We start from the raw sequence: 60,948 nt of genomic DNA on the forward strand, positions 1-60,948 counted from the left end.
AGAGGGGTCCTTTAAGGAGTGTGGCATTTCAGTTTTGCAGCACGGAAAAGTGACGCACTCAGCCGCCCCCAGCGAACCATGCTTTACCAAACCAAAACCAAGTACAGAAGCTCAGGAGAGAACCAGCGGGTTGTTTTTTAACATGTCAACAATACCGAGGTCGTGTTAAGGTGGCGCAGGGGTAGAGCGCTTGCCTCGCAAGCATGAGGCCCTGGGTTCCATTCCTCAGCACCACAGAAGCAGAAAAAGCCAGAAGTGGCGCTGTGGCTCACCTGGTAGAGCGCTAGCCTTGGGCTGAAGAGCTGAGGGACAGCGCCCAGCCCCAGAGTTCAACCCCCATGACTGGCAAAAAATGAAAATAAAAAAGGCAAAGGGACACACAGCGTCAGGCTGGAGGGTAGAGGGTGGATGGCGTTCTACCACTTTCTTTTTATGTTGAAATGAGGGATCACCCGTCGGGAAAATGGCTGAACGCACGCGGTACAGGTAGTTAGCTTCCGCGGGCAAGCACGGGCCGAGCACAGCCAACTGGCCAACAGCAGACATGGTCGCAGGCCCGCAATAGAAATCCTTGCACACCCGCGAGCACAGACTCCTTGCCAGGAAAACCACCTAGGTGATGACGGTAACTCAAAGCCAGCGACCACAAAGGGCAGTGTCGCAGCCTCGTCTGCGACGCACCGCAAGATCTTCGGGAGAAAGCCTCCGTGGTGACTGACTGCTCTCCGTCCCCGCCACGGGGTTCTGGAATCGGTTCACCTGAGAAACGCTGTCCTGCCGTTTTGGCTGAGCTGATTCCAACTCGTTACCTCCTTTCCAGAGGATAAAAACGTCTCTCTCTGGCACTCTGAATCATGAGGCCTGTTGAAAACGTACAACCCAAACACACAGCACAAGGCGGCGGAAACGAGCTGGCAGCATTGTGCCCTGAGCTGCGCAACCCGCAGCCCGTGGCACCTCCCATCGTGCTGCTCCCCCCAGGGAATATCCGGGTACACGGTCGACAACAGAAATAAGAAGCCGCCCAGAGATAATGAAGAACCTATCCCAAGACGCACACGTGAAAGGGATGGATGCAACTTGCTGGCTCCGCGTCCCTTTTCTGCACTCAGCCTTTCCCAAAATGTAACAGAACAACCAGCAACAGAGCAGCATATTTATTTGTAAAAGCAACTGTTAGTTTCACGTCGCTTTTGCGTATTTTTAATAACAAGTCATTATTACGGCCGTGTCATCTCTCAGAGTTTAAGCCAGCAGCAAGGCAGGCGTGTGCAGAGTATTTCCAACAAACTCACACTTAATCAGGAACAAAATTTCTCTGCCATATGTCCAAGTGCCCAAGAATATTCAAGTTTGGAGGAGGAAAAAAAAAAAAATACCCGTCAACACCGGAATGCTGCAGCACCGGGGTCAGTGTCGGGTGAGCCCGCAGGAGCCGTTTCCGCAAACTTCTGCAGAAACGGCCAACGACGCGGACAAATCAAAGCCTTCTTCTGGATGGGGGCTGTTACGTGAGCTCGTTCATCTCCAACTTCTGAGATCTTTCTTGTTGCAGTTCAGGAAATACAAGGGTGAAGAAAAGACACACCGACACCTTTTTCCCAACAGAGGGACATTTATTTCCTTGTCTCTTTCTCGCCTGGGGAAGTCCAGCACATTTGTGTGTGTGTGGGGGGGGGGGGGGGGGGGCATTCACCCACACGCTTTGTGAGGGCAGTCTGCACTGCGCAGGGCCGTGGCGTCCATTCCCAGGCAGCACCGGTCTTCCCTGTAACTAGAAGATTTTAGTCAACCTATAGGAATCTATGTAGGTGTAAGGGCTCTTTAGGTGAGATATAAAAACACAATAAAACGTCTGCCTCCTTACAAGTCACTGATTTCTCATCCAATTCAACTTTCATACAACAGTGACAAAATGATTTTTTTTTTTGAAATGCTGTCCACCCTGGTCTCGAACTCCTGAGCTCAAGAGATCCTGCCCACCGCAGCCTCAGGTGCCGGAACTGCCCCGCATGCCTGGCTGAAATCTATGGGGAAAGCAGCAGACAAGCTTCCTCTAGATGCTGCTCCTCATAAAGTAAAACGGAAAAACCACCGACCTAATGAATGCCTTTGCAATTCAAGAAAACCAAATGCAGTATCCTCTTATGCAGGTATTAAGCAAGTCCAACCCAAGGAAGCCAGTGAACTCCACCGCAAGACCAACAAACAGCTCTATCTGGATCCAGAGAGAGGAAGCTACTAGATTGCACTAGGGTAGAAAAACACATTGCACATAAACCACCCTAAAACCAGCCTAACATTGTCTACTCACTTCTGCGTCCCCAGGGATTGTTTTATAGAATTGTCTTAAGGAAGGGGCGGGCAGCAACTTGACTGACCAAACTATTTCCAAGCCTGTACGAGATGACCAAAGCATCAGCCATTCAACATGGCAATTCGTTCTGCAAATACAGGTAGATTTTTATAAAAGGACAGTAGTATAGTGTTTTAAGTATCAGCATCAAAAAGGTCACACTCACTATTCTGAGCAACGTTTAGAAAGGAACAATCCCAAAGGAAATGGATGAAGAATGGCCAAGGATGGAGCTTGTACAACGACCCACACGTGTAAGAACAGGGTGAGCTCTTCCCGAGGTTACTGTACGCGTCTGCCCCGTTCCACTTGGCTGGTCCACACCCCCAAACACAGGCACAGACTCTGATGCTGGGGTCAGGAGACGGGAACAAATGGAAGATAAAGAGCTCTGAGAGTAGATGAGCCAAAGCCGCCCATTCTGAGGATCGTTCTCTGCTTCCTCTGACAGGGGCACTGTGTTCAGTGAGTGAAATCACTGGAAGCCAGACTGACAAGCAGTGCCGGTGCGGGTCCAGGCAACCCTTTATTACGTCACAGGTACACAGGGTCCATCAACATTCCACAGCCTTCTGCTCTCCACCTCACCCCCTTTCACAGCGGACCTCAGGAATTTACAAACCACTGGGTGTTGAAATGCTGGAAGACCACTTGATGTTAAAAACTTTTCCTCACAGCTACACCTACACCCAAATCCTTCCAGAGATAATTAACGGTGTTTTAAACACAAATGTGTACAAACACTTAGATACTAGGATTTGAAAACCAAGACTACAGATTATAAAAAGGCAACTCTTATACAAAAGAATTCTATGGCCAGATCTAGTTACAAAATTTCTCTTATAACTAAAACTTCCTTCATGATAAGCAGATACAAAAATCAACAAAGGTCTCCTTTTCCCCTAACAGCAGAGGGCCGCGCAGAGCCCGGGATCCGGGAGGCGCAAAGGTCTCCCCTCCGGGAACCAATGGCAGGTGACAGCCCTTAGTCTTCTGGTCTCGGGTCCAGGCCCCTCCAGGGCACCGTACTAAAACGTGCAGTGAGCGAGCGAGCCCGCTCAGCAAGCAGGCTTCTACAGTCATCAGTCAATACCAGACTCGAGCCACTCCACACCGGAGCCCGCAAAGTGCATGCGTGATGTGTCAGAAGCGACAGCAGGGCCAGATTCACTCGGGAGGACTGGGCAAGAAAACAACGTTATGCTTTTCTGTTCAGATTTTATTTGAAATCTAATTCAAATTGTCAAAGCTACAAAAGGGGGCGACATCTGTATTATTTTTGCTAAGTCACATCCTAAAACAGAATACTACTACTGCCAGCAGATCCGTTATACACACTTCTGATGAAATTCATGGGCACAGTAAAAATTTCATCTGGAGAAACAGCCACAACGAAAGTAGTTTGTACAATATAAAACAACGACAAATCTACAGATGCAGTTACTCGTGAGTTTACACATGCATTCACAAACAAACAAATAAACAAAAAAACCCAGGAATGCTTTCATTTGATTTTTTTGTTTTTTGTTTTTTTTTTTCTTAAAAAAAAAAAAAAAACCAGACCATTCAGGCACAAAACAAAATTGCATTTCCAAGAAGTGGCAGCATCTTAAAAACGTTATGTCAGTGTTTGTTTTTCTTTGACTTTTTGTGAGACCTGTGTGGAGAGCGGGACTGAGATCTGGACTTCTTCCCTGATTTTTTAGGGGATCTAGACCGTGACCGCCTAGACCTTTTGGGTGTCCTTGAGCCAGACGGTGATCTGAGGAAACAAACAGACAAGAAACCAATCCATCAAGGCACCAAGCACCACAACGGCTTACCGCTACATTGTCTACAATGTCTGTGAGTGGGCACAATAAACGTGACTGGAATCAACACGACTCAACCTCTCAAATTTATACTCTGCTCACAGAGAGCACACGGGCGCACCTGCACTGACCCTCATCGGCAGAGCACCTGCCGATCTGGGGAGACAGAGTCCACCGCTGCACCCTGCAACCCGAGAGCCTGCGTGGGAAAAAGCCCCGAGTCTGGACCTCGAGTCTAGAAGATCGAGTTCAAGATGGCACCTAGGATCATCCACAAAACTCTTTAAAAATACACAGTACATGGTTCTCTTTGAAGAAAAGATAATTTGCAGATAAAATTATCTTGAAAAAAGCATTCGCTACAGTAGCATCCAACCAAAGGCATCGTTGCAATGGTTTTCCTGAGGATTTCCAAACAAAGAAATATACATGAACGTACACATACACACGTATGCAGTGCCATTTATAAAAGGAGGAAGTTGTCACTCAAAAGTGTTAGCACATAAAGCAGGGGTAGCTCAGGAAAACTCTTCTCTTTAATAAGTAAAGCTTTTCTGAGCCACTTTCCTGGAACCAAAAGGTTTAAATAAAATGTATGAAACACTAAATTACTGAAGAAATGGTGTAAATAGCATTTCTGGTATTTATTTCCACAAATCTCTACTTACAAACATGCTAACAATATTCCTTTGGGGGAAAATAGCTTTTCCTTCATATTCTACAGAAACAAACAGTGAGGTGAAAGCAAAGCAGGCGTCTCCCCCCGCCCCCCAGACACAATGCGTTATGTGTAAAATTCTTGGCTGGTCTTGAACTTGTTAGAAGTCTTCTTTTACGCTAGTCATGAGACTGGGATAGGGGTGGAGAGAAAGAACCTAAAATAAAAGTACATCTCCCTGGTTTTCTGAGATTCTGGTTTGATAACCAGATTATTTTCACCATCTGGTGGAATGGCAAGGAAGCTAGTATCTGAAGTACGGTTTGTGAAAAGGACTTGCATTTACCTTTTGGCTTTTTTGCTAACATCTCGGGGAGAGTCTTTGTGAGATGTCCTGGACCGAGAGCTTTCTTTGTGAGATCTCTCGGACCGCTCCGACCGCTCCGACTTGGGGGACGGGGACTTCACCCGCCGGCTGCTGCTGCTGCGCGAAGGGCTGGGGGAGTTGCTGTGCCGCCTTTTCCTGCCGAACAAAGTCCCCAAACACGTCACAAGTGAGCGCGCTCCTGCGCCTTTCCCTGCCTTAGCTAGCGACTCCCACCACCTGGACTAACTGCACCCCACTAGCCACATCCAAAGCCTGTACAGCCAGGACGGGCCTTCAGCTGAACTCAGATAACCTGGATTTTTATTTGCTAGAAGACAGACTGCCGGGATGTTCAATGAGATGGAAAGTTTCTGGACTAACAACTGAGGTGTTTTGTTTCCAGTGCTTGGTTGTAAGGCTTGAACTCAGGGCTGGGCGCTGTCCCTCAGCTCTTCAGCTCAAGGCCAGCTCTCTACCACTTGAGCCACAGCACCATTTCCAGTTTTCTGGTGATTTTTTTATTGGAGATAAGAGTTTCACAGACTTTCCTGCCCGGGCTGGCTTTGAACCTCGATCCTCAGATCTCAGCCTCCTGAGTAGCTAGGATGACAGGCGTGAGCCACCGGCGCCCGACCTTGACCAAATATTCTTAAATGGTTGGTAGCAGAGTGGGGAAAGGAAGAACCGAGACCTAATGCGGGGAAGACCTAATGTGCATGAAGGGTGTCCAGAAGCCGTTTATACTAGACTTTTCCAGGAGTCTGAAATTATGCCAAAATAAAGGTGACGGGCCTTTGCACGGAACCAACTGGTGCACTGCACTGGCTGTGTGTAAGCGTCTGCAGAGGACTGGGCAGAGCTTTTTATCGGCAGTCGCTTTTTTGCTTTTGATGTGGAAAATGTCAACCCTGTTCCACTCGAGCACCTCCCTGACTCCGTGGGAGACACAGAGAGGGCGACAGGGCGCACGGGCGCAGCGCGGTGGGGACGCGGCCCTGGGCGCACGCTCACCACCTCTGCTCCAGGGCAGGCAGCGGCCTCCACCGGCGGAGTGGGGGGTGTGCGGGCTCTCTGGCGGAGTGTGGGGGTGTGCGGGCTCTCTGGCGGAGTGTGGGGTGTGCGGGTTCTCTGGCAGTGTGGGGGTGTGCGGGCTCTCTGGCGGAGTGTGGGGGTGTGCGGGCTCTCTGGCGGAGTGGGGAGGGGGGTGCGGGCTCTCTGGCAGAGTGTGGGTGTGCAGGGTCTCTGGCAGAGTGTGGGTGTGCAGGGTCTCTGGCGGAGTGTGGGGGTGTGCGGGCTCTCTGGTGGAGTGGGGGGGGGGTATGCGGGCTCTCTGGCGCAGTGTGGGGTGTGCGGGCTCTCTGGCGCAGTGTGGGGTGTGCGGGCTCTCTGGCGCAGTGTGGGGTATGCGGGCTCTCTGGCGGAGTGTGGGGTGTGCGGGCTCTTTGCGGACACCCGGCGCTGTGAGCGAGCTCCCGAATGCATGGAGCTGAGCCGCCACACGGGCCGCGCGGGAGGCCCCCCGTTTCCTCAGCCCAGCGTATTTAGCATGGAATGCCCGCCATGAACCCGCTTCGGCTCTGCGGGCACGGACGGCGCGTGGCGTGGCGCGTGGCACCGAGGCCCACCCCCACCGCCCGAGCCCCACAAACGCCACGTGCCTCTCCTTCCGCGTGGGCGTGCACTCATCCTTCTCCTTCTTGTCTTTGGTTCGAGATTCCGACTTCTCTTTATCTTTCTTGTCTCTCTCCCGTTCTCTTTCTAATTCTTTCTCTTTCTCCTGGTTTTGGAAGAAGAAAATACTTGAAGTTAGTTTTAAAATGCCAACCTAGACTTATCCCATTTACGTAACCACACGTTCTGTTCTAGGTTGTCTTCTTCTTTTCGTCAGTGGTGGGGCCTGAACTCTGGGCCTGGGCGCTGTCCCTCAGCTCTTCAACTCAAGGCCAGCGCTCTACCACTTGAGCCACAGCACCACTTCCAGATTTTTTCTTTTTGCTTATGTGGTGCTGAGGAATCGAACCCAGGGCCTCATGCATGCAAGGCAAGCGCGCTACCACTGAGCTGCCTTCCCAGCCCAGACACATTTTTTCGTGAGCCACTCGTCAAGCTGGAGCTCCGTTTTCAGAAAGGCATCTACCATTCCAGGGAACTGCCCCTAACGCTCACAGCCGCTGCCGATGTGCCCATGTCAGCTCGCGGTGCCCGAAGGCCTGCCATCTCCCCAGAGCTCTGCCCGCGCTCCCTCCTGGTGACGGGGCCCTGCGCCCCTCTCGGAGCTGCCTGCTTACGTAAGTGCACCCTTCCCGCTGTGAGGGCAAGCCCTTACCAGAACTCAGCTAGCCCTCAGAGATTACCCAACACCTAGCCAGCTGCTTTGATCATGCCAAAATGTTTGAAAAATATCAAACCATCCATGGTAATGAGACTACACTCGGCCGCCAACAGCTCTCAGTAGGAACTGGCTGGCAGCACAAGGTCCACCCTGTCAGGTGGACCTTTCTGAAGAGTAAGCCTAAGAGGGGGCTCTCCAGGGAACACACACTCTATCCGGTTGCACCAAGCATCTGCAGGCGCCCCCTGGCGGGAAAAGAAGGTATGAAGTCCATACAGGACGGCGGGCTAGCGAGGTAGGGAGCATAATAGTATGTTATCTTGGGAACTTTCCTGTAACTTCGCAGCTATCAATGAAACTGAAAGTCTGTGTAAAAAATGAAACAGACAAAACCCCCCCCCCCATTTCAAATGTGGGTCTGCTACAATACTCAGTGTGTACAAATCACAGGACCCAATTGCCAATGCATTTTCCTCAAGTACATATCATCAGCACATGCTGGAAAGCCGTTGGAGATGCATATGATTAAATGTATTTATTCCTTACTCGTTGAAGAAGTTTATCTCTGTAGTGCTCTACTTGCTCTTGGAAACTTTGGCCTGGCTTTTTAGGTCTTTTTCCCGATTCCAATTCATCCTGAAACTTCATAACTTTGAGCTGTGAAATAAGACACGTTTACAGTAAGTACTTCCCACCAAATAGAGTAGCACCTAGTTCCACATGCTAATATCTGAAAGCATGCACAAAAACTGCTGAAACCAGTTACAGGAAGACAAAGGAAGACTGGAACAGGCAAAATGAATATTCACTCCTGAGATTAAAGTACGTTCAAACCTTTCATTACTAAGTAAAAAAATCAAATACTAAGCTGGGAGCCAGCGGCTTACAACTAACTATAATCCGAACTACTCAGGAGGCTGAGATGACAGGTCCAGGTCAAAGCCAGCCTGGGCAGGAAAGTCAGTTGGACTCATCTCCAAATAACTTACCAGAAAACTGGTAGTGAGCTGTGAGTGGTTCAGCACTAGCCTTGAGCAAAAAGAGCTCAAGGACAGCACCCAGGCCCTGAGTTCAAGTCCCATGACCAAAAAAAAAAAAGCTGTCCATCTGTGGTGGCTTTAGCCGCCTGCACGCCCCTCGCCTTGGAACAATGGTCAGGGGTCACATTTCCACACCAATGCCCAAAGGGCTGCTTTCCCCTCCTGGCACCCCACCCACCGTTCTGGAAATGGGGCTGGGTCACATGGAAAGAGAGCACCACGTAGCCTAGGACCGTGCTCAGCGCTACCCTGGTCAGCACTGCACCGTCACCCAACGGTAACACCGCACAGTAGTGTCTAGTGTCGCTAAAGCACTTCGTTTTTGTGCAGGGTGTCAGTATTTTGCAACATGAATCCTTGGCATGTTACTAATCCCAGCATTAAAAAAATGTTTAGCCACAGGTACTTCACAGGACAGACTTGGAAGGACAGAATAGATTTTAAAAAGAAAAGCTAGAGCATATAATAAAACTAACTGGCCAGAGAAAAACTCACAAGACCCTCTATCTCAGACACAAAACGCAAACTAAGGCTAGAGGACCTGGCTCAGATCGTAGAGCCCTCGCCTGGGGTGGTCAAAGCTCTGAATTCAATCCCTAATATTACCCAACGCTAAAATACAGAAAAGCCTGCTCTGGCGTATCTGAACAGTCTCTGAACAAACAAGATAGAAGGGATAAGAAGAGATGGAGAGAGGGAGAGAGAGAGAGAGGGAGAGGGAGAGAGAGGGAGAGGGAGAGAGAGAGGAGAGAGAAAGAGAGGAGAGAGAGAGAGCGCGCAAAGCCCTGAGTTAGGACTGGTCTATACACTGCCCCTCTCCATGACTCAAAGTGCGGACCAGCGTAAAATGTAAACATCACTGACCTACCCGAAAACGTTCTGTGCCTCCCTCACCACATGCCGTGTTACAGGCATCCTAATGTGAGCTCTAACGCCATCATTAGGATGCGTTTCTTCAGTGCATTCAGTATGCCCCATGCCAGAGGACAGATGCACTGACAGACACTAAAGAAGGACGGACAGACGCAAGCCAGAAAACAAAATGCATGACACACAACACAAAATGCATGACACGCAACACAAAAAGCATGACACACAACACAAGATGCATGACACAACACAAGATGCACGACACACAACACAAAATGCATGACACACAACACAAAATGCATGACACAAGATGCATGACACAACACAAAATGCATGACACAACACAAAATGCATGACGCACAACACAAAATGCATGACACGCAACAAGATGCATGACGCACAACACAAAATGCATGACGCACAACGTGGGCATCACGCTGGGGAAGCAGCAGCCTGCGGCAGGAGCCTGAGGCTGGCCCAGAAGGCTCCGGGGCCCAGGAGCCAAGGCCGAGGCCGAGGTGACGCCTCGTACCTCGATCTCTCGAAGCTTGGCCCGCTTCTCCTCACTCATCTCCGAGTACTTGGAGAACTTGGACTCGGCCGCCTCTTCCCTGACGGGGTTGGAGTACGAGTGGTGCTCTTCAGACTTGGAGCTCTGGGTATCTTCCTCATCTTCACTCTCTTCCTCTTGACTTTGGAAGGAAGAGCACATTGTATGTCAAGACAGAGAACAGACAGGAAGCCTTCTACAGCCCCAGCTGTTCCCTGTCAAGTATAAGTAACACGAGGCCAACTCAGCAGAGAAACTTTTTTTTTTTGCAAAATATTTAACGAAATGCTATTTTATAGACAGGTCTGTGAAAGGCTTTTCTCCTCCAGAAAAGGCTGAGTTGCAACGTAACTAATACAGCTCGGTACTCAGGTTACAGGTGATTCTGACAGTTGTAATGGTTCTAAGTCAGCTGTGAAGGAAACAAAACCCTGAGTCACCCCACACCCCTGGACAAGTCCCACAGGAATGCAAAGTGTCACACACAAAGCCACAGCCTGGCAGGGAGCAGTGGCAGCACTAGAACAAGACTAGCTCTACTCCGTGCAGAGAAAGATTTTGAAAACGAGCTACACGACTTTGGTCATTTTTTGCTATGCACATGTTTCTACTGCAATACCTCAAGGCCCAAGCAGCTTGTTCTCATTAGTTTTGGCCTTGGTTCCTGGTTACCAATTCTAGGTTCCGACTTTATTTAACACAGCTTCCTACTGTACTTTTTATTTTTTATTTATTTTTTTTGGGGGGGGGGCAGTCATGGGCCTGAACTCTGGGCCTGGGCGCTGTCCCTCAGCTCTTCAGCTCAGGCGACCGCTTTACCATTTGAGCCACAGCACCACTTCCAGCTTTTTCTGCTTAGGTGGTGCTGAGGAATTGAACCCAGGGCCTCATGCATGCAAGGCAAACACTCTACCACTGAGCCCCCTCTACCTTCCCAGCCCCCTGCACTTTAAAAAAAAAAAAGCACCTAAATCCAGACAGAATTTATTACAAATGAGGCTTCTTTGGAGGATTTGTCTTCAAAAGTATTACAAGTGCTATATTTTAAAAAAAAATTTAAAAAGTCACAAAAATGTGCAATAACGTGACATACAGCAGCCTACACAGAAAGGCAGTGCTTGATTCAGGCACTAGAGAGCAGCAGTGAGGCCTGAGAAAATTCCTAACACTGCAGTTTCTCCTTGCTTTGTGGCTCCTTCATGTTTATTTAAACATGTTCATGATTGATCTGAAGTTCCTAAGAAAACTGACATATCTTAAATCACATTTCTATTGATCCGTGCTTCTCTGAGTGATTAATACAACAGCAACACTAAAACTGCATTCATATTCTAAACATTAATGGAAATAACAGTTTGATGACAAAAAAACCTAATAGCTTTAGAAATAAAACCAACTAAAAACTATTTTTTGGTTCTTTGATGGCTTTCCTGACTTCCCCTCTTTCTTTACAAATTAAGTAATTCTTTTATGAATTCAATATACAGCTTAAAGCAATGATCCCAAAATCCTGAAATATTATTAATGTAACGAAAGGATCTTGGACATAGAAAGTTTTAAGTTTCAATAAGCAAACTCATTACATTTTCCCCAACTCCTGTCCTCAACAATCTCAACTATTTCCAAGAGAAAGCCACATCTCTATTTTGTAAGTATTTTTTGTAACGAGCACCAACCTCTCTACATCAAACCGCTCCTACCAACTGCTGACCGATCACGTTTCTAACTTCACAATCCCGAGGCCCATTCCTGAAGCCACACAAATGCACATTTTGTGCTAGAACACAAAGGGGCTTTCTCTCTGCTCCTCCTTCTACTTGAGAACACTGAAATATACTTTAAAGACCAAGCGCTAGGCTTTGTGTGCTTGGTGCAGTTTCTTCCTATTTGGAAACTCAGTTTCCACTCTAATGACTGTCTAAGAAGTGTCCAGCACTTCCTAAAAATTATCGCTACAAATGTATTGACCATCGCCTGTTAGTAACAACTTGATTGCCAGAGCAAAAGTAAAACTTTATATTTCCAAGAAATTAGGGTTTTTCTCGTTTATTCTTAGTTCTTCTGAAATGTTTACATTTAAACACATAAAGTTAGGGGCAAAGAGAAATAAGATGAAGGCCAGAAACCAAACTCTTACTTATTCACTGGAAAAACAATGGAAGAGTCAAAGAATCCTCCTCCCAAATCTCTAAAAGGAAGTTTCCCTCCTCAGGGGACTTTCACCAGACCACTAATGAAAAGGAAAGTATGTACACGAGAAATCGAGTCTGTTCGAAACTTAGATTCTTACTTTTGATTTTCTTCTTCTTCTGATTCTTCGTGCTGGTCAAATAACTCCCACTTAGAAGTTGTTACAGCTGAACAGAGGGAAAAGGATGAAATTCCATGAGGGAAATTAGCTTTCTACAGCAGCACACAAGCCCAGCTCTAGCAGTGAAGCTTTTAATTACACAAATTTTTATCTTTGTTTATTCTCTGAATAGCCAATTCTATGTGCTGAATAAATCTCTCTTTACCCACACCTCTACTACAATGAAGTAACAAAAAAAATTGTCATTTCTGTGTCAGATGGTAAGATCTGATAGAACCTACAACTATGAACAATGAAGCCCAAGTATATGGGTCCAAAATTCATCTGCAACTACTAAGCATTATGGTGGCTTCTCTGAAACTGACCTCTAAGTACACCTGCACTTTTCCTATCACAGTTCGTTCACCTGAAAGGTCTGGGTAATTCTCCACCACTCTCAAAAAGCCTCCACCACTGCAACACCAGTCACAGCGCAAGCTCAGCCTGGACATAAAATGCAGTAACGTCGAGTTTGAAGACCAACGAACACTGCAAACACAGAAGGAACATCCACGCCCAGAAACAGCAGGGATCCGTGTGCAAACACACCCTCTGTCACAAGGAATAGGGCTGGAGCCCAGGTCCTTGCACGTGCCGGGCTAGCACTGGTCATGGATGGCGTCTTGGGCCTGGAGCTCTAGAAGTCTGAGATCCTCCAGTGTTCAGAGTTCATGAAGATAAGGGAAAGACTAACAAAGGAGCATGAGATAGAGCAGACAGTAAGGTAGGTGAGTCCACGTACCAGAGGGAACATACTTTTCTGATTGCTTCTATTACTCAATCAAAATAAGAAACAAGTCACCAGCCATGTCTAAGGATGGGGAGAAATTCTCAGAGGTTTGAGAGTTAGTAGAAAGTATAAAAGTGGAAAAGAGTGAAAGTTTGAGTGAACCAGGAACATCGTGACTGGTGCATTAAGGGATCGCGTGAGGGCAGTGACTGTTGTGTGTTTTTCCTCCAATCTTATTCAGCTGCAGAGGTAGAGGTGCAGTTAAGTGGACAAGCAGATTCTCTGAGTAAGGAAGAGAGCTACATCTAACTAGTATTTGTAAGCTAAAATAACTAACTAAATAAAAGCAAGAGGGACAGCCTAAGGAAGTTTGCATGATGTATGAAAGGTCATTAATGGTTGAGTGTGGAAATTTAAATCAGATAATAATGGAAGTTGGAACATGAAACGGGTTATGGCAAATAGAATGATTGAAGAATCAATGATTGTAAATTCAGGGAAATCTGAAAAAAAAAAAAGGAATAAGCCCTTCAAAGTAGAATGTGTTAGATGAAGAGTGTGATGCTCAATAATGACATGGAGGAGTTAAAGTTACATGTAAGGACAAGATCTAAAGCAGTGCTTTTCAATGGAATTTATTGCAGGTAGATTGGAAAGTTTCCAGAATAGTATGAAGTAACAGTGAGCCACCAGCCAAAATTTTCCAGGAAAGACAAACAAGTGCCTTAGGATCAGATGAGCAGAGCAGAGAGCAGAAGTGAGTGATACAGGGAGATGACATGTTAGTCAAAACAGATAGTTTTAGGAAGAGCAGAGGGGAAAGGATTAGAACCATCAATATAAGGAGAAGAATGTCTGTCTCTATCCAGTGTGGTAATATATGCTTTGGAGAAATGGTTCACTGGAAAGACAAATAAATATGTGAATTGCTATTTGTCCAAAAAAAAGTTTAGTGCATGTAGATCGGAGCCTCTCAATATGTCTTCTGTATCTCTCAGCTAACATCATATGTGAGATCTTTAGTAATTATATACATAGTCTTTTTGGCTTTCTGTGTTGTAGCCTAGATACATCTATGCACTATGTCTCCAATTAGAAAGGCACTCTTCAACAGTACCTAGAATTTAGTCTATTAAGTTTTCAATGGCTATAAAAAATTTAAATTCTATTGGCTTCTAGTCCCTTCATTTTTTTGAATTTTAGTGGTTTTAAGTTTATTTACTTATTTTTGTGTTAGTCTTGGGGTTTGAACTCAGGGCCTGAGCACTGTCCTTGAACTTCTTTTGCTCAAGGCTAGCACTCTACCACTGGAGCCACAGCTCCACTTCCAGCTTTTTCTTTAGTTTGTTGGAGTTAAGAGTCTCATGGACTTTCCTAACTGGTCAGGCTTTGAACCTTGATTTTCAGATCTGTCTCCTGAGTAGCTAGGATTATAGGTGTGGGCCACTGGTGCCCAGCTATTTTATTTATTTTTTAAAATAAATGTTGATTTTAATGGAAGGTGTTCCTTCTCTTATACCTTTGCACATGCTAAAATATTTATTACAAAAAAATTGTCAAGCTGTTCTATGAAACTAATTTCATTTGGTACAAACTAATGTACCAACTATTTATTTGTTTGTTTTATTTTGTTTGCAACTGAGTGTCACTTTCTGGCCTTGGTTGCTCAAAAACAACCACCATAGCCTTCTAAGTCCTGGGATTGCAGGCGTGCAATATCATGCTCAACTTTTACCTTGCTTTTAGTGTCATGATTTAAAATTTAGGTTTTTAGACTCTTTTTTTCAGATTGATGAATAATTCCTTTATGTTGTGCACATAAAGACTGAGGACAAAATGTAAGCGGCCCTGTTAAGAAAAATCCATGGAGGGAGGGAAGGGATAGTGGGAGAACAACAATGGAGTAGGTAATAATGTTCAAGAAATGTACCTTATTCACATAACTGTGATCCCCCTGTACAACATCTTTACAATAAAGTAAATTTAAAAATCCTGGTTATTATAAAGGTGATGTACAGAGAAGCCTGATTCTCTTTATTGCTATATTACATCTGTTGATTTGCATATGTTCAACCATCCTTGTATCCCGGTCATAAATCCTGTTTACTTATGATAAAAAAGAAAAACCCGATATTTCAATGGAAAAAGTATAGTAACTATGTTTACTCATCACATATTAATTAAATATTCTATTAAAAAAAAAAAAAAAGAAAGGCCCACTCACCCTGTGCCTCCAGTTCAGATTCGTCTACCGCTTCCCACTTCGATGGGGCGACCTTAAATATGGGCTCGCTCTTCTTCGAGTCTTCAGCAGCGTCCACTGTTGGAGGGAAAAGAACCGTTACCTCCAACTACAGCGGGTGACCTGAACAGCACACATACAGGTGTTTGCCTCGCATGCATGAAGCCCTGGGTTCAATTCCTCAGCACCGCATACACAGAAAAAGCTGGAACTGGCATTGTAGCTCAAGGGGTAGAGTGCTAGCCTTGAACAAAAGCAGCTCAGGGACAGCGCCCAGGTCCTGAGTTCAAGCCCCAGGACTCACACCAAAAAAAAAAAAAAAAAAAAAGACAAACTCCTAATGCAATTACTTAAAAGCTAAGCAAAGGAAGTGGCGCTTGGAGAGCTGAGGCGGCAAACGTGCGGCCGGGCGTCGGGGTCAGGAGCGTACGGGCGGCACAGGAGGCGCGGCAGGCGTGGTGTCCACGCGTGAACTTACAGGGCACGCCGTCCAGGTCGTCGTCCAGGCTCTTGATGGGAACCCCATCGAGATCATCGATGGGCGTGGCGTCAATGGGAATCCCGTCCACGTCTTCCAGCGGCGCGCCGTCCAGCTCTTCCTCGATGGGCGCACCGTCCAGGTCATCCGGCACATCCTGCGCAACAGACACCGCTCTAACCTGGGACCCGCAGGGACGGGCTCACCAGGCCATACACCACGCCCGCCAGACCAGCAGCGGCCCGGCCCTTCATCAGCCAGCATCGACCAAGGGCTGCTTGGGGCCAAACACACAGGCGGTCCTCCTGTCACAGGGCTTAGTGAGTTTCAGTGGTTGTTTGAGCAACACATCAAGAAACCAGATGATCACAGTCACACACACACACACACACACACACACACACACACGCGTGCTCACACACCACTGAGGTTGGCCGTCCAGCTCTGCTTTGGCTGAACTCCGGTCATTCTCATGAAGAGAAGTTCCAGGAAGGAGGGAAGAGCACATACAAAGCTCAAGAGTAGGGGGGAACTTCATTGAAGAAACTAAAACAAGCCGGGCGCTGGTGGCTCATGCCTGTCATCCTAGCTACTCAGGAGGCTGAGATCTGAGGATTGTGGTTCAAAGCCAGCCAGGGGAAGGAAAGTCTGTAAAACTCTCTTTTTTTGGTGCAGTCGTGGGGCTTGAACTCTGGGCCTGGGCGCTGTCCCTCAGCTCTTCGGCTCAAGGCGAGCGCTCTACCACTTGAGCCACAGCGCTACTTCTAGTTTTTTTTCCCCCTGCTTATGTGGTGCTGAGGAATCGAACCCAGGGCCTCATGCATGCAAGGCAAGCGCTCTACCACTGAGCCACCTTCCCAGCCCTATAAGACTCTTATCTTCAAATAAACCACTTAGAGTAGTAAACCGGAAGTGGTGCTGTGGCTCAAGTGGTAGAGCGCTTGCCTTGAGCTGAAGAGCTCAGGGACAGCGCCCAGGCCCTGAGTTCAAGCCCCACGACTGACCCAAAAGAAAGAGAAAAGAAAGCAAAAACAAACTGTGGGTTGAACAAGGAGGCCATCAAGGAGGATAGTGCCGAAGTGAATGCGACAGCACACCGGCCTGAACAGGGGTGAAGATCACAAGATCAGGACCCGTTCAGGGGTGGAAGGGAAGGGGGGGGGGGGGGGGGGCGGCACGCGGCACACACCGCCCACAACCATGATGCTGCCTCCGTTCCCTGGTCACGTTCACTACACAGACGGCAGAAACCAAGGTGCAAGGCGCAGTGCGCCCTGCCTGGCGGGTTCCAGGCTGCGATGGTGTGCGAGTGCCGCCCGCGTGCTGACAGCTCTCGGACGCCTGCCTTCTCCTCGCCTGCCGGTGCTGGCCGGGCCCTTCCCCACACACACCTGCCACGCACCACGCGTGGACCAGTGGCTCTTCAGATCCATGTACTCATGGCTACATGAGCCATTCAGCTTATTAGACGACTTTTGTCTAATAAAGGTGGCTGAGCAAAGCTATGCTGACGAGGTTAGGCTTGTTAAATTTTTTTTTGCTTCTTTCCCTTCTGCTTCCCCCCAGGGGTGAGGCTTGAACTCAGGGCCCGGGCGCTGTCCCTGAGCTCTTCTGCTGAAGGCTAGCTCGCTACCACTTTGAGCCACAGCTCCACTTCCCGTTTTCTGGAGCTGAGTCTTGTAAACCTTCCCATCCGGGCTGGCTTTGAACTGTGATCCTCAGATCTCAGCCTCCTGAGTAGCTAGAAGGACAGGCGTGAGCCACCAGCGTCCAGCTTTAAATGTATTTTCAATGTAATGATAGAGTCAATAAGACAATGGCTTTACCCAGGCCCTCAACGACTCTTTCCTACAAGGCTATCAAAAACCTTTTTGTGTCAGCAAATAAAGCAGCCAACAACAAAACTGTCGTATGTAAGTTGGACTCCTGAGCTCTCATAACTGTAAGTAATAAAATCTACTGCTTAGTGATGCTTCTCTTCAAAGCAGTATTACCCACATGTGTAACATACACAACAGCACTCTCCTCCCCCAACCTTCAAGAGCAGACCAAGACAATTGCCTACCTCTGCTTCCTTTTCTTCGATAATATTTACAAGTCCTAGGAATATATTCTGTAATTTGATCAAAAATGGTTCTGGATAGATTGCCCAATCTTCCCAGGCTCGGAAACAGGTCATTACCCGTTGCTAAAATAAATAAGAAACACACAGTGAATTCTGGGAATATTTGGGACATTATGTCTCAAACTTCAGTCCATATGAATGGCCATTATGACTTGCTAATTTCCTGTAAGCTGACATTCTTTTTAAAATTAAAATTTTCATTTCGTATCTTTAAAACTTCAATGTGAGCTGTCAATGAATGAGGGAAAAGCCAACCAAAATGACGTACTGAAGAACCAGCAACTGCCTTTTACCACTCATGGGCGACACCCACACTGTGTGGACTGCAGTATGCCAGCCACATTCTAGAAAACATGTACATGGTGACCGGGGCCAGCGGGGCAGCGAGTCACGCGCTCCAACCTGAATCCCTCACTGAACAACCGCCTCTGTTTCCGACCCACCGTCTCTGCCCGCTCCCTAGCATTTTCCATAAATTGTAACTTATAGGCAACACGGAAGGTCAAACAGTTAAATGTACTTATTTCAAACCCCTCTAAAATGACAATCACTGGGCATTTTTCCAAGCTTAAAAAAAATTAACGTCTTCCCATGAAAAAATATATCCAATGATTAATAAGTTATTTATTCTTTGGCTTTTCTTAACACTGGTCTAAGTATAAGAAGTTAGAGAAAACTTGCCCTCCAATGCCCTCCTCCTATCTATGAAACGTATTAGGACAAAAATAGTAAAATACACATACCTTAAAGTTTTCAGATTGTAAATGGCCTTGAATTGTACGATAGGTAGCATTGAGGTCTGAAAATATCTGACATAACTTTGTTTCAAAACTGAAATTTAAATAATATAGTCTTTAAAACAGAATTGGTTTAAAAATCCCTATCCTGCTCATTATGCTGCCAATGAAGACCCCTCCTGGACCTAAAATACCTACCCATCATTTGGGAAGTCCTTAAAAACCAAGAGCCTACATTCCTATTATTCTGAATGTTTTTCCTGAAAAGTCCTCAAAGTCTTAAGTTCTCTCCATTAGCAAAGAAACTTTACATCCAGGATACTTTTTTTTTTTTTTTTTTTTTTGGGGGGGGGGGGTCCAGTCGTGGAGCCTGAACTTTGGACCTGGGCGCTGTCCCTCAGCTCTCGAGCTCAAGGCTAGTGCTCTACCACTTGAGCCACAGCGCCACTTCCGGCTTTTTTCTTTTTGCTTATGTGGTGCTGAGGAATCGAACCCAGGGCCTCAGCCATGCAAGGCAAGCAGGCAAGCGCTCTACCACTGAGCCACCTTCCCAGCCCCACACATCCAGGATACTTTGAGCCATCTAATCCAATCAAAAAGTTAAGTGACTTGGTTCAGGTCAAGTAACTCAAATGCAGTGAAGGGAAGGCCCAGACTTCTCAATGTCATGGCCATTAACAACTTTTCCCAGAACCCAGTTCCTGAATAAGGACAAGGGGGATTCTGTGAAAGTGAATATGCAGAATAACTCTCTACTGCTGAGTAAGGAAAAGTAAAGGTGAGTAAGGAAAAGTAACCACTACATATGATCTGTTTCACTTGATAACAGGATAGCTAAGTGGGCAATAAAAGCGGCTACTTCAACCCCTATTTGTGTACTATTGTCCACAATTAAGACACTAATATAAATCAAAATCTTGCAAGACCGAACAGTCCAACAAAGTCCAGCCTATTTTTCTTTAATTGTACAAAATGAATAAACTCAAATGACTTATTAGTGGAAGAGGCTAATAAAGCAATACTCTTGTCTGAACTCCTTACTTCTATATGTAGAGATATATAGATAGTATTTTTTGTGACTGTTTCAGGAGTATCAGCTGATACCATTATACTTACAATTTCCTATAATATGAAGCATTGGCAACTTTGGCTGAAGAGTTGTACAAAACATCAGAAACCAAATATAATCTGGCAATCTATAATACCAAAGAGATAATACAAAGTAAAGTTTAAATAAATGCAATTAGCCAATACTGTATCTAAACAACGAATCTGTATTCACATTTCTTGGAATCAGTGGCAATTGGTTAATGTGTGAATATAAGTAAATAATCATTACTAATTAGCAGTTAAGAAACATAAGAGCTCTACAACCATGACTCTGGCAATGATAAAATCTGGTAATTCTTTTACATTTCAACTTGTAGAAAACCTGTTCTCAGCGAAAAGTAGTCTCTCCGAGGCAGAAGGAAAATAAGGTCACACAGGAAAGATCTCATCAGTCCAATATTTTCATGCCAACAGGAAACCAATTTATAATACAAAAACAAGTCAACTACCATCTCCTGCCCAGGCTGGCTTCACGCCCTGATCCTCATTTCCCAGCCTCCTGAGCAGCTCGGACGACGGGCCTGAGCCACAGGCGCCGGCTCTCCTTCTTGACTCAAGGTTCAGAAGGCAAAGGTCCTGGCGTACCTTTTTAGGAAGAGGTGTCTTTAGGATGGACAGCGACTCAGTAATGCAGTCCACTATTTCCTCGGCGGCTTCGGCATTATTGAGACAGAATACCATTGCGTCCCCAATGTCATTTTTCCTTGGAGTTAATCCCCGTAAGATCTCCTCTAATTTGTCTCTCTGTCTGAATAGAAAATTTTAAGCTTATGAACATCTAAACACAAATTTCAAGGGGCATCAAAACTTTTGCTCACAAACTAATGAAGACCCTCCCAAGACAGAATAACTCTGACGATAGGTTTGATGAGAATTTATAAGGAATAGGGAGGAATAGCTTCGTGGCATGAATGGAAGACTCCAGCTGAGGTTTCAGCTTTTGGCTGAAGGCATTTTTGAGTGCCAATCCTGCTCTCGCGGTCCACCCAAGCAGCCCTTCCTAGCAGTGTCTCTCAACGAAGAGCTTCAACTAGGCTCTGCCTGTGAAGGCTGTGAACAGCTCAAGTGTGGCAGGCTGACGGCGCTCTGCCAGTTACTCGACTGACCTAGGGAGCCATAAAGAGCAGGTGGAGGAGGAGGCAGGCAGGGTTGTGTTCTAACAATACCACAGAGGGAGGCAGACGTAGCCTGTGGACTGAGTGTGGGGCGTAAAGGCATGATACAGACACAAAGACCCCCCAAACACGGGGCTACTCCATAGCCAATACTCACACATGCTCCTTCGTGCGACCAGCGTCGACGGACAGAACACGCAATGAGCTCTGTGAACTTTATATGCTAACAATTCTTAGGCCAATTCTTCAGTCAGATACCCCCCACCCTCCCTCCGACACTTGAAAGACAATCCCTGCTCTGTAACTGAGCGCATGCGTGCAAGAGGACGTGCCCACCACGGCCGTGTCAGGGGACGGGCGTGCTGTGGACTGGGCAGAAGAGCACACCCTCTCGGGGCGCGCACGGCCCCCTGGGCATGCACAGCTCTTCTTCACCCTGAACTCAGGCAATTCTACCATCAGAACTGCACCGTGGCCCTTTCCAGGTAGGGCGGTGACTCTCGCTGGCCCCACCGCCCCCCCACCTCCCCCCCCACCCCCGCCCAGGCCTCCTTGGCTGGAGCCACACACCTGCTTCATGGACTCAAGCGGGGGGTGGGGTCCCCTACCTCTTTACCTTACACCAAGACCACCCCCCATCGCCCCTCGCAAGCAGCTGCGGTTACAGATGTGAACCCCAAGGCCGGTCTCTTCCCAGCCTATCTCTGATTTTATCAAGGTCAGGAGGATGCACATTGTATTTGCCGGGATGTTGAAAATTATAAGGCACATATAATAGAAGGTAGACATTCACAAAGTCATTGTGTTTTCTAGTAAAATAGTCTTAAGATGTAAAAGCAACCACAAAAGCAACTTTTTCAGAATATACAAGAGAAAAGGGAACATCTTACTCTTCCTTCAGCGCCCCCTTTTTACTGGGCTCCTCTACGAACGCTTCTGTTTCTTGCTCTTCTGACATTCCGTGAAGGTATGGGTTTAACGGTGGAGGCCTCCAGAAAGATCCGTTCTTGAACATACGAAAGTCTTCAGTCCTCCATTTAGTTGGAGAATCTCCCTAAGTAAATAAACATCCAGAAGTTACTGGGAAGCTCTAATGACTCAGAGTCGAGATTAACAAAAGAATTTAACTCTACTTGCCTGCAGAATAGAATAAAGCTTCCACCTATAGTAGACATGGGCTGGTGTCTGGTTTTCGAATAAGAACCTAAGGAAAATGAAACAAAAAATTAATTATCATGTTCTTTAAAATAAACAACAAAGACTATTGGCCTATTAAGCTCTGAGGAAACCCAGGCAAGGACCCCGCAGAGCAAGGCTCGCCACCCACCTGTAACTGGTGTCTCCACCCACGCCGCCCAACCACTACTGTTAACACCGACAAGGCAGCACGGTGCTGTTCTCATCATTTTAATGTCATTTCCAGAGCAGTTGTTTACACTACTTAATGAACATTAAATTAGTGTCTTGGACACCGTATCAGTTCAGAAGATACACCATCTCCTTCCTAACTCACTTGTCCCAACTGTGACTCTCACTGAAAAACATAATGAAAACTATTTTCCTCTTAGAGAATGCTAACAAACAAAAAAAAAAAATGCCATTAAATTAAATCAAAAAGGAACTTGACCTAAGCACATTCTAGTCTATTTACTAAGACCAACTTCTCATCCATCTACAGAAATAATCCTAAGGATTGTATTCTTGGAAACATTTTTTGATTTCCAAAAGTTGAAAGCAGTTTTAAATATACTAATAAAGAGCTACAAAAGACAGTATACACACACACATATACATACACATATGCATGTATGTGTACACATGTATGTATGTACATAATGGATTGTTACTCAGCCTTTAAAAGGAAGAGCTCTGGAATACAGCTACAAACTGGATAAACCCTGAAGTGAAATAAGAGACCCAGGACAAATGCTGTGTGATTCCACCCCAGGTAATACGTCCGAGAACCGCCAAATTCATAAAGACAGGGCGGGGACAGGAGGCGCAGAGCTATCGAACATGGGTTCTAGAAGGGGAAAAGAGGTCTAGAGATGGACGGCAGCGATGGCTGCACATCACCGTGAGTGTACTTAACGCCGCTGAACAGTGAACACTGTGTTGTATTAGCAAATTTTGTTATAACTGTTTTTTTTTTTTGGGTCCGGTCCTGGGGCCTGAACTCTGGGCCTGGGCGCTGTCCCTCAGCTCTTCAGCTCAAGGCTAGCGCTCTACCACTTGAGCCACAGCGCCACTTCCGGCTTTTTTTTCCCCTGCTTATGTGGTGCTGAGGAACTGAACCCAGGGCCTCATGCATGCGAGGCAAGCGCTCTACCACTGAGCCACCTTCCCAGCCCTGTTATAATTGTTACAGGAACAGAACTGTTATTGAACCACAATTTTTTAAAAAGGCACACCTGAACATAGGGTTGTTGATTTCTCTGTTCATAATCATAGCTTCAAACATCGGCCCTTCACGTACAACAAACTCTATCATTCGATGTATCAGAGCGAGCAAATTCCTACAACAACAACACAGTTAAAGGAAATGGATTCAGACCTACCACTATAGAAAGCTACACTTGATCTAAGTTACTATAATTGTGCAGAAAAAGATTATTGTGCTGACTAACACAGAATTGGAGCCTATGTTAACATCTGTGCATTAGGAGGGGAGGGGGCTGTGGAGGGCGGGGCAGAAGGGAGGGGGGGGGAGGGGGAGGGGGAGGGCAGCCACAACACAGCATCATAGGAGTAAGACTGAATTTTCTAAATGCCACTTCGTTCTATTTTCCAAATGGAAAATATTAAATTCTGAACCACAACTAATTGGAAGGCTGCAAATATATAAACACAGTAACTTAGAGCTCGTACGTTATTGAAACCATCTAAAAACTTGCACACTACATGTTTTAAAGAAAATATTCCTAACCAAGCACTTTGTCATAGTATTAAAAAATATATATATCACAACCGTAACTATAATGTATGAAAATGCAAAACTACGTGACAAATTGAAGGCCTGATTCAATAAAAGATCCACCCAATCACCGTGCTTTTCTTGTACGCACACACCGGATGGACTTTTCATTAAATCTGACCTCTCATGAGGCAACATCCCTTTGGACCACACTTCAAACTCACTTGAAACTCAGCACATGCATAGTTCTGCCTGTGTATTATCGACCACTGAAATCATTTCGCCAAAGCCTTGAGTAAATCAAGCCCCACTCTTTCCAAAACGGGGGACGTGGTATGATGGCCTTTTCATTATCTTCCAATATTTAAGCCAAAAATCAATGTGAGTAGCTGTGTACTCATTGTATGGATTCACAGAAACTCTCTCGTTTAAAATCTCTAGTAGGAGAACTCAAATGTAATTTCAGACAGTGGTTATGCCGTCAGCTGCTGTTTTTTACTTAGAAGCTGCTCTGATTTCTCCTTTCACCGGTGCCCTCGTATGTGTTGCTGACAACTAACAATTGGGAGAGCAAAAGGATATTGGCTCGTGGCATAAGGCAAACACTAAGTCACATCTTTAGCATTCCCGGCTCAACTTAAGTTCATGTAACTGCTAGGATATAAATATAGTTATAAAACAAGACAGATTGGTTTTGGCTCTAAGATGCCCTGCTTCAGAGTACCTGAACGGTAAAATTATCTCTTATGTTCAGTATAATTATAAATAGGTTTCAAATAAACCTATTTAAGTGGACACTACAGTTGTGGAAAAGAGTACTTTAATTCTGAAGGAGGTCAAAAATGTATAGGAAGATTTAAATATTTACAAAGGGGAAACTATACATGTGAAATACTAGTTCAACAACCTTAATTGGTCAAAACAAAAAAAAAAATCATTTAATTTGAACTTTAAAATTCTGTTTCTGTCATGACAAGTATCGACTGTCCTGCAAGTATGCAGTTCGTGATGTCCCAGTGAGAATGGAGTCTCAGCTTCCATACAGTTAATGACATTATTTTGAAAGGGAGATAAAGTCATTATTAAGTTCCAAAATGCCAACTACTAAGAGCCAAATTAAATCTAAGGGGAATTTTGTGAATAGAATACATATGACCACTTACAAAGTGGACAAATGCTACACACCCAGAAACTTGTTGTAAATTAAGTCAAAAGCAACTTGACCTAGGTATTAAAGGTACATGAAGAAAGAATTTAGCAAGCTTAAAACCAAAGTATTCATTCTATCTGTAAGTTAAGATTTTTACAGCCAAATGTACACTCAAAATTTTGTTCAGAAATAAGCTGAGCCACACGCATGAGGTTTCTACTGAATATATGGTTTTGAGTACTAAAAAAATTTCCTGTGACTGCTTTATCATCAGTGAAAAAAATAACCCTCAATAGTTTTAAATAGGCTTGTAACTGATAAAAATCTATTTTTAGCAAGTTAAAAGCTCCAGTTTTTTAAAGTATTACATAGGATTATTTAAAATCAAAATCTGACAATTGGTTGTTGCTAACTTGAATTCAAGATTCAAGAATTGCAGTTATACTCTATGTAAGTAATGTACCATTTCCTTATTTTAAAAAATGCTGATTTTTCTACCAGAATGCAACAGTGTAGTACAAAAAGATGTTATGTTTTAAAGTGCATTATTTTATTTTTTAAATGGAAATTATCTTATTCTGGGCAACCACAACAACAAAAAAAACAAAAACAAAAAAAATAAATTAAATTAAAAAAAAACTGTCTCTCATTTACTATAAAACCACATTTATTGGATTGATCGTACCAATGTCTGGTCAAAAACTGTATACTTTCCCAATCCATCCCATGATGTTTCCTGGTCCCCCGCTGCCGCAGACAGTTCAGCTGGTGTTGCTCACCAAGGCCAATGTCAAAGAGAATTTGGTATTTTGTGTTCATTTATTATTCAACCAGTGTTGTGTTCCTGTGTTTGGGAAAAGGCTTAGCTTGACTGAGCAAGAGCACAACCTACGGCAGGAATTCTTCCACATTAATGGTATATTGAAAGAGAAAACAAAGAAAGAAAAGTAAAAGTGATCTAAACATCTTTGTTATTGTGAAAAAAAATAGTTCCTAGTTATGTACAGTATCCTGGAATAGGAATTTCTTTAAAATCAATTAGGAAAAAAGAACAAAAATGAACAAAACTATGCCTTCAGTAAGGAGAACTAAAGCCAAGGTTGTATATTAAACGCACAGTTCAAAAACTTTAAAAAAAAAAAAAAAAAGCAACAGATTGGGTCAAATGCTAACATTATCTAAAATCACAATACATTTTATTTAAAACATCTATTTCCCCCTCACAATAGTTTAACATTATTAGACCAACAACTCAAGATTAAGCTAATAAATACATTCTAACTTCTATAACGATGAAACTCCCTACATTGGTACCCATACAAACTAAAAACATCTAAGATCGCAAAGTATACTATAAAGTTAGTTAAATTTCATATATCCCCCCCAAAAAAGTACTGGGAAGGAACCATTGCTCAGTCAAGATGTTACCTTTTCCTCAACACCATTTTTTTTTTAATTCAGAAGGGGATATTGTCTATATTTAGATCAGTAATAATAAAGAAAAACATGTACCTTTCTGTTGGGATAACCACTTTGACTATGGCTTGCGACAGAGTCTGTATATGAAGTCACATCAGATAATAAACATAGAATATGTGAGTATTGTTAACAAGTAACAAGCAAAAATATACATATGCATTGAAAATACTACACATCTAATGACAAGTTCTGCAGGCAATCACTGCATTTGAAGTAATTATACACTAAGCAATTACATAAATGCAAATGGATGTGTTCAGCGAACAATTAGTTCACCAAATGCAAAGATCCAGAACATTCCTGCCAGAATGCACACCAATGCACTGAAATAGTACTACACTGAGAATTATCAGATAAAGATTTTAATTTGTGAAATAATTAACTGTTTGCCTCTGACCACAGTTTACTTACTAATTTGTTCCCAAGCCTTTAAAACCAGCCCTGTCATTTTAAGTGTAATTAAAACTCATAACAGAACCAACAAATTCTTGTAACTTCAAGTTGGTTTATGTTTAATCAAGAGAAATACTCACCCTTTGCATTTTAACTAGGTTAACTTAAAAAAAATACCACATTCACCCTCAGGTATTTTACTATCTCACGACCTTGAGAACTAAGTTAGCTAGCTGACACCCAAACCACGTATTTAGGTGGCCCTTCTAATTGAAAAGTCACTTAGCCAAATACAAATTACCACTCTCTCAAAACCAAGTAAATTTTAGATACTGCATTTAAGCAAACTTGGATACAACACTGGACACAGGGGAAGAAAAACTTAACAAGTGGTCAAAAAAGGAATGGTAGCCATAAATAAAAATATGACCTACTATTGAAATTAGCATCTCCATGGGCTAAGGCCGGGAACACATCTACTTAGCTCTTTAAAGAGTTGCCAAACAGAATAAACACACACATTTTCTTCTCTAAGATAGTTGAAAAGAAATACTACCACAGATTTAGTATGCACAAATTAGGTCCAGACCCACGCACGTTGTCAAATTACCTTCTCAAAATCCTCCTTGTTTTTGGGCGGCGGCAGCATGGGGGCGCTGGGGTTTTTGAGCCGCTCTCGAGGCTGCGCATTGAAAGGCAGGCCGGAGGGAGGCGGGGGGAGCGTGTGCTCCATCATGGAAGGCGGGATGTATATCGGGTGAGGAGGGATCGGGACGGCTTTGCCCCAGCCTAACTTCATCTCAAAAGACATAATCATCTTTCCTGCAGAAAGGAGAGGGAGACACAGAAAAGTCGGGTTGGGGAATCCCCAGAAGGGAATGGAACGTTTCGGCTCTCGGTGGTAGGCGCGGGTCCTCTGCAGGGCGCTGCGCAGCACTGGGCTCGGGCTCCAGGCCTCATGCCGGGTAGGAGGCAGGCCCTGTACTGCTGAGCCACGTCCCCCGGCCCCCAAGGCCTCTTCACAACTACAAGGCGCAACCAAAGGTGTCTACATTTTGTAAGTGGATCCCGAAATGGCCTTACCATTTAAATTTTTCAAAGCTCTCTCGGCATCTCTTCTATTCATAAAGGCTACAAAGCCACAGTTTCTCTCTCTGGCTCTTTCTTCATCAGTTCTAGGCCACATAATTTTTACACTAGCTAACGGTCCAAATCTTCCAAATTCTTGGCACAGCATTTCCTCATTCATCTATTGAAAACAAGGGGAGAAAAAAAGAGAAATCTATGCAGCAGCAGAAAGCACAGTTGTTTTTTGCTCAATGAAAAGCAATACCATTTGCCAGTCAAATAACTCTACAATCAAGGAACGACACACTGGTAAAACTGTGTCCTTCTAAAACACGGAGCCCCCCGTCAGAAACAATGCCGCGGGACTTGAATAGGATGCCCGGGTTGGAGGTCTGGCTCGGTGGCCACCAAGTTAACTCCAGAGACTATTTCATCCTTTCCACTAACTTTAAAATCCTATCATTTCAAAGCAGCCTTCTTCCAGAAGCCCCCAGTACGATGGACATTAGTCCAGGTGTCAGGGCGCGGTACCTGTGGGTTGATGTTTCCGAGGTATAAGTTAGTGGTGCTCGGGTCTCCAACATCATGTGAGCCAGGCGCGTAATCGTCAAGAACTAGGGCAAGAGAGGAGAGTTATAACCTGCGAACGCAAAGTCTGGACAATTTCATATGGACGAAAACAGCAAAAAACTGTATTACCACCAGATGATCGATTTCTTCTGGAAGGCACATCCACTTCAAGAGGAGAAAAGAGAAACAATGGTTAAGTGTTTAGCATGATTAATCATGAATAGACACATTAAAATAGAGGTCACTTACTAGACCGACGCTGGCCGTCAGAGTCTGACTGAGGTGGCTCAAACCGGCTCAACCTGCCTTTGGTTTTATGTCTCTCATCTCGTTCTTCTTGAATTCTGTTGAAAATGGTTACAGTCAACTAAAACTGAGCTAAAATGTACTTGTTTACAGGTAAAGAGAAAACAAGCTAACCCCAAATACTACTATTGGAATTGAAGACCAGTAATGATGATCAAGGTAAGTGAACACCTCCGGCTTAAGAGCAGTAGGAATAGATTTCTATTATTCTAGCAACAGAAAACTAAGCCCATTTTGAAGGTGAAGAGAAAATGTAAAATGTGACATTAACATGACAGATTACTTTTACTTGTTAAGTCTCTCCACTGAGGAACGGTACCCCACTGTTTCCACAGCAAATTAAGAGTCTGACCATAAATAAGTGGATTAAATCCACACAACACAAGTAGTCTTGCTGCTGGACTAAATGCCAACTCATACCCACACATACTCCACTAGAAATCGCTACACTATCTAAAACAACCTGTGGAAACTAGCTTACAATAACTGGCACACTTCATCCATCACACAGGCATTTAGTAATTACACCTACGATAGTTAATGCTCCATATTATGAAACTTACTGTTTTAGTTCTTCTTTAAAGAGTTCCAAATTGCTTTTTTTCTTTTCTTTCTCTCCTTTCTTTAGTGGCTACAAAGAATACAAGAAGTCCAAACAAAAGAAGATTAAATGAACTATGGTTCAGTTAAGATAACTTTTAAATCATTTTTACTGTAGCCCCAACATATTTTTAATTATTGCAATTAAAAAGAACGTCTATTATCATTAAACTTCCATTTTCTCCCTGTTCCCTCAAAATAACAACTAAGCAATTAAAATTTAAAACAAATAACTATAACAACTGGCAGTCTTCGATAATAAAGAAGCCATTAAGCCTACCCCCTGGGGTAATCCACAGACCTGAGCAGGGAGGGGAGGTTACAAAACTCAGAGTGGCGGGGCTGCTGTGTAACGCGCCCGCTCCGTGACCTACTATCAAAAATATGCGCTGAAAGGAGATGAAATACAAAACAAAAGAGTAAGAGCGTTAGAATTCCCCTTTCAAAGTGCTTCTAAGCTACTCTGGAAATGTGTCTTTTTCATTCTGGGGAAAGGAGGGTCCGTCCAGCAGTGCTGTGCAAGTGAACATCCACCCCAGGAAGAATGAATGGAGCTGCACCCCCACTTCGTGTGACATACGAAAAGACTCCAACAGTCACAATCCTAGAAGCCTCAGACTCTTAAGAGAAAACACAGGACTACACCCATGATCTTCCAATGCACAATGGATTCTTAGATATGATACCAGAAGCATAACTGGCAACATTTTCACTAGAATTTAAGATGTCTGTGCTACCTTTCAAAGAAGCATCCACAGAGAAAGGAAACAAAACAGCAGAAAGAAGGGACAACCTACAAATGTGAGAAAATCCTAGCAAGCTAAACGTCAAATGACTAATATTCATGTGAAGGGCTCCAAAAATTGCACCGTGAAGGTCATCATTCAAATGGGCAAGCTAACAGAACAAGCGGTTTTTCTAAAGTAGAATTGGCAAATAAATACTGACAAAATGAGCACCATCCTCAGCCATAAAGCAGATCGAAACCACACGGACACTCTGCCATGGACAGTCTGCCGCCCCCAGTGAGAATGGCGGTTATCAGTAACACTAGTGACAAATGCAAAGACCAAGGGGGAGAGTCTTGTACAGTGTTAGTGGGAATGTAGCTTAGTACTGCTAGCACTGAAATCAGTATGGAACTTCCTAAAGAAACTGAAATGAGAAATCAGACATGGGAGTGGAGACAGGATAACTCAACATTCACATCTGCTGCAGCACCAGTCACGTGAGGCCGGCCCTGGACTGAGCCTACGAGCCTCGATGGGTAGAGTAGGAATATGTGGTACACACACACACACACACACACACACACACACACACACACACACACACACACACACACACACACACACACACACACACACACACACACAGTGGGCCGCCATTTAGCTGAAAAGAACCAAAGTATGTCATTTTCAAGAAAATGGAAGATCATCGTGTTGAGCAAGATAAAACAGTATCAATAATGACATGAGCGTAAAAGGAGGTTAGATAATCAGTAAGAGCAGGGAGGAGGAAAGGAAGTACAGGATAAGGGTGTTACACGTGCATCTGGGTGTGTGCATGTGTGTGTACATGTATATATAGGAAGACAGCACAATGAAACCCACAACACACTGTATGAAAAAGGGGCGTGGTAGGACAGTAACAGGGTGAAGCTGATCAAGGACACTTTATGCATCTATGGGAATACCATAGAACCTTTTCAACGATTAATGTCAGAGAGGGAGGGAGGGAGGGAGGGAGGGAGGGAGGGAGGGAGGCCTTTTTATTCAATGTAATCATATTTATTCACCAAAATTAGACAACAAGTAATACGACCCTATATCTATTTACTATCCTCCACAAAAACCTCACTCTAAAGAATGAAAGAGAATACTTAAAAGATAGTACCATGACTTCTGACTATAAATTCCAAAAAGTCCACGTCGCTAGCAATTATTTTACATTTATAAACACTCAAAATACAGCACTTTTGAGTTGCAATCTCTATAACCTGAGTACAGGAACCACAAATGTTCAAAGAACCTGCACATCCTCCTCTGATTTATGACCTCTCATCTGCACAAACTACTGAGGCAGAAAGCATCAGTTCTGAACTTACATCCCAAAACACCTGAAGACCAAACAACCCAACTTCTGCTTACAGAAGTATCACTGACAGTGTCAATGCCAAACATCAACGGTGTGACTTACGGGTTTTTTTGTTTCAATCACAAGAAGAGATGGTGGTCTCTCACTGGATGATTGATTTGGAGGATTTTTTTGATCTGCAAACCTTGAAGAAGGCTTATAGATTTTCCCTCTTTTCTCATCTGTTTCATGTTCTTCTGAAAGTTAAGATACTAAGTTACAAAACTAATTTGATACCTTCTTTGCTCTTTTACTTCAAGATTATGAATATGTGTTTGGCATTAAGATTCAGCACGACAAATTAATTAAAATGGCAATTTAAGGATGACGCTGTTCAAAAAGAATTGACTCATTACCTGACTCCTGAAATGACAACTACTCTGTACAACACCTTTACAGGAAAATTACTTCTAAAACCTTAAACGTAAGCACTAACACTTCACCCTCAAAAATACTAATGCAACCAACCACTCTGTACGCAGGCAGAACTGAAATACACTGAAGTATTTGCAAAGTACTGGGCTGTGGTCAAACTTGAAAGGTATTAAGTCCTATTTAAATCGTCTGGCCAGCGCCTTTATCACCTCAGCCCTTTATTTTGTCATCACTGCAGCCACTAGAGGGTGCTATTAGAACACAGGTGAACTTCAAACTCCCATGTCTCCTTCCAAGGTAACTAGGTCAAGGACTGCAGGACCAGGGTGTGTGTGTACTCACCTTTGGCATCTTCCACAGGAACCACCCCCAGTCACCAAGGACCAGAGTGTGTGCCTTCACCCTTGGCATCCTCCACAGGAACCACCTACCTGCAGTCCTGTGAGGATCGGGGTGCGCGCTCACCTTTGGCTGCATTGACAACTCCTCCGCGAACAAACGTCTTTACTTTGTTACCATCGCTTCCTTCAAAAGCAGCAAGAAACTCCTCATAAATCTCAGCGGCCGCCTTCTCATCCTCCTGAGCACACAAGGAACATGAGAGCATGAGAAGGCGGGCCAGGAGGGTGATGGTGCACACCTGCGATCGCACCCACTCGGGAACCCCAAGCAAGCGGGGTGAATGGGAGCCTGCTCGGGGAGGTGGCTGGGGTGCAGGTCAAGCGGAAGAGGGCTGATTTAATGACATGGGTGAGGCCCTGGATTCAGATACAGCTGCAAATACCAATGCAAAGCAGGGAGAAACGGCTCACGGGCTGTCACTCTAACTACTCAGGAAGAGCCAGGCTCCAAACCAGCCCTGCCAAAACCTTCACAAGTCCTCAACTCAACGGACACAAGCTGAGCACGGTGGTACACATCCGCTATCCCAGATACATGGAAAGCACGTAGCTCAAAAATAATTTTACACTTTACCTTTTTCTTTAATTCCTCTTGTTCTTTCTTACTCAAGGTTCGTTTCGCTGTGCTCATTTTTCCAATACTGAATGCTTTAAGTTTGTTTTCTAGAAGAGGCTATGAAAGGAAGGAAAAGGCATGTCTTCACACACACATTAATGCGATCTGTAAACTTAATGCCTACTTAGCTGATATACAAGCCTTTGAAATGGATCACTTTCTAAAGGTTTGGTTGTAAAGAAAAGCTGGTGCTGTCCGAAGTGTCAGGTGCCTATGATTTTACTTCCTAGCTCAAGGTCAGTAACAGCCAAAAGTCACATACTAAGTCTCAGAGTAAGAATAAAAGTATAGGGGCTGGGAAGGTGGCTCAGTGGTAGAGCGCTTGCCTTGCATGCCTGAGGCCCTGGGTTCGATTCCTCAGCACCACATAAGCAGAAAAAAAAAGCCGGAAGTGGTGCTGTGGTTCAAGTGGTAGAGCGCTAGCCTTGAGCTGAATAGCTGAGGGACAGCGCCCAGGCCCAGAGTTCAGGACCCAGGACCAGACTCCCCCCCCCCCCCCCCCAAAAAAGAATAAAGTATATGAAGAGGAGAAACACAGGCATTTCTAGGCAAAAGCAGCAATGGGAGAAAACAGATACCAAATACGGACATGAAGGTACATTTCCATAGCCCATGTCACCTCCCATCTCTAACAGCCTCTGCCTTTATGCATCTTTTATCACTTAGTATACTGACTTACTCTTCACCAGCAGCTCTGGTATTTATGAACAGTGTCCTTTGCTGGAATGTGTGATCTACAGTGGGTATAGGGTTCAGTGCAAGTACAATTACACACACTGATTTTGAACACACAGAGTATCCTTAACAAATACAAAACCTGAAATTTCTTGGACACTAACATGATTCCGTCACTGGACAATTCCACATTAAACCTCCTTAAGGGGTTGTGATCAGAGCAAAAGTGTACTGGAGACACAGAAGAAAATGACCTTTGGGCTATGACACAGAAAAGGATTTCCCATTCATTTAGACTTAGGTCCCATGCCCCAGATCCTTCATGAATATGCAAATAACTCCTTAACCTATAGCATTTCTGATCTCAAGCACTGTAGATATGGGATATTCAACCCATATAAGAAAACAGAGCCCTGCACCAGTGGCTCACTCCAGTCAGCCTAGCTACTCAGGAGGCTGAGATCTGAGGATCACCGTTCAAAGCCAGCCTGGGCAAGAAAGACTCTAATCTACAATAAACCACTCAGCAGACCAGACATGGCACTGTGGCTCACGTGGTAGAGGGCTGGCCTTGAGCTGAAGAGATTAGAGACAGTGCCCAGGCCCAGAGTTCAAGACCCATGACTGACCAAAACAAAAAAAAAATCCCAGAAAAGTAAAAATGCATTTTTGCTTTGAATTATTAATCAACAAGTCAATCTGTGGTCAGTGGTTAATAACTGCTGATTGGCCATGCTCTTTATTGTGTTTTCCAAATGGATAAACAAAGGAAGAGAGCGCAGGACAGCACGCTCGCACTCGGCCCGGCTGCCCGCAGGGAGAGCAGCAGCTCTGGGCGCAGGGAGTCTGTGCACCCCGTCTCGGGTGTCTGGGACTTAGCACCCTACAGTCACAAAGCTCGCGACACCACACCACATTCTGTCAGGGAAGAGGAAAAGCAATAGCTCTCCTTTTCTATCTGCACAATACCCACTCTGGAAAGGTTTTGATGAGGAGAGTCACAAAGGCTTTCCCGGGCACTTTCATTCCTGTAATTATGTTTCCTTGGGCTCTTGGGCCGCGTCCGGCTTGGTGCATCACTGTCTGAGGGTCCAGAGGCATCCATCTTTACAAAAGGTTAAACACATATTAAAAATCACACACAGCGTTCTGAAAACTAGAAGTAATCCAAGTGTGTAAATACTGACAAATCTCATTACGCACTATCCAAACCATATTCTTCAATGATCAACATCGCTTTCATTAGCCAAGTCCTTAGGAACACAAACATTTTCAGCAATTCTAACTTGCAGTCGAAAGCTCAAAAGGCAGATTATAGCTACAGTTATTGTTGAAATCATGGGTTCTTGCCGTCATTCCCAAGAAACGTCTCCCAAACAAATGCCTAACTCTGAGTCACCAGTTGCTCTTTAAGAATGGATTCACTGGGGCTGGGAAGGTGGCTCAGTGGTAGAGCGCTGGCCTAGCATGCATGAAGCCCTGGGTTCGATTCATCAGACCACATGCACAGAAAAAGCTGGAAATGGCACTGTGGCTCAAAAGCTCAGGGACAGCACCCAGGCCCTGAGTTCAAGCAGGACTGGCCAAAAAAAAAAGAACATATTCCATGAAAAAGCAACTCGTTTTCCACTTTCAATTCAAACCATCACACAAGTCCTTCTCTCGAGATAAACTTCACGCTTTAGGTTATATGTACTTGTTATTCATGTCATATTAAAAAGTTCCATTTGCCGGGCACCAGTGGCTCACGCCTGTCATCCTAGCTATTCAGGAGGTTAGATCTGAGGATCACGGTTCAAAGCCAGCCTGGGCAGGAAAAGTCCGTGAGACTCTTAGCTCCAATAAACCACCAGAAAACCGGAAGTGGCGCTGTAGCTCAAGCGGTAGAGCCCCATAACTGACCCCACACACACACACACAAAAAGCTGTAAACAAAATGTATGTGTGCCACAGAGCAATGCTTCTCTCTACTTTGGAACATGATGCCACAAGAAGGAGTGGCATCTCCTTAATCCTTAAGGAGAGCTATTTTAACGGGTATAAAATGTAGTAAGAAAAAAAGTGTATGCACAAACATTTTAAAGCACAATAAAAATTAATATGAGGTTTCTAACATGGTTTGAAGGAGCTAAGCTATACATATTAGAACAGAAAAAAAGGAGGATAAATGAACCTTTGGCACAGTGTACACATCAGTATGATAATCTTCTACTTACATGTGTATCCGAAGACCCAGATGAATGAGCATCCGATGATCTCGTCTGCAAATGTTAAAAGGAACCGTTACTAAGTGTTTCTAGGTTATACAAAAGTAATCTTCCCTAACTTTTACCAACTTTTGTCAGCTAATCAAACTGAACAAAGCCAAGTTGATTTACGATGATTGTGACCCAAGGCAAACATGTTTCAAGACAATTCTTTAAAACTCAGAATGTACATTTTCCAGAATAATATGCTGTAGGTGTTCATGAGATGTATCTGAGACATAGCTCCTCTTTCTTGTGCCTCAGGCTGTGGCTTGGCTTTCTCACTCAAGGAAGGTGCTCTACCACGTGAGCTAAGAGACTCTCAGACTTTTCGGCCTGGGTGGGCTTCCAACCTGGATCCTCAGATCTCAGCCACCCAGCACCCGGCCACAGCTCCCTCTTTGTAGTGTAGCCTGGAAACACAGCGCTATTTTTACAAGGCTATTTGTGCAATCTCAGGCCATAAGATCAACTGCCGCCCCAACACTGCTGGGGCGGCGACTTCTCGGTTCACAGCAAAGAAGCCTCCCTCCCCTCCAACCACCCAAAGCCAGACAAAGAAACAGACTCCAGCAGCAAGAAAATCTACCCCTTAGCTCTCCCTACAACAGACGCATCAGGGTTCGCGCATGTGTGCGAGAGGGAAGGATGCAAGTTCTGCTGAGAAGCAGCTGAAGAGGAGAGAATCCAACGGTCAAATAATGACAATGGCAGTGCTCACAGTTACCACTTCACATTGACTTCCCTTAATTGATTTACATCGCAGAATACACACCCATAAACTAACTTGCTTTTTGCCTGCTCCTCTGTCTGCCTGTCTGTCTGTCTGGACAAAGAAGCTGAGTTGCAAGGACAGTGACCAAATAACACATGAAAATTCTCTGACATGTTTACTTGAGGACTCAAATGTAAACCTGGTCAATGGCCGATTTTACTTTTGAAGATATTGAGTAGTGAGATTTTATCTGCTTTTTTTGGTGGGGGGGGGGTCAGCCATGGGGATTGAACTCTGGGCCTGGGTACCATCCATCCCTCAGCTCTTTTGCTCAAGTCTAGCGCTCTGCCATTTTGAGCCACCGCGCCACTTCTGGTTTTCTAGGGGTTCACTGGAGATGAGAGTCTCACAGACTTTCTTGCCTGGGCTGCTTCTAACTGTGATCTCAGATCTCAGCCTCCTGAATAGCAGGATGACAGGGGTGAGCCACGGCGCCCAGCTTTCTTCACATCTTTATTACTGAGGCCAGATGATGAGGTGCAGAAGGTACGGCAGCACACGGGTCATCTCAGCACTCGGGAGGCTGTTACAGAAGGGATCATGAGTTTGAGGCTAGCCTGCGTTACATAGCGGGACCTCGTCTAAAAGAAAGAAGTGGCTATAACTGCTCCTGTTAGGAGATGGAGAAAGCTGGTGGCTTACAGTTCCTCAGCAGGCTGAGATCCCCACTCTTAGGTCTGAAGCTAGTCTAGGCAGGAAAATCCAAGAGATTCCATCTTGAAAATAAGCAGCAAAAAGCTGGGCAAGAGCTGGCGCCAGCGGCTCACGCCTGTCATCCTGGCTACTCAGGAGGCTGTGATCTGAGGATCATGGTTCAAAGCCAGCCTGGGGCAGGAAAGAACCCAGCCTGGGGCAGGAAAGTCCGTGAGACTCTTATCTCCGATAAACCACTAGAAAACCAGAAGTGGCGCTGTGGCTCAAGCAGTAGAGCGCTCGCCTTGAGCTGAAGAGCTGAGGGACAGCGCCCAGGCCCTGTGTTCAAGTCCCATGACTGACCCAAAAACAAAAAACAAACAAACAAAAAAAAAAAGCTGGGCAAGAAACATGGCTCTAATGGTAGAGCATGGCACTAACCAAGCAAGCAAGCAAGCCAAGCAAGCCCAAGGCCCTGAGTTCAAAACCAAGGTAACAGAAAATGGAAAGAAAAAAAAAAAAATCAAGCAATGGGGGCCCATGCCTGTAATCCTAGCTACTCAGGAGGCTGAGATCTGAGATCACAGTTCCAGGCCACCCCAGACAGGAAAGTCTGTGAGACTCTTATCTACAATTAACTGCCAGAAAACCCAACGTGGAACTTTGGCACTAAGTGAAAGACTACAAGCCTTAAGCAAAAGAGCTTGGGGACAGTGTCGCGGCCCTGAGCTCAAGCCCCACAAATGACCAAAAACAAGTGAAATCAACTCTTGAGAAAAAGTATCTGACCTGATCCTAACTCCCAGTTCCAGGTATCAATAAAATGAATAAAACATTAATAGGTTGGAGAAAATTCAGGATTCATGTGTCACAGAAAGGAGGAAATGTAAGGTTACTGTGGGCCTGTATAGTTCTGCTCTACCTACTTTGTCTCAACATAAGGCTAAAAATAGTTGTTTTTTCACACCAACTAAATCTGCTCCTCTGAGAGCTAGGCAAAAATGAGTCCAGGACAGACAGTGAGAAGTTGGGACTCTTTCTGAAAAGTCAACCCTAGCTATCCAGCAGACTGAGATCTAGAAACACTAAAGTACGCAGGCTACAGATATCTAGAAACGAGAAAATCCAAGAAGACAAATGTCTACTTTTACAACATAAATTTCAGCAAGAGGCTGAATGAACTAAAAAAAAAAAAAAAAAATCAACTGCCTTCCAATATAACAGTATTAACCTGGGGGCTGGGAAGGTGGCTCAGTGGTAGAGCGCTTGCCTTGCATGCTTGAGGCCCTGGGTTCGATTCCTCAACACCACATAAGCAAAAAGAAAAAAGCAGGAAGTGGCGCTGTGGCTCAAGTGGTAGAGCGCTGGCCTTGAGCTGAAGAGCTGAGGGACAGCGCCCATGCCCAGAGTTCAGGCCCCACGACCGGACCCCCCCCAAAAAAAAACAACAGTATTAACCTGCCAGGTAACAAAAGTAATATCCTAATCATCATAGCAACACAAAAATAAAAAAAAATCTAGACACCTATTTAAGAAATACAGACGGGGGGAGCCTAAGCAACACAGCCCAAGATATCTTGCCCTGTGCTCATTACCTGGCTGGCAGAACTGCAACTCCTTTGTACAACTCCTCAATAAAAACAACTTAGAAAAGAGGGACATACACGAAGGACAGGCAAAGGAGGGGTCACCCAACCCAACTTTTGAACATATTCCTGGACATAGCAGCTCAGTGCTAAGGGGATGTCAACAATACCCAATTGATGCTGAACACAACCTTACTCCACAGCCCCAAATCCACGATTTTCCTGCCAAAACAATCCTAGCTCACCCAGAAGCAGTAGACTGGGAGAAAGCAGTTTAAAAAAAAAAAAAAAAAAAAGAGGGGCTGGGAAGGTGGCTCAGTGGTAGAGCGCTTGCCTTGCATGGCTGAGGCCCTGGGTTCGATTCCTCAGCACCACATAAGCAAAAAAAGGAAAAAAGCCGGAAGTGGCGCTGTGGCTCAAGTGGTGGAGCGCTAGCCTTGAGCTGAAGAGCCGAGGGACAGCGCCCAGGCCCAGAGTTCAGGCCCCACGACCGGACCCAAAAAAAAAAAAAAAGAAAGAAAAGAAAAAAAAAAGGCAGCATTTATTAAGCGTTGCCTGCTGCCTCATCCAAACCCTCATTCCAGAGACTCAAACAGGAAAACCAGTAGAGCCGGGCACCGCTGGCTCACGCCTGTCATCCTAGCTACCCAGGTGGCTAAGATCTGAGGATCGCGGTTCAAAGCCGGCCCGGGCAGGAAAGTGGTGGAAAGTGGTGAGAGTCTTCAATTGATCAGAAAAAGCCAAAAGTGGCGCTGTGGCTCAAGTGGTAGAGCGCTTGCCTTGAGCTAAAGAGCTCAGGGACAGCGCCCAGGCCCAGAGTTCAAGCCCCACCACCGACCAAAAACAAACAAAAAAAAGAATGCCACCCTCCACTGGACATTGATCAAGACGAACCAAGCAACTCAACGGCAGCCATGAGAGGGAGGGAACAAGCGGGAAAGAGGGAACAGCTGATGCTATGCAAAAGGAAAGGAATGTACCTGTGGCCAGCTGTGGAGGAAATAACTGTATGGCTGAAAGCTCCTAGAACTTCACAGACCACAATAGACAATCTGCCCCATGAAGGTTAGAATGTGTTTGTGACTTTAAGCATCATTATCCCACAATACTGTGAAATTATGTAATCACTTAATCACAAAAAAGAATTTGAAAAAGGAAAAAGAAAGAATGCCACCCCAACCACTCACCAGACTGTCACCTCTAAACACAAAAGCCATGGAACTCCCTCAACCCTGGAGGTAGCACAATCTGATGAATTTGCAAACAATAACAGCAGCTTAGGAAGATGAATCATGGGACCTGAATTAACCTCAGGTATCACTGGTCACGTCTCCTGAGAGCCAGACAGTGTAGCACTGGTGGAAGGCAGCCTGGGCTGGTGCTCAGAATGGAACTTTTTTCCAGTTAAGATGAATGGGTGGAAGAAAGTAAACCCCAGTGCAAAAAAGGATTATAAGGGAGACGCAAGCAGTGAGTACGATTTTTTTTATAGGGCGACCACCCCTTCCTCTCCTTCACGGGGACCAGTGCTGTGTCAGCTCCTGTTTGCGGTGTTCCGTGCTGTCTTGGTGCCAGTCCTGTGCCCTGAACTAATAAAGCTCGAGGGCTCTCCCTTTTGCTCCAGGCTCGTGCTCAACTTAAGCCACAGCTCGGCCTGCAGCTTTTTGGTGGCTAATCATGTGAGCAGTCACACAGACTTTCCTGCTGGGCCGGCCCTGAAGGGGATGTCTCAGCCTCCCGAGCTGCCTGTCATGACAGGCGTGAGCCACCAGCGCCACTGGACAGCTGCTGTTGTTGTTGTTGTTTTGTTGTTTTGGGAGGTCCGGTCGTGGGGCCTGAACTCTGGGCCTGGGCGCTGTCCCTCAGCTCTTCAGCTCAAGGCTAGCGCTCTACCACTTGAGCCACAGCGCCACTTCCGGCTTTTTTCTTTTTGCTTATGTGGTGCTGAGGAATCGAACCCAGGGCCTCAGGCATGCAAGGCAAGCGCTCTACCACTGAGCCACCTTCCCAGCCCCAGCTGTTTTTGTTTTTAAGCAAGGGACATAAACTAATGGCTTTTCCAAATAAAGACTCAAAAGGAAGAAATAAAGGGCAGGATAGGGGAAGGTGGGGAGGGAAACAGGCACAAGAAATATCTACTTAGGGCAAAGAAAGCAAAACGTACAGATGAGGAAGACAGTCAGGAAACACGTGGCATACGGGCTCTAGCCGCCAGCAATGAGATCAGGAGGCAAAGTCAACAGCGCTTCACCGATGGGCACCACATCACCCTGGCTAAGCAGAAAGGCTGGAACCATTTCCTGCGGCTTCCACCTTACTTCAAGTGAAAGCCCCGCACCTAGTTCTCAAATGAACACGTGCTCCCCGCACCAATCTGCCCTCCTCCACCGCTGTCCACCCCAACAGCTCCACTCCCCTGGAAACGTCACTTTCCCCCTCTCCCTGGACCTCACAAGCCCTGGCCTGGAGGCACACCGATGCCTTGCCTGACCGAGGTTTCTAGTTCCCAACCTTCAACTTGGGTCACCTTAAAGTCCCACCCATCTCCTCCTAAATGCCCACAAGCTTCTCAAGTTTCATGTATCTCAAATTCTGCCCTTGTCCTTATTTCTGACACAGAGGGTAACTGCCAATCACTACAATCTGGAAGTAGAGAAATGCTAGAGCCTGGGTTCTGGAGGCAGCCTTCCTGGTGTCTGATCACACTTGCCAGCTTTGCATCCTTCCTGTGTAAAGTGCAGCAACACCGCCCTGAGGACTGCTGTGGAGGACTGGAGACGGGCAGAGCAGCTAGGAGCAGCGTTCCTTGTGACTGCCCCGTGAGAGCTGGCCCACAGCCGCCCTGTCTCAGGGTCGCCCTTCCTCATGCCCCGTGACAAGCAGAGTTACATCCTGTTCCTGGGCTGGAAGGTGGCTCAGGGGTAGAGCGCTTGCCTCCCGTGCATGAGGCCCTGGGTTCGATTCCTCAGCACCACATACACAGAAAAGCCAAAAGTGGGAAGAGCTGAGGGACAGCAGCGCCCAGGCCCAGAGTTCAGACCCCATGGCTGACAAAAAAAGGAAAAAAAGTCCTGTTCCCCTAGCACTCGGAGAGGCCGCCACTCTCCCAAGGGGGTGAAGAAAGGAGCCGGTTAGGAGAGGCCTGAGGCGGGACTTCCGAGGCTCCCCCAGTCGTACTTCCTCTCACTCTCCCAGTAAGCGCCGACCCACCAGCCAAACCCAACCACTTCCCAATCCATTTCCCTTTACTCCCTCCCTTCCCCTGGCTCAGGTTTTTTATGGCCCTGTCTGCAGCCTTCAAAACTCCTGCTGGCTGCTCAAAGGCCTCAACCACTCGAATCCATGCCCTTGGAGCTCCCTCTCCCGCCCACCACCCAATCAGGTGCCACTTCCTCACGTTCCACGCCTGGTCCTAGGGCTCCCTTCCCCTAGAAGGGCATGCTCCCCACAGGCGGGCACTGTCTAAGAGTCCAACGTTTCCTACCTCAACACCAAGTGCAAGATTCAGCAAGCGACGGACAGAGCCTCAATGTAACTACTGACTGACCCACCCAAACAATAGCCTGTCCAACAAGACCACACACCACCGTCAGCACGCTGCGCAGTCCACCTGTGAACACGCAGCAGCAGCTGAGCATTACTGAGCATTACTACCCACGCCAAAGATTCTGCCTCTGGAGAAAAGCGTCACAGAAACAACCCTAAAACACTTTCAAATTACATCCAAAGCACTACCAATACACGAAAGCCTCAAGTACACTTCGAGCAGATGAGGTACTTCAATTGTTTTTACCTTCTTAAGCACACATAGCTAACACTACAATATCCTCAAGTGGTACTGGAAAATGTATCTAGGTTTCAAAAATGTTATTTCAGGGCTGCGGTTGTAGTTCACTGATAAGAGTGCATGCTTAGTCTGTGCAAGGCCCCAACACCTACAAAAGGAAAGAAAAAACTTATTTCAGGCAATACCTGTAACCCTTGCTACTCAGGAGGCTGAGATCTGGGACAGAGATTATAAGCCAGTCTGGGCAGGAAAGCCTGGGGGACTCTTATCTCCAATTAACCACCAAATAAACCAGAAGTGGAAATAAGACTCCATGGCAGAGCACCAGTCTTGAGTAATAAAGCTCATGGGCAGCTCCCAGGCCCTGAGTTCAAGCCCAGGACTGGCACCAAGGGAAAAAAAAGTTCCAAAAATAAAAACCAGAAGAAAAGCTGGACTTTTAAAAAACAATCAAGGGCTGGGAAGGTGGCTCAGTGGTAGAGCGCTTGCCTTGAATGTATGAGGCCCTGGGTTCGATTCCTCAGCACCACATAAGCAAAAAAGAAAAAAGCCAGAAGTGGCACTGTGGCTCAAGTGGTAGAGCGCTCGCCTTGAGCTGAAGAGCTGAGGGACAGCGCCCAGGCCCAGAGTTCAGGCCCCACGACCGGACCAAAAAAAAAAGAATTTAAAAACCAATCAAGAGCCGGGTGCCGGTGGCTCACGCCTGTAATCCTTGCTACTTACTCTGGAGGCTGAGATCTGAGGATCGTGGTACAAAGCCAGCCCAGGCAGGAAACTCCTTGAGACTCTGATCTCCAATAAACCACTAGAAAACCAGAAGTGGCGCTGTGGCTCAAGAAAAGTTGGACTTTTAAAAACCAATCAAGAGCCGGTGCCGGTGGCTCACGCCTGTAATCCTTGCTACTTACTCTGGAGGCTGAGATCTGAGGATCATGGTTCAAAGCCAGCCCAGGCAGGAAACTCCTTGAGACTCTGATCTCCAATAAACCACTAGAAAACCGGAAGTGGCGCTGTGGCTCAAGTGGTAGAGCGCTCGCCTTGAGCTGAAGAGCTGAGGGACAGCGCCCAGGCCCAGAGTTCAGGCCCCATGACCAAAACAAAAAAACCCAAAAACAACAGAAAGAAAAACCAATCAAGAGCCAGTCTCCCGCCTGTCACGGAGCTACTCAGAGGCCCAGGTCTGCGGGTCACAGTTTGAAGCCAGCCAAGAGCAGCAAGGCCCCTGAGACTCTAATCTCCAGTAAACTTAGAAAAGCCACAAGTGGTGCTGTGGCTCAAGCGGAGAGCACTGGCCTTGCGCGGAGGCGGCTCGGGACGGGCCCCCAACCGGCCGAAACCCGTCCATGGATTCGGACCGAGCCCTAGGGGTCAGCACTGGCTGCGGGCCGCAGCCCCGGCGTCCCTCCCCTGCGCGGCGGAGTGCGGGCTGTGCGCCCGGGGGAGGGGGCTCCGCCCGCTGCCCAAGCCCCGCGCGCACCCCGGGAGCCGGCGCGCACCCCGGGAGCCGGCGCGCACCCCGGGAGCCGGCGCGCACCCCGGGAGCCGGCGCGCACCCCGGGAGCCGGCGGGGCCCGGTCCCGTCCAGAGCTGCGGGGGCGCGCTGCGGGGAGGGGACGGCCTGACGCCGGGCAAGTGTGCACACGCACACGCGCGCACGCGCGCACACGCGCACACACGCACGCACACGGGGGGGCTCCTCACGGGGGGGACGCGTGGTGCCCTTGAGGGTCAGCAAGAAGCCGCTGCCTGGGGCTCCTCTGGCTGCTTTCCTGGTGAGCGTGTGAAGGCCCGGCCCCGGACCCCGGATGACGGATCCCGGACCCCGGATGACGGCCCCCGGGACCTCGGGACCCGGCCCCCGGACTCTGGGACCCCGGACCCTTGACCCCGGACCCTTGACCCCGGACCGGACCCGGACCCCCAGGATCAATGACCCCGGGGTCCCCGCCCCCTTGACCCCAGACTCCCGGATCCCCGGATCCTGACCCCGGACCCTGACCCCGGACCCCCGGGATCCCTGACCCCGGACCGACCCCGGCCCAGGCGGCCACGCGGAGGCGGCGGGGCGGCCTCGGCCCGGCGCTGGCCCTCGCCCCGCCCCCTCTGACGCCGCCGGGGACCCGCGCGGCGGCGGCGGCGGCGGCGCTCTCGGGGAGCAGCTCCGGCCCCGGCCCCGTGGCGGCTGCGGGGCCCGGCCCGGGGGCTGAGGGAGGCCCGCGGCGCGCGGTACCGCGGCGGCGCCCGCCGGGGGCGCGAGCGGCTCGCGGGCGGCCCCGGGGCCCCGAGTTCGAGTCCCAGGCCCGGCCCCGGAGCGGCGCGGGGTGCGGGCGCGCTCCCCGGCCGCGGGCCTCGGCCCAGGGCCGCGATCCCGCCCCGGCCGCAGGCCCCGCCGCCGGCCCCGGGCCCCGCCCGCACCCCGGCCCGCCGCGCACGGCCGAGGCCCCGCAGGCCGCTCCGCCCGCGCCCCGCAGGCCTCGGGGACCCGCCCCGGCGCCCCGTGCGCGCCCGGCCGTCGCAGGGCGCCCGCCCCGCCGCCAGGGCCGCCGGCCCGCCCCGGCCGCGGCGAGGTTACCTTCGAACCGGCCTTCTGCGACCCGCCTGGCGTCTTGTCCGCCATCTTGCGCCGCGCTCCTCCTCGGCGGCGGCGGCAGCGCGGGCGAGCCGAGCCCCGAGCGCGCCGATCGCCCGGCGGGAGCCCGCCAGAGCCCGGACACGCCCGCTCAATCGAACGCCGAGCGCGCGCGCGCGCACGCGCCGGCCGCGCCGCGGCCCACGTGACTTCCGGCGGCGCCCCGGCCTGGGCCCCGCCTCCCCCGCCGGCCTTCCGGCGCGCGCGCGGCGACGCGGCCGGGCGCGGGGACGGCGGCCGCCCGGGCCGTGGCTCTGCGGCCCGCCGGGCCGGGACGGGGGGGGGGGACGGGGGGGGCGCGGTGGGGACGCGGCCGGGCGCTGCTCCCCCCCCCCAGCTTTGCGCTCCGCCGCTTGAGCCACGGCGCCACTTCCGGCTTTTTGCTGGTTCCGGGGCTGGCTTTGAACCGGGGTCCGCGGAGGGGAGGCTGGCCGGGGAGGGTCACGTGGCAGGGCCCCCACACACACACACGCACAGGGAGCGGAAGTGGGCGTGCGCCCTCAGCGTGCACTGACCGCACGAGGTGGGGGGGGGTGTCAGGTCCCGAGTTCGAGTCCCGCCCGGGGAGCCGCTCGGCGCCCACGGCCCGCCCTGGCCCGCCCTGACCCGCCGGCCCGCGGGGCGGGGTGCGCCGGGGAGCTGCCTGCCCTCGAACTCAGGGCCCGGGCGGCGCTGCCTCTGGAGCGTCCTCGGCTCCAGGCCGGGCTGCACACTGGCGGCTCTTTCTGGGTGGTTCTTTGGTCTCTCCTGCCCAGGCTGGCTTCCAACTGTGATCCTCAGGTCTCAGCCTCCTGAGTGGCTGGAAGTACACGTGTGTGCCAGAAATGTCCAGTTGCAGAATCAGAAGGAAACGGGGGAAACCACAGCAGAGAGGCCCATCAGCTGCGCTGAACATTCACGAAAGTGAAGCAAGCAACTCAAGGGCAGCGATGGGAGGGAGGGAATGAGAGAGAACGGGGGAACAGCTGACACTCAGCAAAAGCAAAGAAATCACCCCATTTGGAAAAAATAGCTGTAATGACAATGTGCCTCGTGAGGGTGAAAAAGTGTTTGTGACTTTTAACTATCACTATGCCACAATACTGTGAGTTTTGTGAAATCTATGTAATCATTTAATCTCAATAAAAATTATTTTTTAAAAATGTCCAGCCCAAGATTAACAGTAGTGCTGTGAAGTCGCTCAACAATGTAGGTATTGATAGAAGAACCAGTGTGATACTTGGGTCTAGAAACCTAGAGTGTGTGATAGTGACCGGGATATCAGCAAGTTGAGTCTAGGGTAGAAGCAGAAAGCCTTTTTTATTGCTTTTCTACTACTACTCACGGTCTTTACTGTTGGAAGTACAGATTGGTTTGCCATTTCTGCAGCGTGATTTGGTGCTCCAGGCAATTTAACTATCTTCATATCCTATAACTCCAAAATTCTCTCCCTGACTACCTCCCATCCTTCTTTCCCTGGTGGTTTATAAGGAAGAATTCATCATTTGTGGGAGGAGCAGCAAATACACAACATGGAGTATTAGGCAACAGTTAAAATGGTGGGTTAAATGTGCACACAACCGTGTAAATTGATTTCAATGGTATGTGCTGAATGAGAAGGAAAACAATGAGAGATAATATGGCATATCATTCAAATAAAAAATACATGCACACAGAGCAAGCAATAAATCACATTTTATCAGAGGAGTACCAAGAGATATACATGAGGCATAATACAATCGTTGCCTCTGGGAGAAGATTTAAAGGGAAATAGGAAAGAGAGCACTGAATTATTTAATAATCAGTCATTCACAAGAGGAACAGGACAGCACATCCTGAAGAAGAGTACAATGAAAGCGCCATACTTTTCCAGGAGCAGAGAGACAAGAAAACCACGATGGCTCCACCTCTGCCCCTTCCTGAACTCCTGTTCCTGGTCATTATAAAGTCAACTCCAGGAAAGGACCAACTAGGAAAACGGAAGGGCTAAGCCGAGATGACGTCACAGTGTAGGGTCACCGCTCGCTGCAAAAGGCCCGAAGTGCAGCTCTAATACCAGCTTTGAAAAGGCCAAGAGAGAGAGCCCTGAGTTCAAGCACCAGCACAAAGGGAAAAAAACAAGATGAGATAGGATGTTTGTGTTTCATATATAGGTGTGTGTAGATATATACTTCACATATAGGTTTTCTGTTTTTTGGTTGTTTATGATGGGTCTTGAACTCAGGGGCCTGGGTGCTGTCCCTCAGCTCTTCAGCTCAAGGCGAGCGCTCTACCACTTGAGCCACAGCGCCACTTCCGATTTTCTGGTGGTTTATTAGATATGAGTCTCATGGACTTTCCTGCCCAGGCTGGCTTTGAACCTCGATCCTCAGATCTCAGCCTTCTGAGTAGCTAGGATGACAGGCGTGAGCCACCGGTGCCCGACTGTGTGTGTGTGTGTGTGTGTGTGTGTGTGTGTGTGTGTGTGTAGTTTTAGAACTTGAAGTTTGCAACTGGAATTTTAAATAAGAGGTTTTTGCTCAGGCTGAGAATAGATTAACTATTTTCTTTTGCCACTAGAGGGCAGCTCGCACTTGGGTGATTTTCCACCCCTTTTAATTCTGTGTAATCAAATAGGTATTTCAAGACTGAGAGAATAAAAGGGGTGTAGGTTTTTTATGTAACCATTTTAGAAAAACAAGCTTTCGCTTGCTTAATTTATCAGATTTACTTTTAAAGGGAGGAGCAAGAGGGAATCTCTGCAATCCAAAGCCTGGTAAATCCAGATGCCATCCTTGTGCGATCAAATGCATGCGTGAAACTTCCTCTTCGGCTCTGAAGTGGGCAGGGAGAAGTCTGAACCGCTTGTAAATAAAAACGTCGTAGCCCCAAAGAAAAGCTGCAGTGGGGCACGAGAGAGGGACTCTGTAGAACCCTGCTCGGGGGCAAATGCCTCTTTAAACAGCTTTCACTTATTTTCATTTGCTTTCAGATATGTAAATATCTTTGTCTGTGGTAGTGCAAGGACTCTACCGTCTCTACCATTTGAGCTACACGCCCAACCTTGTGTGTATGTGTGTGTGTGTGCGCGCGCGCGCTTGTGCACACACGTGCACTCATTTTTCAGGTAGTCACATTTTTGCCCAGGACTGACTTGAACTGCTCTCCTCCCAGGTAGCCTTCCCAGGGAGCTGAGATTATAGACAGACCTGAACCACCCTGCTGGGCTTGGTTGTTGACGTGGTATTGCCTTCCACCCGGACACACCAAAGTCCTGAGTAGCTGGGATTACAGGTGTGAGCCACAGCATCTGGCTAGACCCACCTCCTTTTTTATTTTTTTGTCAGTCATGAGGCTTGAACTCTGGGCTTGGGCTTTGTCCCTCAGCTCTTCAGCTCAAGGTGAGCACTCTACCGCTTGAGCCACAGTGCCACTTCTGGGTTTTCTAGTGGTTTACTGGAGATCAGAGTCTCATAGACTTTCCTGCCTGGGCTGGTTTTGAACCCCGATCTTCAGATATCAGTCTTCTGAGTAGCTAGGATGACAGGCGTGAGCCATTGAAACCCTGCCTGAGATCTTGAAAACACCTAGCATTTTTTTTTTTAAAAGAAAGTGAGAGGGAATGGGAGGGGGGGGGAGGAAGGCAGCTCAGTGGTAGAGTGCTCACCTAGCACACATGAAGACCTGAGTTCGATTCTTCTGTGTCAGACATAGAAAAAGCCAGAAGTGGTGCTTTGGCTCAAGTGGTAGAGCACTAGCCTTGAGCAAGAGGCTCAGGGACAGTGCCCAGGCCCTGAGTTCAAGCCCCAGGACTGGCCCCCCCCAAAAAGTTACTCAATTCTATTGGGTGCATGAGTGGGAAAAATACTGGACTTCTCTGTTCCAAGGGCTTGTGTGTCCCACTGCCTTGCTGGGCCACCTTGGGGGCTCCACCGCAGCCACCATGGCCCCAAACACGATTAACAACATCCTGTAGTTTTGGGGAACCTGAGTTTTTGAAGAAATGCAAATTAATTCCCTAAACGCCTTGTGCTTTGTTCTCTTCCCAACATTATTTTCTTAAAAAGTATCTGTCATCCCTTTTCTATTATAAAGGAATTTAGCGCCGCTGGAGGAATTAATTTATCTGACTAATGGATATCAAATGATCTCCGGCTCCATTTAATGTTGTAGACCACAGCTCAACCGGGCCATTAACAAATGCGCTTGCTTCGGCATTAATCCCGCAGTGTTGTGTGCTGGTCACGGGACCTGCCGCTCTGTGGTTCCTCACGAGCTTACCCTACCGACCAGCCGAGAAGCAACAAATAATTTCACAAATGCACTTCTGTGAGGAGGACTGATGGAGTTTTTGATTCTCCTCTGCACGCTCAGAATAATAGATCAGGGACAGGTGCACCTCAAGACACTGCCTTTTCTTTTCTTCTAGGCTTGGAAAGTTTTTGGAAGTGTTTTGATCACTGTACGAACATTCACCAAGTAGCTGCTCTGCGATGGGGCTGAGGGCAGCTCCTGCCAGCAACGCCCCTGCCCTTGCAGGAGAGAGATGAATAAGTGTGTGCTACATAAGGAATTATCCGCATCAAGTAGTGAAAGTGCGAAAAGATGAGGGCAGCAGGCAGAGCGTGGAGGCTGTCCTTTTAGACAGGGTGGCCACAGTGTCCCGGGAGGTGGCGATGCTGGACACAGATGGAAGGGACACTGCAAGGCGATCAGCTGAAGCAATGAGGAACAGCAAGTGTGAGGCTCCTGGGGTAGCTGCCAGTTCATCAGTGAGTCAGGGAAAAAAGGCGGACTGCGCATGCCTTAGCGAAAGCACGGGCGGCAGAGCCAAGGCGCCCTTGACCCACCAAGCCTGGCAGAGCCCGTGCGGCCTCGAAAGTCTGTCCTGGTGGCACAAACTGGGGACTCAGAGCAGCGACAGCAAGGCTGGTGCCAGGGAAGAGGGGAGAGGACTCCTTCCCATCCCTCAGTAGGGGCAATTTTCTGCCTCCTCTAGGAGGCCGGGGTAGGTAAGAGTCTCAAGTCACCTCCTCCCTGACACTCTGATCTCCAATAAACCAGCAAAAAGGCTAGAAGGGAAGCCGGGCGGGCGCTGGTGGCTCACACCTGTCACCCAGCTACTCTGGAGGCTGAGCCGTGAGGATGGGTTCAAAGCCAGTGGGGGGGGGGGGGGGGGGAGGAGGAAAGCCTGGTGCAAATGCGTTGTCCCAGGGGAAGCTACTGATAAGCTTGGGGGTGCTAATCTGCCCTCGGGCGCTCACATCACTGCTTCTCAAACTAAAAACAAGGCTGCTTCCCAAGCAGCAGCCCAGGCAGCCTCTCCCGGCTGTGTAGATCACAGGCTGTGAGCCTGTGTAGATCGAGGGGCTGCCGCTGGCTGACAGAGACTGAAGTGGAGCTGTGGCAGCCTTGAGCCTGAGGACAGCACCCTGGGCCGAATTCAAGCCCCAGTCCTGATACACACACATCGCAATATTTAATTCCTCATATCAGTCTTTTTATTAGTCTTTCTGCTGGACTGAAATTTGAACTTGGGGCCTGATGTTTGCTGAGTAGCGACTCTACCACTTGAGCCACACCTCCAACCATTTTTGCTGTCAATGCTTTACATATAGAGCCTCCTGGTTCTGTCCAGGCTCACTCTGGACCTCCAAGTCTTCTACCTCGGCCACCCTGGCAGTCGAGATAATGGGAATATGCCACCATGCCTGGCTTTTTTGTTGCTGTTGTTGCCAGTCCTGGGGCTTGAACTCAGGGCCTGGGCCCAGCCCATTGTTTCTCAGTTTTTAGATAAAATATAAGACTTCGAGAGGTTATTTCCTTGGAAGACAGTGCATGATTAACAAATAAAACCGGCATGCTTTCTTCCAAGTTGTATTGACAGCTCATTGTCCTTATTAAACAACACCAAATTTGCTGTGGCGTGTGTAATATATGCTTTCTTTTATTAGTGGAGCAAGAAAACATAAATAACTTCTGTTTGGACAAGATGAACATCATCGAAGAAAACCAAGTTGAAAAAGCATTTGCGGGGCTGGGAAGGTGGCTCAGTGTAGAGTGCTCGCCTAGCATGCATGAAGCCCTGGGTTTCATTCCTCAGCACCACAGACACAGAAAAAGCTGGAAGTGGTGCTGTGGCTCAAGTGGTAAGTGTGTTAGCCTTGAGCAAAAGAAGTTCACAGACAGTGCCCAGGCACTGAGTTCAAGCCCTGGGACTGGCAAAAAAAAAAGAAAAAAGAAAGAGAAAGGAAGGAAGGAAGGGAGAGAGAAAGAAAGGAGAGAGAGAGAAAGAAAGGAAGGAGAGAAAGACAGACAGTCAGACAGGGCATTTGCCAGTTGCTACGGCCTTGCACATGGACTGGATTTTGCAGTCAGGACTTGAGTCTACCCAAGCCCAGGGCTTCCAGGGAGCTAGAACGGCGCTGCGGCTCAGGGCACGGGTTGGCTCCTGCCCGAGCCCAGGCCCGGCTCGCCCAGGCCAGGCCTGTGGCTGGGGTTCGGGCAGCAGGCCCTGGTCCAGTCACGAGCTCGGTCTGTCTCCCAGCACACACACCTGCGGGTGACAGCAGCCACCCCACCGTCTCTATCTGTCTTGCCAGACAGAATGCCAGCCAGACAATGCCAGCGCTGCCAACAGGGCACCAGGGGTCGGCTGTAAAAACTAGCCCGTGAGGACCCAGGGAAGAGTTCCAGATCTCAATTGTGAGAATGAAATAAATTCTTCCTTCAGGTGGGTGGTAAGTAAGGGAAAAGCTATAGCACTGTCCCCATTGATTAACACCCTGTATGTAGTTTTGCTGTTTCCTGAGTTCCCGCGTGTGTGTGTGTGTGTGAGCACACGTGCGCACGCACGCACACATGCATGTGTCAGTACTGGAGCTTGAACTCTGGGCCTGGGCGCTGTCCCTCAGCTCTTCAGCTCAAGGCTAGCGCTCTACCACTTGAGCCACAGCACCACTTCTGGCTTTTTCTGTGTATGTGGTGCTGAGGAATCAAATCCAGGGCCTCATGCACGCAAGGCAAGCGCTCTACCACTGAGCCACCTTCCCAGCCCTAAAGAGTTTTTCTATACTCACATTCAGTTAATTCTACTTCTTTGCTTGAGGCGACTTTCCTATTATACTTTTCCCAATTATATAATTAGCTGCTTATGAAGCAAAGAGGGAATTAGATCCTAAGACCAACAATTTTCACATGCTTGGATTGTTTATAGACTCACAAATATCAACCTTTTTTTTCTGAGTTGTCCAGCATTCAGACTTAGAAATCCTAAACTTGAATGAAATGCTTAACTCTCCCTTAAAAAAAATCTATTTAAATAACTTCAGTAAAACTTCTTTATATTAAAAAGAATCCACAAAGCAGAAATGTGTGATAGAGGTCAGAAAGACACTGTGCCAAGTTTACCTTTGGCGGATTATGTAAGTGTTTGTCAAATCAATGACTAGTGGAAATTATTTCAGACAGAAATTTCTAAGGACACTGTGAATGTTTTCTAGACTTTGGTAATACCCATTGGTATGGGGTTATAACTAAATAACCCCATCCATAACACAAATCCACCCTGACCTGCTGTGGGGGGGGGGGACTCTTCCTTAACCCACTTGCGGGGTGTGCCTCAGGACCAGGGGAGTCTATGTTCACAGTAAACCAAGAGAAATTTAAAACGCTGAACACTCCCTTCCGTGATGGAACTGTCTCCCCTACCAGCCCTCCTCTGGCCAGGCAGCGGGACGCGGTGGGAAGCTTTCTAGTTCCAGGGAACAGCCGGCAGCAGCCTGGGCTTGGGTCAAAGCTCTTCCCTGCGCCACCAAACCGGCTTCTTTGGGGCCCTGCTGCCTTCTGTTTGCTGCTCTGCAAAATGGGTAAACACCACAAGGACTTGACAACTGTGAGGACAGACGGACACAGGGACTTAACTGTGAGGACAGACGGACACAAGGACTGGACAACCGTGAGGACAGACGGACACAGGGACTTAACTGTGAGGACAGACGGACACAAGGACTTAACCGCGAGGACAGACGGACACAAGGACTGGACAACGTGAGGACAGATGGACACAAGGACAACCGTGAGGACAGACGGACACAATGACTGGACAACCGTGAGGACAGATGGACACAAGGACTTAACCACCGTGAGGACAGACGGACAGGACAGCCATGAGGACGGAGGGACAGGCCAGGACTCATCCCCGGCAGGTGGGGCGGCCGTCGGGGCAGGGTGGTCCCTGCGCTGGGTCAGGACTTTGCTCTTCTGTGTTCTGCATTGTTCGCTTCTGCCTCTGCCTCTCCACACCGGAGGGAGCGGCTCCGCAGCCACCGCCTGGCCTCTGCCTAAGCCAGCCACCGCCTGGCCTCTGCCTAAGCCAGACACCGCCTGGCCTCTGCCTAAGCCAGACACCGCCTGGCCTCTGCCTAAGCCAGACACGGGGTTCTATCCAAGCCAGGGCTCCCTCCCCTGCTCCCTCCTGCTCCCCCTCCCTCCCCTGCTCCCTCCTGCTCCCCCTCCCTCTCCTCTCTCCCCTCCCCTCTCCTCCCCCTCCCTCCCCTCCCTCCTCCCTCCCCTCTCCTCCTCCTCCCTCCCCTCCCTCCTCTCTTTCCTCCCTGCCCCCTCCCGCTACAAAGCACCTGCACCCGCGGCATCTTCTCCCCATTGAGTCCGCGCTCGCGGGCTCGGGCTCCGGGGTTTCATGGATTACTGTTATTGGTGCTATTATTTGTATCAGTGTTGATGAAGACGCGGGGCTCGGGACCGCCGCCGAGGATGGCCGCCGAAGGACGCGCGGCGGGTGCGCGGGGAGGACGCGGGGAGGACACGGGGGGGGGGGGGACGCGGGGAGGACACGGGGGGGGGGACGCGGGGAGGACACGGGGGGGGACGCGGGGAGGACACGGGGGGGACGCGGGGAGGACACGGGGGGGGGACGCGGGGAGGACACGGGGGGAGGGGGAGGGCGCGCCGGCAGGCGCAGAGGGGACCCCGGGGCTGGCGGCGGAGGCCGATCGCGGGGCGCAGAGCGGAACCCGGGGCTCGAGGCCGATCGCGGGGCGCAGAGCGGGACCCGGGGCTCGAGGCCGATCGCGGGGCGCAGAGCGGGACCCGGGGCTCGAGGCCGATCGCGGGCCGGGCGGGGCGCAGAGCGGGACCCGGGGCTCGAGGCCGATCGCGGGGCGCAGAGCGTGACCCGGGGCTCGAGGCCGATCGCGGGCCGGGCGGGGGGCACGGAGGCTGCGGAGGTGTCGGGCAGAAAACGGGGCCACCGAGGCTGGGCGGGGAGGGGAGGGGGGGCAGTTAGCGCGTCTCCAAGGCCTCCCCCTGCCCCCCCTCCGGAACCTTCTGGAACGCCCCGCGTGGGGTGGGCGCGTTCGGAACCCCCACCCCGGCCCCGCCCCCTCCATCCTTAACGGCGCGGGGCGCGGGCGGCGTCCCGGGGATCGGCCGCACCGCACCGCACCGCACCGCACCGGGTGCGCTCCCCCCGCCCCGCCCGGCCCCGCCGCGCCGCGCGCGCCCCCGCTCACCGCCGCCCCGTGTCTCTCCAGGCGCCCGGTGAAGCCGGAGGAGCGGCGGCCGCGGGAGGCGGAGGCGGCGGCGGAGCGGCGAGGCCGGGCGGCCCCATGGCGCGGCGCGCGCAGCCCCGGGCGCGGGCGGCCCCGGCGGCCCCGGCCCCGGCCCCGGCGGCCCCGGCCGCGCTGCTCCGCTGGGACCAGGTCCCCGAGGACTTCGTGGAGCGCTTCATCCTGTCCGGCTACCGGCGGCCGCCCAGCTCGGCGCGCGAGTGCCTGGCGTCGGTGCTGCGGCCCACCAACGAGACGCTCAACTTCTGGACGCACTTCATCCCGCTGCTGCTCTTCCTCGGCCGCTTCGGCCGCCTGCTGCTGCTGGGCCCCGACGCGGCCGAGCCGCTGCCCTTCCACCACCCCGGCCTGCTGCCGCTCTGGTGCTACGCCTCGGGCGTGCTGCTCACCTTCGCCGCCAGCTGCGCCGCGCACGCCTTCGGCAGCGCCTCGCGGCGCCTGCGCGCCGCGCTCTTCTACCTGGACTACGCCTCCATCAGCTACTACGGCTTCGGCAGCACCGTGGCCTACTACTACTACCTGCTGCCGGGGCTGCGGCTGCTGGACGCGCGCGCGCTCGCGCCCTACGTGCGGCAGCGGCTGGGCTGGCGCGTGGACTGCGCGCGCGCGCTCGCCGCCTACCGCGCGCTGGTGCTGCCCGTGGCCTTCGCGCTGGCGGTGGGCTGCACGGCCGCCTGCTGCCAGAGCCGCGCGCGCCCGGCGGCGGGGGCGGCGGGGGCGGCGGGCGCGCGCGCGCACCCGGCGGCGCTGCGCACGCTGGTGTTCGCGCTGCCGCTCAGCCTGGCCTGCCCCATCGCGCTCGAGGGCGCGCTCTTCGACCTGCGCGCGCGCGACCCCGCGCTCTTCCTGCGCTTCCACCGCCGCTACCTGTGGCTGGCGGTCGCCGCCTTCTTCAACGTCAGCAAGATCCCCGAGCGCCTGCAGCCCGGCCTGTTCGACGTGGTGGGCCACAGCCACCAGCTCTTCCACATCTTCACCTTCCTCAGCATCTACGACCAGGCGCACTACGTGGAGGACGGCCTGCGCCGCTCGCTGCGCCGCGCCCCGCCGCCCGGCGGCGCGCCCACCTTCGCGGGCACCGTGGGCGCCATGCTGCTGCTGCTGCTCTGCCTCGGCCTGGTGGTGCGGAGGTTCCTGCGGCAGGGCGCGGCGCGGGCGCGGGCCGAGCGCTGCGGGGACCAGTGAAGCCGGGGCGGGGGGGAGGGGGGGCGGGGGGCCCTCTGCGGGGCCGGGGGGTAAGGGGGTGAGTTGGGGGCTGGTCCGCTCTGCGGTGCCCACCTGTGCCCCCTCCCTCCCCCTCCCTCCCTGCCCCCTCCCTCTGCGGGGCCGGGGGGTAAGGGGGTGAGTTGGGGGCTGGTCTGCTTTCTGGGGTGCCCAACTGACCCCCCTCCCTCCCCTCCCTCCCTGCCCCCCTCCCTCTGCAGGGTCTGGGGGGTAAGGGGGTGAGTTGGGGGCTGGCCTGCTCTGCGGTGCCCACCTGTGCCCCCCTCCCTCCCCCTCTCTCCCTGCCCCCCTCCCTCTGCTGGGTCCGGGGGGTGAGTTGAGGGGTGACCTCCTCTGGGGTGCTCATCTGTGCCCCTCTCTCCTCCCCTCTCTCCTTCCCCCCTCTGCAGGTTCTGGGGGGTAAGGGGGTGAGTTGAGGGCTGGCCCGCTCTGGGGTGCCCACCTGTGCCCCCCTCCCTCCCCCTCCCTCCCTACCCCCCTCCCTCTGCAGGGTCTGGGGGGTAAGGGTGTGAGTTGGGGGCTGGCCTGCTCTGCGGTGCCCACCTGTGCCCCCCTCTTTTTCCCTCCCTCCCTCCCTGTTCCCCCCTCTCTCTGCAGGGTCTGGGGGGGATAAGGGGGTGAGTTGGGGGCTGGTCTGCTCTCTAGGGTGCCCACCTGTGGCCTCTCCCCCCTCCCTCTCTGACCCCCTCCCTCTGCAGGGTCTGGGGGGTGAGTTGAGGGGTGACCTGCTCCGGGGTGCCCACCTGTGCCCTCTCCCCCCTCCCTCTCCCTCCCTTCCTGTCCCCCACTCTCTGCAGGGTCTGGGGGGGTAAGGGGGTGAGTTGGGGTCTGGCCTGCTCTAGGGGGTGCCTACCTGTGCCCCCTCTTCTCTCTCCCTCCCTCCTTTGTTCCCCTCCCTCCCTGCTCCCCTCCCTCTGCAGGTTCTGGGGGGTAAGGGGGTAAGTTGGGGGCTGGTCTGCTCTTGGGGTACCTACCTGTGCCCCCCTCCCTCTGCAGGGTCTGGGGGGGTGAGTTGAGGGGTGACCTGCTCTGGGGTGCCCATCTGTGCCCCCTCTGTCTCTCCTTCTCTCTCTGCAGGTTCTGAGGGTGGGGTGGGGTGGGGAGGGGTGGCTCTTGGTTTTTACAAGAGGAAGGTGGGGGGGCTGCACAGGGACCCCCTCCCCCCAGTCCTCCTGGCGGGGTTGGAAGGAGAGAGGGGAGGACCAAGTAGCCCCGAAGGAGGGGGGATCAGGTCATGGGGGTCAAGAGGAAAAGCAGCCAGCCCACTGGAGCTCCTCCTGCAGCGTCCCTGTGTCCTCCTGAGGAACCCCCAGAGCTGTCCAAGAAGAAGGGAGCTCTGTCCGCAGAGAACCCCAGGGCTTTTCCCCTGCTAGAAAAACAATTGCATGGAAGTGAACCCACGTCAATCATTGCAAAAAAGAAGAAAATGTTTCTCAGATGTTATTTAAACAATAGTAATAATAATATATACAGTGATTTGTTTGGCATCGTTCCTCAAGGCCTGTGATCACGCACCGTGTCTGCTCACCTCGTTTTGAATCTCTGAGCCTTCAGCGAAGCCGCACATACTTGAACTTGGCCGGGAGAGCAGGCGGCTCTCAAGTTCTCAGCTACTGTTTCCCAGCAGTGTTTCCAGAAGGAGTGTGTGTGTGTGTGTGTGTGTGTGTGTGTGTGTGTGTGTGTGTGTGTCATGGATCCAACTGTGAAGGACTCTGCTGTAGGGATTCTGGGTAGACGATGGGTGAGGAGCTGGAATGATGGGAACACGTCCCAGGTTCCCGTGAACGTTCACGTGTCCACACAACCGGTCCTGCTCGTTGTTGTTGTGTTTTGTTTTCCCATGTGTCTGTTTTGATTGTTTTTTAATCTTGCGCTCTTCTTCTCGAGTTGCCACTGGAATAAACGCACCTTTGGAAGCAATGCCCCAAATCACTGGTCCTCAGACAAGTTTGTTTGCTCTGGGGAGATGGGCAGGAAGAAGTGGTTTGGCGGTGGTGGCGGTTCCTTTTGATTTTTATTCTGGTAAATCCGGAGTTGACATTCCACCCAAGATGGCAGGAGAAGTGGTGCTGGTTTTTAAACTTTGGCAAAAGCCTGGAAGTCACTCGCTTGTGAGCATTTATTTGGTCTTCCTGGCAAGAGAGGCGCAACCCACCAGTGGGCCAGCCGTGGGTGGCGTGAGAGGTCACCGGTGCCATCTGTCCTCGCCTGCACTACACAGGTCACACCGAGGAATACAATGATGACATCGTGGCACCATGAAGGTCAAGGGGCACAGGACCGAGGTTGTAGCTGAAAGCGTTGAGTAATTGGCAGTCACCCCCAATCCTTGAAAAACGTTTGCAAACCCCAAGATACCGCGTGGCCAGCTTGGCCTGTGTTTTGTGGTGGCCATAGTTTCTGGTCTTTGTTTTAAAGGTATTTTCTATCAACGTTGTCGAGACAGCAGCTTGTGACAGGCAGAGACCACCACCACAGCTTATTTTTTTTTTTTTTTTAACACACACTTTTTGGTAAGTCATTTTGGTGCAAGCCAATCCACGATGGAATCTGCACGTGGCTGTGTGCTGCCCGCCAGGTCCTAGGAGCACTGAATGGAGCGCGGGCCACGGTGGTGGTGTTCCTTAAGAGCTGCTTTAACTCACTGCTGTGGTGAAGCCAGCACACATTTCCCCGCAGAGGCCCGCTCCACGTGTGTGCGTGCCCGCCAACACGCACGCCCCGGCTACACATCCGTGGGTCCGCATGCAAGGCAGGGGGGTCTCCGGGACGGTCAGTATGCTTAGCCTCACTCCTGACCAGGGTCGGTGTCTCACTGTGTAGAGAACACAGTCTCCTGTGAGCTGACCTCAGTGCCCCCTGCAGATGGCATTGCTCAGCGGTAACTTAATTCAGCACCCTGGTGGAGAGCAGGGTATTTCCACAGGCAGATTTATTTGCCTGGCATCACTTTCTCTCTTAAGCCCCCAAAGAATGCTCTCTTGGAAGTGCCAGAAAGAGGCGGAAGACTCAGGAAGGAACTTGGGGGGACGGGGCGCATCTGGAAAGGATCTGTGAACTTCAGAACAATCAGACCCCAGCTCTGGTCCTTTTAGGTGTTTGTAGGAGACGGCCCGTGTCCACAGCCAATTCTCTCCTCGCCCTGTGTCTTTGTCCTTAAGCAGAGGTCGCCTAGGGATAAAATTATACGCATATCGTTTTCAAGTGATTATGATCCACGAGCCAGTGAGGTGACACTTTCCCTGGGAAAGGCTTCCAGACAGAGTGGGGGCCTGCCTTCTGCCCCCCTCGGCTTTTCCTCCCTCCACTTCCCCGTGCTGCTCCTACCTGAGCTGCTGTACACCACCCAGACTGTTGGGCAAAGTGACTCACCAGTTAAAAAGTGAGTCGGCTTCATAAGCGCAAGTAGCTATCACGTACAGTACTTACGATCAGGGGTGATCTTTCTCCACGATGGAGGCTGTTGGCTAAGTGACGTCAGATTTCTAGAGGGAGACAGGGCATGCTGTTTTAGAAGCCAAGATTTACTGGGTCTGCGTTTGCCTGGGACTGTTCAGGTTTTTTGGGGGCAGGGGTGAGGATAATTTGGCAATCAGAAAAAAACAACCATAACCTTTACCATATTTTGCTACCTTCTCCATTTTTGCTACATCCATGACAATTCAGTTTTACTTTATTGTATTCAACTGTTTGAATAACTGTTTGATAACCTAGAGGAATTCAAGCCTTTGCTCTATACGATCTATTTTGGCATTCACGTTTGGAAGTGTATTATGTAATGTGTGTGTGTATACATACATACATATTACTTGTTAGTCGTGATCTAGGAACAGCATCTCCCAGTCATGCCCGGGAAACGCTTGTGTCTGTCTGCTGCATCCTCACCCCTGTGGTTGGATCTCCGGGGCTGGCTGAGGCTGACTTACTGGTGAAAGGAGTTTTCCCCCCTCCCTCCTTGCATTTGAGGCAAAGAGGGTGACCTTGCTAGAGACCAGAAGTGGAGTTCTTCCTCTGTGCCATGACTGGCTTGTAAAAATAAACGACATCTCACTCCCCTCTCCCCCTTCCACTGGCCGTAACACTCTCCATAAATAGCCCAGGGAGAAAGTGGGGCCACAGCCGGCCAGAGAGGCCCTCACACGTTTCCATTCATAAATCCCACCTGGAAGTGCTGACGGTCCTAGAACCCCCACCAACCCCCCACCGGCCTCATTCCCCATGCTAGGAGCCATTTCTAAAAAAGGTGGAACTGTGGCGGTGGGTTTTTCTGATTTTCTTTTTCCGATATGCTGAATTTGGTGGTTAGCATCAATAATAGGGATTTTGTGTTTAAATCTTGAAATCTCAGTGCTTTACTTAATCTGCACAAAGCTATCGTGAGAGACAGGTAAGATAGGAGTTAGCTCCTTTTCAGGGACTGTGTGTGGGCTCAGTTGTGTGTTCGCTGCTCTGCATGATTAATACATGACCCGTGATACACACAGATGTTAACTGGATATCATATATAATATTTGGATATAGACTCTTAATTGGCTGCATTGAACTTTTAAATAAAAATAAAAAACTAAGAGCTGGCTTCTTTTTTTGTGGGGGGGGGGGGCAGGTACTAAGGCTTGAATTCAGTTCTGGGTGCTATCCCTTAGCTTTTCTCCACTCAAGGCTGGTGCTCTACCATTTGAGCCACACGCCCAGCTTTTTGCTGCTTCATTGGAGATCAGAGTCTCCTGGTTTAATAATGACTTGGTTTTATTTCCCTAAAATTAGACATAGTTCAATTAGACAGGCATTAGGAGATAGCGCAGTCTCCTTTGAAGTCATGTTCTTGATCTGCCATGTATGGCCAGACAGCAAAGCAAGCAAGTCTAAATACACCACAACAGAAAACTCTCAGGGCTGGGAAGGTGGCTCAGTGGTAGAGCGCTTGCCTTGAATGCATGAGGCCCTGGGTTCGATTCCTCAGCACCACATA

At 49.2% G+C, this 60,948-nt stretch overlaps 2 protein-coding genes across 5 annotated transcripts; one reads left to right on the plus strand and one right to left on the minus strand.

Annotated features, from left to right (window-relative positions):
- Positions 1 to 3,903: 3,903 nt before the first annotated feature.
- LOC122095253 (U2 snRNP associated SURP domain containing) lies at positions 3,904 to 45,231 on the minus strand. Of its 4 annotated transcripts, none has more exons than XM_042665693.1 (28): positions 45,154 to 45,231; positions 35,771 to 35,815; positions 34,528 to 34,659; positions 32,838 to 32,936; positions 32,328 to 32,442; positions 31,551 to 31,684; positions 29,315 to 29,382; positions 28,695 to 28,789; positions 28,578 to 28,610; positions 28,407 to 28,489; positions 27,891 to 28,056; positions 27,418 to 27,629; positions 26,448 to 26,491; positions 23,283 to 23,387; positions 22,009 to 22,075; positions 21,762 to 21,925; positions 20,342 to 20,504; positions 19,763 to 19,842; positions 18,653 to 18,740; positions 17,850 to 17,972; positions 15,785 to 15,941; positions 15,289 to 15,384; positions 12,275 to 12,341; positions 9,967 to 10,126; positions 8,071 to 8,181; positions 6,851 to 6,969; positions 5,172 to 5,348; positions 3,904 to 4,118 (listed from the first exon to the last, which is right to left on the minus strand). In XM_042665693.1, the coding sequence occupies exons 1-28, from the start codon at positions 45,196 to 45,198 to the stop codon at positions 3,980 to 3,982; spliced, it is 3,087 nt and encodes a 1,028-aa protein (XP_042521627.1). In that variant the 5' UTR covers positions 45,199 to 45,231; the 3' UTR covers positions 3,904 to 3,979. The 4 variants fall into 4 exon arrangements, with proteins under 4 accessions (XP_042521627.1, XP_042521625.1, XP_042521629.1 ...); XM_042665691.1 differs by having other exon boundaries at positions 28,575 to 28,610; XM_042665694.1 differs by lacking the exon at positions 3,904 to 4,118 and adding an exon at positions 4,788 to 5,042.
- Positions 45,232 to 54,794: 9,563 nt separating this feature from the next.
- On the plus strand, positions 54,795 to 55,940 carry Paqr9 (progestin and adipoQ receptor family member 9). Its single transcript, XM_042665747.1, has one exon. It carries the CDS (start codon positions 54,795 to 54,797, stop codon positions 55,938 to 55,940), a length of 1,146 nt encoding a protein of 381 aa, XP_042521681.1.
- The last annotated feature ends 5,008 nt before the right edge of the window (positions 55,941 to 60,948 follow it).

The sequence above is a fragment of the Dipodomys spectabilis genome, unplaced genomic scaffold, assembly GCF_019054845.1.
Source record: "Dipodomys spectabilis isolate Male_0828 unplaced genomic scaffold, ASM1905484v1 ptg000342l, whole genome shotgun sequence".
NCBI classification, from domain to species: domain Eukaryota; kingdom Metazoa; phylum Chordata; class Mammalia; order Rodentia; family Heteromyidae; genus Dipodomys; species Dipodomys spectabilis.

Coding starts and splice junctions, on each gene's coding strand:
- LOC122095253 (XM_042665691.1), bottom strand. CDS start 45,198: ATGGCGGACAAGACGCCAGGCGGGTCGCAGAAGGCCGGTTCGAAG. Junction 31,685..32,327: donor AGTTGTCAATGCAGCCAAAG/GTGAGCGCGCAC, acceptor CTTAACTTTCAG/AAGAACATGAAACAGATGAG. Junction 20,505..21,761: donor AAGGGGGCGCTGAAGGAAGA/GTAAGATGTTCC, acceptor TTTTCTATTCAG/ACAGAGAGACAAATTAGAGG.
- Paqr9 (XM_042665747.1), top strand. CDS start 54,795: ATGGCGCGGCGCGCGCAGCCCCGGGCGCGGGCGGCCCCGGCGGCCCCG.